Source organism: Oryx dammah, unplaced genomic scaffold (genome assembly GCF_014754425.2).
Source record: "Oryx dammah isolate SB20612 unplaced genomic scaffold, SCBI_Odam_1.1 HiC_scaffold_7, whole genome shotgun sequence".
Classification (NCBI taxonomy): domain Eukaryota; kingdom Metazoa; phylum Chordata; class Mammalia; order Artiodactyla; family Bovidae; genus Oryx; species Oryx dammah.
Genome location: NW_024070191.1, coordinates 10,272,929 through 10,345,017, shown reverse-complemented (window position 1 = coordinate 10,345,017; position 72,089 = coordinate 10,272,929).

Genomic DNA, 72,089 nt, shown 5'->3' with positions numbered 1-72,089 from the left:
CAGCACACATTCAATTTCCTCTAACATTAAGCCTGATTTTTAATACTATTAGTTTCTCAACAATTTATAGGATTTTTCAGAGTTGTTTAAAAATGTATTTTAAAACGAGCTCTATAGGAGAATCAGACTGCTTATACTTTATAGTTTCTCATTACAATGAATTAGCATGCCAAATTTTAATGTATTTGAGACAATTACTATAAGAATCAAATGCCTGGTAAACCCAAGCTATATTATTCTTCTTTATCATTCAAACAATGTAGATTCTTTAAAAATTAAAACAAATGCTCATTTTATTGGGGTTTTTAAATCAAACACCATTTAACTCACATGGTTTGATTCATGCTATATTGACAAAGCTAAGCATTTTGACTCTTTAAGGCACATCAAAAACATATCACCAAGTCATGTAATTGCCAAGAGACTTTGCTTTTCTTTAATAGCAAATATGTCACTACTCTTCTTTGAAAGTCTCTAAAGATTCAGATACAAAAATACTAAGTAGCAGAATTATAAAAATCCATATTAATTTTGATTTCATCTCACTGAAAAAAGTGAGCTCAGAAAAATGACCAGAATCCACAAAACTTGAGTTGTTTTTTACACCCAAACCTATCTGAAACACAAAATTTAGCTTGAAAACAGTAATACTCCCTAGGTGACATTATAACTCTAATACTTTGCAAAATATAAAATGAATGTGCTCAAGTATTTTTTCTCATAATAAAAGAATCTTTAAAATTTACTGAAGAGAGGGAAAGTTTCTTTATTAAGCAGACCAGAGATCAAACGTGTGATGCTCTCTACAACAGATCACTCTTTTAATATATAGAAATGCAAATTTTCTAAAAAGGAGTTAGCAATATAGAGCTGGTATGCAAATGTTATTTTTTACTTTTATAATTTAATATATACAGAAAATATATATTAGAAAAACATGGGATCTTTACCACAGTGAGCGCACACCTCACATTGCTTGTAACTGACAAGTTGTGATTCTGGATGAAATCACAAACTTACAAGAAGTTTTTTAAGCAAAACACTAAAAGATCCAAACATTTGCAGATAAGTAAACCACGCTAGTTTTATTTGTGTGAGTGCTCCAAGAGATTAGTTGCTCAAAACAGGGAACTTTTTATTGGGATTTTAATATTAACTCTCACTAATTAAGCAGACACACCAACAGGCCCTCCAGTGACACCAACTCTTCTCGCCACTCAGGGCCTCTAACTCTTTCTTTGCTGTCTTGCCAGGAAAGCTCTCTTCCCAGATCTTCAGGCTGTTTCTCAAATTCCAGTTCTTAGGAAATGTCAATTCCTTGGGGACCTTCTCTAAGCACCCATCTAAAGCCTGTTGGACTCTTCTATTTCGGGACAACCAATTAGTACTTCCACTGTGGTATTTTTTATTGACCTTGTTTATGTCCCATCTCCCTGATTAGAATATAAGCTCCATGGGGTAAACAAACACAAACCACACGCTTGTCTTGTTCACATTTGATTTCTAGAGTTGATGTTTTCTGCAAATGTTAAGGGCATGCAGGTGCCTGGTAATCAGCAGAACAGACACGCTTGTTGACCCTGGAAGTTCACTGTCTAATGAGGCTGGGTAGGGCAAGGATGGGTGATGGGGCTTCCAGGAAATACAACCTGAAAGAGGGAGGTGCTCTTTGAACACATCTTTATTAATTGGCTATGTATGCTTTTCTATTTCTATATTACTATTCAATTTAGCTATTACCAAGACATTAGTGATAAATTTTCTCTGGAAAGAAAAATGCATTTTCTTAAATAGCTCCTGATTATACATCATGCTTTATAATGCTGAGGTGAATTTATAAGCAAACAGAAGGATTTTATAAGTGGGTATATAAATCAGAGTTTTTAAAAACTTCAATGTACACAGAATTACCTGAAAGGATTCTTAAAACAGGATTCCAAGTCCTGCCCTCACAGTTTGATTCTGATCTCTCTCTCCTCTGCCTACACTCTACAGCTAAACATGAGTTATTTTTCCAGCTTACCCCAATATTTAGAGTAAGCATGTGACTGAGTTCTGTTCAAAGAGACAGGGGTTGCGTGCTGGGCACAGCTCATGGATTCTTCCTCTAGCCTGCCCGTTAGTAACTGCCCTTGCCTTCTATTCCTCTGTGCTTGTGAATGTGATAGTGATCCCTGCAGCCACACTGTGATCATAAGGCAACAAACACTGAAATGATCAGCTAGTGGTTAATGATGGCTCCTAGCAAGAGCTTCGATCCATATGATAGCCCAAGAAGCTCAGACAATGCTATTAATAGGGTTCCTACAAAATCCGGTAGAAAAATGAGGTTTCTAGTGTTTAAGACAGTTTTTCCCCCTATTACTTGCAAGTGAACACATTCCTGACTGATACAAATGTCCTATGATAGATTTGGAACCTAGCATATGAGTAGTAGATAATGTACCTGAGGACATTACGGGTATATATAAAGGCTAAGTACCAAGATGTTGACAAAGAAAACTGAACTGTCGTCTCCTTTGTGAATTGGAGAGAGAATTATTGTCCCATTTTCTAGATGGACAGAACATTGCTATGATGGAGTGTGTGCCTCCCTGATTGGAGGAGGTAAATTTAGCCTTTATGTTTTCAATCAGAGAGCAGTCAGTTTATTCTTTGACAGTTTCTTATGGGAACTTAAATTCTTAAATGCTACTGTCTTTTAGCTTCACAATGAAGGAATTTATCAGAGAATCTTAAAGTCAATATAAAAGTAATGTTCATTAACTACTCTGATTTCCTGGTTCTCCCCATCCCTACTAATACACACAACATGATGATGAAAATATGAGTTAGATTGCTGATTAAATGATCTCTCAATTTCCAATATTCAAAATTCATTTAAAAATGACTCAACAGCTAAATACACAAACGTAACTGAAGTATGTGTATTCATGCAGCATATTAAATACAATACAGTGTACTAAATACATGAAAGCAATTATCATGGAAGAATATCAGCTATGTAGTTCACCTTGTGGCCAGGATTAAAATAAAAACAAAAAAAAAATTAAAATCTAAGACAGAGACATTGAAGTAGAGACTTATTTTTTTCCATAAACACTAAGTTCTCTGGTAGACTTACTCTCCATAATGAATGATTTGAACTATTCAGGTATAAAGCAAAAAGGGGGACTGTCATGATAGCGGTCTGATGACTCAGACATCAATCTATATCCTTCAGTTCAGTTCAGTTCAGTTCAGTTCAGTCGCTCAGTCGTGTCCGACTCTTTGTGACCCCATGAATCACAGCACACTAGGTCTCCCTGTCCATCACCAACTCCCGGAGTTCACTCAGACTCACGTCCATCGAGTCAGTGATGCCATCCAGCCATCTCATCCTCAGTCGTCCTCTTCTCCTCCTGCCCCCAATCCCTCCCAGCATCAGAGTCTTTTCCAGTGAGTCAGTTCTTCGCATGAGGTGGCCAAAGTACTGGAGTTTCAGCTTTAGCATCATTCCTTCCAAAGAAATCCCAGGGTTGAGCTCCTTCAGAATGGACTGGTTGGATCTCCTTGCAGTCCAAGGGACTCTCAAGAGTCTTCTCTAACACCATAGCTCAAAAGCATCAATTCTTCGGCACTCAGCCTTCTTCACAGTCCAACTCTCACATCCATACATGACCACAGGAAAAACCATAGCCTTGATCAGACGGACCTTTGTTGGGAAAGTAATGTCTCTGCTTCTGAATATGCTATCTAGGTTGATCATAGCTTTCCTTCAAAGGAGTAAGCGTCTTTTAATTTCATGGCTGCAGTCACCATCTGCAGTGATTTTGGAGCCCCCAAAAATAAAGTCTGACACTGTTTCTACTGTTTCCCCATCTATTTCCCATGAAGTGATGGGACCAGATGCCATGATCGTCGTTTTCTGAATGTTTAGCTTTAAGCCAACTTTTTCACTCTCCTCGATGTAAAGAGACAAAAATGCTTTCTTTATATAAGATGGAAACTTTAAAATAAATGCATTGTGAAATTGCCAAAGGTAAATTTCAACACTAAATCTGAGATCAAAGTAAATAATAATCAAGTTATAACATTAATTTCCCTGTAATGCAACCATGAGGCACATTTCCTACATAACATGAAAAAAAAAATGAGTTACTTAGGATGGAGTGACTTAAAGGAAAGGAAATGGATTATGAGTCAACAGTTCATAGTAGTCAGAGAAACAAAGAGTTGGATGAAGCTGCAATATTTCAACTTGAGGAAACAATTATACTGAGGAATTGCCTCAAATTAATGTATTTTAAGTTGTTAGTATTTACTTTGGTGTCCAAGCGTTTTCTACAAAGTGACATGTTCTTTGGCAATATCAGAGTGTAGAATATGTTAATAATTTCTTCTTGAGTATCAGATAATTTTTCTATTCTACTACTGATTACTTTTTGGTCTCTCTATACTTTATTACCCATACTTATTATTGCAAAGGAAAAATTCAGAAGGCCCTTATATTACAAGAGATATGAATTCCAAAATACTATCTGAATAACCCCAACATTTATTAAAAAAAAGCACTCCTAAGCTATGTTACCTGCACACAAAAGATAGGTTGTTTCAATTTCTGGAGGTCTGTTTAAAATCTGACTTCCTGTTTCAACATGATTTGGGGAAGTTTTCCCGAGTAAGAGTTAAGATTGCCATTTGGAGGGGTTTCCTTCCAAAAGAAATCCATATGGCAACCTCTGGCCTCCAGTCACTCCGTCATAGCAGGGTCCTGAAGCCTGGATTGGGACTGTAAGAGCACCCTTACTGTTCTGAGGTCTGCCTTGCACCAAGTCTCAGTATTTTAAGAAATGGAAGCCGCAGGTGTAGAGACAAACTCACTAGGCTTTTCTTTGTGATTCTGACTTTTTAGCTCCTTTCCCTTTTCATTTATTCCCCAAATGTTAATAGATGTTATTGCAAGAAAAGGAAGCCATTAACTTCTTCCACACAATTTCTAGTCACAGTGTCCCCAAATCAGCAAGCACAAGTGCATTTGCTTATATCTATCTTTACATCTTATTCCTTTTGCCTTCATGGAAAGGGCTTTACAGTCACAGGAAAAGATCTAGAAACTGGAAAATGAAAATAAAAATAAAGCACAGGTATACAGCTGTTAGTAGAACATCAGCATTAGTTGATGCCATGAGCAATTAAGGCACGCAGTGAGATGAGAATTCAGTCTCTATTATAAAATGAGAAATTCAAATTCAGTTTTAAGTGTGAAGCTAATAATACCTCTATCTTTCTTTTTAAGAAATCCTCACTTGGGTTTAAAATGAGGTTAACCAAAAAATTCTAGATCATATGAATACTGTATTTTTTAAAGATGTGACAAAAAAAAAAGTACCTTCATCTGTGATTCATCTTCACTTTCATTTTAATCTGTGTAAGTAGTATATAGATTTTCCTAACTTGATTTCAGAGATCATTGCCTACAGCTTATGGATATATATGTCAGTGATTCTAAGGTTTGGGTTCCTTAACAATATGAGACCAGAGGTGGGGAAGAAGAAAACCATTAAGGGAAAGGGTTACGGAGGGAGGGACGAGGCGGTGGGGAGGCTAAGCCATTAACAGCACTGAGAGAGATGGTGTGACCACTCAGGTCACAGCGATGCAGCCCATACCGAAGAATCAATTTCAGATTTATTATCTTGCTGGCTTTATGCTGAATCTTTAATTAAAGTCGTAATTTCCCGAGTTTAAAGTGATGTTGTGCCAGATTTGGGTTTGCATTATGGCTCCAAGTCAAAATACTGCTTGTGTTCCTAGTAATAAATACCCTGCAATAATTCATTAAGAACAAGCCATGTGAGAGGCAGAAAGTGGTCCAAACTGGGCTGTGAAGATGGCTGACCACCTTCTCACCACCTGGGAAGACAGCTCCCAAATCTTCTCAGGCACATAATCCCTCCTTTTGCTAAATTCTACAATATCTCTTAGTACTTTCATTGCATATAGTTCTTTCTTACATTGAACCCAACATCTTAGAACTTTGCACTGATTTCCTTATAATCTCCCACCATTTCAAAACAGTATGGTATTGAGTTTTTTTTCTCTTCATGTGATTAAGAAAAGAAATGTGAAATGGGCATAGCAGATTATAAGCATTAAATACAGAAAATATACATTTAAAAAGGTTATTCACTGCTAAAATTTCTTTGAAAATATCTCATTTTACCATGCAGATCACTTAAAACATTCAAGGAAACCTTCATCCAAAGTGGCAGTGTACTAGGCAAGCCTGAAGTATCTAGAATAAGACAGCTTGGGTTTGAATCCTGCTCACCTATTTGGGATCTTGAGCAAAGCATTTAACTTTTTTCAAGTCTTCCTTTCCTCATCTGTATATTAGGGGTGTTGACATTAACTCCCTCATAAGTAGTTCACAACTATTTAAAGAACTTAGTAGTACCTGGCACATAACTGGTTAAGATTATAGTTTGTTTTAATTATTAAAAACAGAGAACAGTATATTACTCAAATATTCTTCTTGGCTTATGAATATTGATTTAGATATTCTGAACTGTATTCATTTGATTAATATAGTCATTCATACTAAAATATCAAGAATTAGGGCTCTTTTATTGAACAGCATTATGGAGAAATGTTGTAAAGTAAGACTACTTAGTTTAAATTCATCTTTGATCATTTTAGAGCGCATCTGAGCTATAAGGTTAGAACCATTATAGCAGAGGTTTACACATGAGGTCAAGCTGTGAAGGCAATTTTATCTTTACTGCTTTCTTACTTTTATCTTTCCAGATTCATCTTGCAAACCTTTTCAAGCCCTGTTACAGAGGTGCCCAAAGGACAAACAGCCACGAACTGAGAGTTTAGATCACAAACCTGGGCCATTTGTTCAACTTTTCTCAAATTCCTTGTTTGCAAAATTGAGTGCTAGGATTGGTGATGTTGAAGTTCCTTCCATATCAAATAGGTGATAATTCTATTCCATTGATAGACACCATTTTTCCAGAAGACCTTCAAATTTTATACCAAATTTCCATTTTGATTAAGGAGTGAAAATTTAACAGGTTGGGGATTCTCAATTTGGTTTTTAACATCAACTCTTAGGCAGATTCCACAACTTTTCTGTTTTTTTAATTATTAAAACCAGTCTAAAGATTCAGTCTCAGCTTCAATATAAATTCCATCTCCTCGCCTATAGTTACCAGAGCCTTGACTGGAAGTTCAAGTGACCTCAGTGGGTGTGGGGAGCTACATTAGTTTGCTCTTTGATTCCTCTGTCCACCTCTGCCCTTGGAGCAGGAGAGAAGAGGGTTTCTTTGAAGTGGGTTGCCATGCCCTCCTCCAGGGGAATCTTCCCAACCCAGGGATCAAAACTGTGTCTCTTGTATCTCCTGCCTTGGCAAGCAGATTCTTTACCACTAGCACTACCTGGGAAGCCCTAATCTTCCTGCAGGGGGAAAAAAAAAAAAAAAAAAACACCTAAAATATTTCAATAAGCCAAATCACAATGAAGAGTTAACTCATAATATCTATATAGTAAAATAACTTTAGCGAAATCCTTAAATTTTTTGTTATTCTGTAACAAGTTTACTCAGCACCAGAAAGTTTTAGCCAAATGGACAAAAAGAAACATTTCCTTTCTGATCAAGCATCTGCATGACTCTTAGCATGCAAATATCTTTGAATTTCATATTTCTCCTTTTTTGATGATTCACAATTTTTCAAAAGACACTAACCTAATCAATAGTATCAGCTGTAATGACATGTGGTTTTATAGAAGGGATTTCAATTATTTCAAAGATATGTGTTGTAAAATTAGACTATTAAAAGGTATTGTGTCTGACTTTGTTTTCCAAAAGGTGATTTTTTTCTTCTTTGAGATTCTTAAGAGTATTTTTTCAAAGTGGCTTTTCAGAAATGTTTTAGGGGTTGTGTTTTAAGTTGGCCCAGAAGAGGAAGATTTCTATACTAAACATGAGAGATTTATAGCTCATGAACAAATGACAGTATTATTCTTAGGCAGTTCTACTGTATTTTAACTTGCTTTTCTTAGTCTTAAGCAGATCCTGGTGTTTTGATTGCTGAAATGCACCATAGTCAACTTCCCCCCCGCCCCCACCCCCGCCCGAGCTTTATCTAAAAACAAATTAACAAGTGTCACCTATGGTTAGTCTCTGATCCTGTGTAGCTATGCTGTTTCATACAGTTCATTGGCAGTGAAACATCAGGCGACATTTGGTGGTTTCTGTGGCCAAGGCCATTAGTGGCCCAAGGCGGCCATGAGGTGTGAGGGATTGGGAAGGAATAATAAATAGGCTCACACAGCATCTGGTGACACTGTCCCGCTCTTATCTTCACACAAGCAGGTTGTCAGACGTCCTAGTCTATTTTCCTCCCTCAACCACATGATCTAAATTCCAAAATCTCTTTGAGTTGTACATGTAGACAAATTGTAACAAATGTATTATTAGACTCTTCCATTTGAACCTGAGATTATGAGCTTTTTTTTTTTAATTTGACTTTATTTTACTTTACAATACTGTATTGGTTGTGCCATACATCAACATGAATATCAACCAGTGTACATGTGTAAAATTCCAACCCAACTTTAATGTTCTAGTGTAATCTGCAGCATGGGCTTTATATATTTTGAGTCTACTGGGCAGGGCAGATTGTCTACAGTTGTCTATGCACACTGCCTGATATATTTCAGTCTTTAATAAACGTAGAAGGAAAAACAATGAAATGCTAAGGTAAGCCTTTCAAGATTTTTCAAAAAATCACATTTATATTATATTTGCTCTCAAATCCTTAAACAATGATCAGAGAAAGTAAGAACTGAGAAGCCTTTCTGCTGTTTTTATAAAGCCAAATTCAGAGATTTTTCTAGGAAGACGGCCCTCTGTTTACAGCTGAGTTGACAATCTTCTCTCATATATGCATTTAGTGGGCAACACAGTCTGCACCTTAACAAGTCCCTAATGCAAACATAAAGAAGAGCAATGTCTCAGCAATAACAATAGCACACCATTATGCTCTTTCTTAAAAACATTTACCGTGTATGATATTGACAGATAAGAGCTTTATGGCTTAGAGCATGCTTCTTGGGGTTCGTATTCTTCAAACTACCTGTCCCCTGGGATATCACCACTTCTAAAAGGATATTAGACATTCGGGTAATAAGGACAGACTCTTGTTTACCAGTTAGGTATCACAAACCTTTCAAAAACTGTATGCAATTTGCCTCTCAACATCATATCAGTGTACGGTGTAGAGCTCAATGTGTCTCAAGTTGAGAAGCAGTATGTCAATATGACTAAAACTGCCTAAACTGTTTCCTGTAATATCTGATATGCATAGAAGTTCCATAGGCTCGCCTGCATATGGTGAAGGCCTGTCATTCAATTTCTTCACTGGCATTTTCCCTGATTATTTGGGAGGAAAAGCTTTCCAGGTGGCACAGTAGGCGATGGAAAGAGTGCAGTCACCTCTCACATCTGCAAAGGAAATTGCTTCCCTAATGAGTCAGGCCAGAAGTGAGAGTGAATTAGATCTAACAGGCCTCTACGTGTGTAAAATCACAGACATTTCAGAACAACTGGCAACACTTCTCAAAAAACAAGTAAAACATCTAGACCAAACAAGATGATTGCACTATAGGATTTTAAAAAGGTACCTAGCACTGCCTATGAGTTACAGCAGCTACCACATGCCCTTAGGCAATACCCATGGGACGCAAAGAGTATTAGAAAGATTCTGCAAAACAAAAATACCTAACATTTGATGCAAATAATGCATAAGCACCGAACCAAGAAAACCCAACAATAATAAATCTGAAAACAAACCTGTATTCAGCCTGACTCTTCACATAGATGTATAATAGCTGACATTTCAATAGGTGAGAAGTGATTTCACATAAAAAAATTTCAAGTGTTTGCTATATACTTTATATCATAATTATTTTACATCTCATCTTGATTGCTTTCCAGATGTTTACAGTGCGAATTTATACATTTAACAGTACAGCAGTATTCATAACCATTAAAATGTTTAGTTTGAATTTATTGCTACCAAACTTTCCAAAGTGCTATGACTATAAAGGAAGAGTCTATAATTGTTATTCTATTTTGTGAGATTAAAATTTCTCACAAAGCTGTAGTAAATATACACAATGGAGTATTACTCAGCCATTAAAAAGAATACATTTGAATCAGTTCTAATGAGGTGGATGAAACTGGAGCTGATTATACAGAGTGAAGTAAGCCAGAAAGAAAAACACCAATACAGTATACTAATGCATATATATGGAATTTAGAAAAATGGTAACGATAACCCTGTATGCAAGACAGCAAAAGAGACACAGATGTATAGAACAGTCTTTCGGGCTCTGTGGGAGAGGGAGAGGGTGGGATGATTTGGGAGAATGGCATTGAAACATGTACAATATCATATAAGAAATGGATTGCCAGTCCAGGTTCGATGCAGGATACAGAATGCTTGGGGCTGGTGCACTGGGATGACCCAGATGGATGGTACGGGGAGAGAGGTGGGAGAGGGGGTTCAGGATGGGGAATATGTGTACACCTGTGGTGGATTCACATTGATGTATGGCAAAACCAATACAATATTGTAAAGTAATTAGCCTCCAATTAAAATAAATAAATTTAAATTTAAAAAAATTTCATAGTATGCAGACCATTTGAAGACATAGGTAATGATCTTCTTTAGTTTAACATGATCTCACATACCTTTAATACAGGTACTATCAGACACACCTGTAATATCTATTTTTTGGAACTTGTTCTTGTCTATATTGCTTCCTGCACAGTGATTACTATTTGCAAAGATACTGTAACAAGGAAAATAGTCCATTCAACAATCATTCATCATCTATTTCTTGAGGATGTTCTTGCTAACTAATGATTAAATCAACAGTTAATACAGAGATGAAGCCACACCAGCCTTCAAAAAGTTCACAGCTTAATGCTTAGATAAAAAGAAAATCAAGGACTGCAGTACAGTGTTAGAGACATGCTACCAGCATATGGTAGGTCTAGGTAGCTCACTCAGCTCAAAGGTTTATGATGGATTAAGGATTAGGAAGTACCTAAACTGGTTTCTGAACACCACCAAGTTGGATGGGCAAACACAGTGGGGTATTCCTTGTACAAATCATGAGACGTGCAGGCAAACAGACTCAGTGCCTGCAGGAAAGAGGTGGGGCAGGAAAGCAGGGACCAGGGATTCACTATGACTTAGAAAATACAGTAAGGAATTTAAATTCGACCCAGAAAGCAAAGGTCAATACAAAACAATGTTAAGTTGAGCAAAGACTTACTTTGTGTACAGAACTATGTATCTGACTCTAGTCAGGACGAAGGATTAGAGGTCATCACAATTAATGACTGAGGGCTTTGTTAGGAGAATGCTGTAATATAAGGAAATGCATAACCACTAAACTATAACAATAGATGTGTAGGGGGTAGAATCAATTGTCAGGACATGGTAACTGGCATTTTGTTTCTTTGCTTTACTTAATTTTATTTACTTATTTTTATTTTCAGAAGGAGAGGAAAAATGTTTAAATATAAAATCAATACATTCTTATTATAAAATAACCCAGATAACTGAATTATTAAAAAAAACATTAAAAATGACAATAATCTACTTCTCTATGTTATCATTTTTATCTGTACTTTCATACAATATTTTCTTTTTAATTAATGAAGGAATAAAAGTTAGATTATGTTTTCTATTGTATACATATTTTGTTTTCATCAATTAAAAGTACTGAACTATAAATAATTCGTGTAAGTTTGACATAGTGCCATATTATTGTTAACTCTCAGTTCAGTTCAGTCGCTCAGTCGTGTTGGACTCTTTGCGACCCCATGAATCACAGCACGCCAGGCCTCCCTGTTGATCACCAACTCCCGGAGTTCACTCAGACTCACGTCCATCCAGTCAGTGATGCCATCCAGCCATCTCATCCTTGGTCGTCCCCTTCTCCTCCTGCCCTCAATCCCTCCCAGCATCAGAGTCTTTTCCAATGAGTCAACTCTTCTCATGAGGTGGCCAAAGTACTGGAGTTTCAGCTTTAGCATCATTCCTTCCAAAGAAATCCCAGGGTTGATCTCCTTCAGAATGGACTGGGTGGATCTCCTTGCAGTCCAAGGGACTCTCAAGAGTCTTCTCCAACACCACAGTTCAAAAGCATCCATTCTTCGGTGCTCAGCCTTCTTCACAGTCCAACTCTCACATCCATACATGACCACAGAAAAAACCATAGCCTTGACTAGACAGACCTTAGTCAGCAAAGTAATGTCTCTGCTTTTGAATATGCTATCTAGGTTGGTCATAACTTTCCTTCCAAGGAGTAAGTGTCTTTTAATTTCATGGCTGCAGTCACCATCTGCAGTGATTTTGGAGCCCCCAAAAATAAAGTCTGACACTGTTTCTACTGTTTCCCCATCTATTTCCCATGAAGTGATGGGACTAGATGCCATGATCTTCGTTTTCCGAATGTTGAGCTTTAAGCCAACTTTTTTGCTCTCCTCTTTCACTTTCATCAAGAGCCTTTTTAGTTCTTCTTCACTTTCTGCAATAAGGGTGGTGTCATCTGCATATCTGAGGTTATTGATATTTCTCCCAGCAATCTTGATTCCAGCTTGTGTTTCTTCCAGTCCAGCGTTTCTCATGATGTACTCTGCATATAAGTTAAATAAACAGGGTGACAATATACAAACTTGACGTACTCCTTTTCCTATTTGGAACCAGTCTGTTGTTCCACATCCAGTTCTAACTGTTGCTTCCTGACCTGCATTTAGGTTTCTCAAGAGGTAGGTTAGGTGGTCTGGTATTCCCATCTCTTTCAGAATTTTCCACAGTTTATTGTGATCCACACAGTCAAAGGCTTTGGCATAGTCAATAAATAGAAATAGATGTTTTTCTGGAACTCTCTTGCTTTTTCCACGATCCGGTGGATGTTGGCAATTTGATCTCTGGTTCCTCTGCCTTTTCTAAAACCAGCTTGAACATCAGGGAGTTCATGGTTCACGTATTGCTGAAGCCTGGCTTGGAGAATTTTGAGCATTACTTTACTAGCGTGTGAGATGAGTGCAATTGTGCGGTAGTTTGAGCATTCTTTGGCATTGCCTTTCTTTGGAATTGGAATGAAAACTGAACTTTTCCAGTCCTGTGGCCACTGCTGAGTTTTCCAAATTTGCTGGCATACTGAGTGTAGCACTTTCACAGCATCATCTTTCAGGATTTGTTAACTCTAGTTTTCAGTTGTTTTTTTTTTTTTTTCCCCAAATAAAATAACTCTATTTGCTTGCTGTTAAAAGTTTTTTTCAGGTATGGTCACTTTGCTTTAAGAAAGGCCATGAATGAAAACTTGAATTCCAAAGTTACCGTTAACTAGTTTTGAACCTAGAAATTCTTGCCAAATTTTTTAATCTGCTTGGTTTAACTTAATATATTACTTAGGATACTATACTGACTCACTAGAAAAGAGCCGGATTCTGGGAACAATAGAAGGCAGGAAAAGACGGGGACTACAGAGCATGAGATGATTGGATGCCATCGCTGACTAGATGGACATGAGTTTGAGCAAGCTCTTGGAGTTGGTGATGGACAGGGAAGCCTGGCATGCTGCAGTCCATGGGGTTGCAAAGAGTCGGACATGACTGAGTGACTGAACTGAACTGATACTATACTGCAGTTTATCATACCTGTCAAACTATTTCTATTTGATATTAATGTTAAATCTATCACCAATTCAATTGCTTATGGGGATGAAATAGCTTTTGTTACTAGATAAAGTTGAGTCAACTGAAAGGTCAAGTATTTTAAAAATTTATTCCAATGTTACAAACCTGAAGTTTCATAATTGTCTAATAATCTACTTATGTTACTGAAGTAGGGGATTAAGAAATATATTCATGAAGAATATGCTTTCGATAATGTGAAATATTAATGGGTTTATAGAAATGAACTGATTTGTAAAGAGCTAATCCAGTTCAGTTCAGTTGCTCAGTTGTGTCCGACTCTTTGCAACTCCATGAACTGCAGCACGCCAGGCCTCCCGGTCTATCACCAACTCCCAGAGTTTACTCAAACTCATGTCCATCGAGTCAGTGATGCCTTCCAGCCATCTCATCTTCTGTCGTCCCCTTCTCCTCCTGCCCCCAATCCCTCTTAGCATCAGAGTCTTTTCCAACTAGTCAACTCTTCGCATGAGGTGGCCAAAGTACTGGAGTTTCAGCCTTAGCATTGTTCCTTCCAAAGAACAACCAGGACCGATCTCCTTTAGAATGGACTGGGTGGATCTCCTTGAAGTCCAAAGGACTCTCAAGAGTCTTCTCCAACACCACAGTTCAAAAGCATCAATTCTTCAGTGCTCAGCTTTCTTCACAGTCCAACTCTCACATCCATACCTGACCACTGGAAAAACCATAGCCTTGACTAGACGGACCTTAGTCGGCCAAGTAATGTCTCTGCTTGTGAATATGCTATCTAGGTTGGTCAAAACTTTCCTTCCAAGGAGTAAGCGTCTTTTAATTTCATGGCTGCAATCACCATCTGCAGTGATTTTGGAGCCCAAAAAAATAAAGTCTGACACTGTTTCCCCATCTATTTCCCATGAAGTGATGGGACCAGATGCCATGATCTTTGTTTTCTGACTGTTGAGCTTTAAGCCAACTTTTTCACTCTCCACTTTCACTTTCATCAAGAGGCTCTTTAGTTCCTCTTCACCTTCTGCCATAAGGGTGGTGTCATCTGCATATCTGAGGTTATTGATATTTCTCCCGGAAAACTTGATTCCAGCTTGTGCTTTCTCCAGCCCAGCATTTCTCATGATGTACTCTGCATAGAAGTTAAATAAGCAGGGTGACCGTATACAGCCTTGACAGACTCTTTTCCTATATGGAACCAGTCTGTTTTTCCACGTCCAGTTCTAACTGTTGCTTCCTGACCTGCATTTAGGTTTCTCAAGAGGTAGGTCAGGTGGTCTGATATTCCCATCTCTTTCAGATTTTTCCACAGTTTATTGTTAATTGGACAAAACTGGACAATGTCATAAATGGAAAATCAATCATGTAAGTAAGGCAGAAGAGGAAACCAATAAAATACTTTAGAAAGATGAAGTTTAAATTAATATGTAGCCATATGATGAAAAAATAGAAACCACAAACAATTTCTTGATTTTACTCAAGATAAAGTATCTTCCAGAATATATGATGATGAAAATAGGTTTCCTTAATGGGCTGGCATAAATAGTGTTTTGAGGCCATGAGTAGAGAAATGAAGTTAAAAAGGTTCTATATAAGTTTGAAATTAGACCTTTTGTTTCCTTCAATCAATAGAGACTTCTATTTTCTTACTCTAATTAATATTCTCAAAATAATCTTTCTGAACTAAAACCAATCTTAACTGGGATGTGAATGTGTAGTATGTGTTTGTTCTATCAATTAATCAATGAGTATATTTGGATCTAGAATAACTTGACATCTCAGAGCAACAGACAGCATGCTAGTTTGGTGTTTTGCAAAGTGTGCAATATAATTATAAATGTAAAATACAAACTTAATACTTTGAAAATTACTAATATAATATAAAGAACATATTTAAAGAATAAGTGTGCATATCTGTATATACACATTAAGATAACTATAGATACACACATAAGACTTGTGTACAGATGCATATCAGTCAAAAAAGGGAACAAGAAAATCTTCTACATCATAAAATTGTATTGGCTTTCTGTGCATGAAAGAATTATGTGGATTAGTGCATATAAGTTGACTTTTTAGTGTCTAATCAATGCCAGACTAGCTAGGAGGTCAGAAACAATTTAGTGTAAACCAAATATTTGTATTCATTAATTAATCAATTTTAATTGAGAAACTTCTTTGTTTCAGAACATATTCTACTATCACTACTGGGAGAGCAGAAAAAGCTTCTGTACTTTCCTATCTTGTATCCTAGTGGACAAGGAAGGCAATAGTGAACATATCCACTGAAGGTATTAGATGCTGATAAACTGTATGGGGAAAAACATGAAGGATGATAGAAGAACAGCAACATAGCAGGTTTGAGATAAAGGTGCTCTTTGCTGAAATCTCCACGAAGGCCTCTCTGGTCAGGCGACACTTGAGCAGAAACAAAGGAAAAGTATGGAGTGATTTCTGAGGATAGGAGAAGGAAGGGTAGGTATTACAAGCAAAAACATCTGCAAGGGCAAAGAACCTTGATGCAGGAGAAAATTTGACAACTTATAGGATGTGCAAGAAAAGAAGTATGTAGTGAGAGATATTGCAAGGGAGGGGGCAGGTGATGAAGTCAAGTCCATTGCAGGGGGCAGGGGTAGATTGTGGAGGGAGGGTAGGAGGAGAACACTTCTGCTTTGTCTGGGATCGTGCCTGTTTACGCATGTTGTCTGGGGTTGATTGTTCAAAGTGCTCCCTTTCAGTATGAAGAAGGTCTTCATTTGGGGATGATAAATTAGAGGAGCACCATAATAGCTGCTCATTCTAATAATTTTAATTTTTGTTGTTAGTGAAATAGGAAGCCATTCAAGGCCTTTTTTTTTTTTTTTTAACTAGATGTGTATCAATTCCTAACTCAAATGTTATCAGAATCACTGATTGGTGAGCTAAACACACACCCTATGGTAGCATAGTGGAAGCAGATGAGTTCAAGGAAAACACTGAAATAGCCCAGGTACAATTTGAGTGGTGGGTTGACCACAGGATTTTTTTGTTGGATGTGGAAATGTGATGGGATTCTGAATACGGTTTGAATTCAAAGTGAACAGGACATGTGGGTGGATTAGATATGGGATAGAGCTTCCTGGATAGTTCAGTTGGTAAAGAATCTGCCTGCAATGAAGGAGACCTTGGTTCAATTCCTGGGTCTGGAAGTTCCCCTGGAGAAGGGACAGGCTACCCACTCCAGTATTCTTGGGCTTCCCTGGTGGTTCAGTGCAGGGGTTAACAATCAGCCCCCTGCTGCTCTGGGTAAGCTATGAGTAAAACACCGTGGGGAAAGAATAAAGCAAAATACAGCAATGCAGCCTAATCTAAACAATAGCACATTGGGTTGATTAGTTGTGGTCATCATGCCCTGCTGAGCTAAGGAAAAACATAGTGTGGACCATGGAACACAAGGTCGGCACAAGTTCAGAACGGCTGCTTGTGCACATACCAGATATTTTCCCAAAGTGTATGTGAGCTTACGGCTTCAACTGGGTGGCACCCTTTGTACAAGAAAGTAACGCAGATAGTTCAAAGTAATCAATAAAATGGGAGACGTGACCGGGGACACAGGAGGCTGATTTTATCACAGCACAACAGATCCTTTCTGCATGCCAAGACCTTAAATAAAAGTGATGCGGCTCCAAGGAACAGGACTCTTGATCCTAGAGGTCTTAAGTCCCCTAGTCCCATCTTTAAAACTTTAATTCTGTCTCTAGTTTCATTTTTCCAAACTATGTGTCAACCACTTTTGATCCCTACCTGCTGTGCTGGCCCCAGCAGCTCACCTGGTGGTGAATCCAGAAGGTACACCTGCCATGCGGGAAACCTGGGTTCAGTCCCTGGGTTGGGAAGATCTCCTGGAGAAGGCAAAGGCTACCCACTCCAGTATTCTGGCCCAGAGAATTCCATAGACTGTAAAGTCCAGGGGGTCGCAAAGAGTTGGACACGACTGAGCAACTTTCACTTCACTAGATATGGGATACTAGAGAAAGATGAGCCAAGACTGACTTCAAGAATTTTCGCCCAACTATAAAGTTGCCATTTATGAAGATGGAGGAAGATTGGTGTGGATCAGGTGAAGACAGGAGTTTGGTTTATATACGTTACCTTCTAGTTGTCTACTAAAAATCCAAGTACAACTGGATAAATTAGGGTTCAGGGGACAGAGCAATTTGGAGATAGAAGTTTGGAAGGTAGTATTCAAAGGCAAAAAGTTGAATGAGCTCACACAGGAGTTCCTTAGGTGGCAATGAACAAGAGTTACAAGGAAAATACTCCATGTTCAGAAGGTAGGAAGATAAGAAGAGACTAGCAAAGAAAAATGAAAACAGCCTGTGAGGGAAGAGAAGAAAAGAGGGCAATGGAATATCAGAAGCCAAAAGAGAAAAAACCTGCTTCAAAGGGGGAAGGGAAGTGAGCAAAATGGCTTATGAGATAAGGGGAGAAAATCATCCATGCAATTAAAGAAAGCTGAAGTCATTAGTGACCTCACATAACACTAGCAAATTTGATGGAGTGATTGTAAGAACTGCTTTAAAGGAGTGACACAGAGTATAGACAACATTTAAAACCAGTTCCCATGTCATCTGGCAGCAAAGAAATGAAGCAATATTCAGAAAGGGACATGGGACCAATGAAAAGTTTATTTAAAATAGGAGATTTCATTAGTTTTCCAAGTTGGTGGGAATCAATCAGTGGAATGAAGAACTGAAATAACGCTATACAAGGGAGGTACCTAGATAGAAGAATCTGTGGATCAAAGTAGAACTGAGATCTAATGGATAAAGGAAGGTGGGGCTCATCTGTGGAACTAGAGGCGGGAAGAAAATGAAGTAGATAGGTATGTGCTGATGGAAAGATGGGAAAGTTCTTCTCTGACACAAACCAACGTCAGTGGATGTGTAGATGGGGAAGGGCATGTCAGAGATGGATGTAGAAAGAAGAAGGTATAGAATATTCAGAAGAATGAGAGTGACAAACACAAGGAAAATAAAGAAGGTCTGGCAAACAGATTCAGAGTCATTTGAGCCAAGATGCCACAATCTTAAAGAAAAGAGAGATTCCTGTTTTGTTGCATGGGACTTGTCAAAATGTATAACTGTAGGTTTAGAATTTTATATGACTATTCAAAGAAGAGAGAGATGGGCAAGTAACCTGGAGAAGAACTCCAGAGGGCACAGTGGAAAGGTGATGAGACTTGGGTGGGTGTAGGGCATTTTCGTGACTGATTTTGACAGTGCCGAGCACTTGATGGCATCTTTTGTGGGATAATAAAAGCTCCTGGTGGTGACGAGACTGAGGGCTTAGGAGGAGGTAGGAGTGGGGACGATGCAAAGCAGGAATAGCTCTGAGCCTCTGTCATCACCACTCTATTTCAGAGAGGAAGCAGGGAGAGGTCTGAAGTCACATGACGGATCTTGGTCTTAAGGAGGGAAGCACATGGGAAGCACAGTGACAAAGCACACACAGGGACATGATGTGCTGGGTTTAAAGATTCATACAATGGGGCAGTATCTAGTCCAGAGGCTTTGCAACTGCTCTACAGAAGCTTGGAAAAGTGGAAAAGTTTCTCAGAGCAATCTTGTGGGAGGACTTGAAGGAACACCATTCAGAACTCTGTGTCCCCCACCTTCACCCGAACCAGAGTAGCTCTGACTATTCTTATTGTAAGACAAAGACATGAAGATTATTTTTTCAAAATTCTGCTATTAAAACAAAAACCTTTTTAAAATCATTGATGTGCTTCAAACCACAATTATTACAAATTTAATTGAGATTATATAGCTAAGACATGTCTGATACATTGCTTTTAAAAAAAATTTATGTGGGATAAAAGTGTTATTTGTGTTTCTTGCAAGGATTTTTTAAGGATGATTTGAGGAAGTATTGGAGAAGAAAATGGCAACATGCTCCAGGATTCTTGCCTGAAAATTTTCATGGACAGGAGAGCCTGGTAGGTCCATGGGGTTCCAAAGAGTCAGACATGAATAAGCACACAAACCACCAAACACAAAAACACCTACTTCTAAAACTCATGTTATTTCTATTATACTTGGATTCTTCACAGCTTCAACTAGTACACTTACATTCCCTTGTTTCACACTGGCTATGCCTAACACAAATTATTAAAACATCAGTACATTTGGGGCCATAAGTTAGACAGTACAAGTATATTAATCAAGTTTAAGGTAGACTACTTATGTTTTTTTTTGAAGAAATTATTGTCTACGAGACAGAAAAGTTTCTTTCCCTTAGGAAGATTTCAGACTTTGTAAGTTTCACAGAAGTACCAGGAAATCACATTAAGAGTTAATATGAAATTTAATATTGACAGCTAAGAAGTTCGAGTGCTGGAGGTTCAGTTCAGTTCAGTCGCTCAGTCATGTCCGACTCTTTGCGACTCCATGGACTGTAGCACGCCAGGCCTCCCTGTCCATCAGGGAGCTTACTTAAACTCCTGTCCATTGAATTCGTGATGCCATCCAACCATCTCATCCCCTGTTGCCCCCTTCTCCTCCTGCCTTCAATCTTTCCCAGTATCAGAGGCTTTTCCAGTGAGTCAGTTCTTTACATCAGGTGGCCAAAGTATTGGCATTTCAGCTTCAACATCATTCCTTACAATCAATATTCAGGACTGAATTCCTTTAGGATGGACTGGTTGGATCTCCTTGCTGCCCAAGGGACTCTCAAGAGTCTTCTCCAACACCACAGTTAAAAGCATCAATTCCCTGGCACTCAGTTTTCTTTATAGTCCAGCTGTCACATCCATACATGACCACTAAAAACCATAGCCTTGACTAGATGGACCTTTGTTGGCAAAGGAATGTCTCTGCTTAACATGCTGTCTAGGTTGGTCATAACTTTCCTTACAAGGAGTATGCGTCTTTTAATTTCATGGCTGCAATCACCATCTGCAGTGATTTTGGAGCCCCCCAAAATAAAGTCGGACACTGTTTCCCCATCTATTTGCCATGAAGTGATGGGACTGGATGCCATGATCTTAGTTTTCTGTATGTTCAGCTTTAAGCCAACTTTTTCACTCTCCTCTTTCACTTTCATCAAGTTGCTCTTTAGTTCTTCACTTTCTGTCCTAAGAGTGGTGTCATCTGCATATCTGAGGTTATTGATATTTCTCCCGGCAACCTTGATTCCAGCTTATGCTTCCTCCAGCCCAGCATTTCTCATGATGTACTCTGCATATAAGTTAAATAAGCAGGGTGACAATATATAGCTTCTGCGTACTCCTTTCCCAATTTGGAACCAGTCTGTTGTTCCATGTCCAGTTCTAACTGTTGCTTCCTGACCTGCACACAGATTTCTCAGGAGGCAGGTTAGGTGGTCTGGTATTCCCATCTCTTTCAGAATTTTCCACAGTTTATTGTGATCCACACAATCAAAGGTTTGGCACAGTCAATAAAGCAGAAATAGATGTTTTTCTGGAACTCTCTTGCTTTTTTGATGATCCAGCAGATGTTGGCAATTTGATCTCTGGTTCCTCTGCCTTTTCTAAAACCAGCTTGAACATCTGGAAGTTCACGGTTCATGTATTGCTGAAGCCTGGCTTGGAGAATTTTGAGCATTACTTTACTAGAGTGTGAGATGAGTGCAATTGTGCGGTAGTTTGAGCGTTCTTTGGCATTGCCTTTCTTTGGGATTGGAATTAAAATTAACCTTTTCCAGTCCTGTGGCCCCTGCTGCATTTTCCAAATTTGCGGGCATATTGAGTGCAGCACTTTCACAGCATCATCTTTTAGGATTTGAAATAGCTCAACTGGAATTCCATCACCTCCACTAGCTTTGTTTGTAGTGATGCTTCCTAAGGCCCACTTGACTTCACATTCCAGGATGTCTTGCTCTAGATGAGTGATTATACCATCATGATTATCTGGGTTGTGAAGATCTTTTTTGTACAGTTCTGTGTATTCTTGCCACCTCTTCTTAATATCTTCTGCTTCTGTATGGTCCATACCATTTCTGTCCTTTATTGAGCCCATCTTTGCATGAATCCCTCCCAATTCTTAGGTGACAATCAGATGGAAAAAATCAGTACAAAAAATTTACCTTAGATCTAGAAAGTGGACACTACTCTTTAGAATAGAGCCTTATAGTACTCAAATCATAATGACAGAGAAAATTACTAGATCAGATAAGGAAACACCAGGACAGTTATTTTGAAAATGTACTTGGTGAGTAATACCAATTCTCTTTAAGGTAACTACCATCAGGTTATCAAAAGTAAAGTCTGTGAAAAGAGACAGTTACTTAACTAGTCACTAGGGGAAACTGTTGGATTGAAACACTAACATTGCAGCAACAAGGTATAGTATATATTTATATAAACATCTTGTCAGATATTTTTTCCTAGTAGACTTCACTCTTGGTCAATTCTAAAAAAAGATAGTCATTGAACAGATTCTAGATTAAGTATTTTGGGGAAACCGGCTCTCTTAGTAATGGGTCTTAGAAAATAATGCTAGAATCCTGAAGACAGAGCTCCATAGAAAATGAGATAAAAGTGTAACAAAAGATCAGTAGGGAATTAGTGCCAAAACTGGCAGGAAATCCACAGCACTCCAGACAACAGCTCAGCCAGCTGACTCCTGATAAACAGGGGCTGGGGGAAGGGAGCCAAGCCCAGCGACTCAGAGCAGCAGCAACAGGGGGAGCACCAGCAGGAAACAATGGAGGCTGCCCAGGGTTTCATTGAAAAGTAAATTGAAGCAAGAAGCTGAGAACCCTGGAAGTCAGAGAGCACGCTCGGAGGCAGATGGAGCAGGACAACAAGAAGAAACTGAAATAACAAGAATGAAAAGAAGCAGCCAGTGCTACAGATGCAGAAATCTCAGTCCTAGCAGTCTTGAATAATCCTTGGCCATCCAGGGGGGCTACAGATATAACTGTGGTGGTTGGTGGTTTAGTTGCTAAGTCATGTCCGACTCTTGTGACCCCATGGACTATAGCCTTCCAGGCACCTCTGTCCATGGGATTCTCCAGGCAAGAATAACTGGAGGCAGTGGCCATTTGTTTCTCTAGGGGATCTTCCCAACCCAGGAGTCGAACCTGGGTCTCCTGCATTGCAGGTAGAGTCTTTACCAACCGAGCTACAATCAGTAAAAAAAGACCCCATGTTAAATGCAGTGGGAAACGTGCATTTAAATTATAAGGGAATGCATGGGTCTCCTCCATTATACGTTTATTTTAAAGGAATTATGAGGTATTTATGAAATGGTGAAAAATGTAATGGAATTAATGAGAAAAAAATTTCTCATTTTAAAAGACACAAAAATCAAAAAGATTAATTTGAGCTACTATGATTTAGAAAAAGAATAAGTAATAACATAGCAGCCCATATGGTTAATAAATTATGAACAAGGATGTTCTGGAGATTCTGGTTAAAAGATAGGACTGTGCTATATAAAGAGAAATATGACATAGGGAACTATATTCAATATCTGTAATAAACCATAATGGAAAATAATATGCGAAAGACTATATATGTATATGTATTACTGAATCACTTTGCTGTAAAAAAAATTGCCACCTACATTCATCAATAGGTTTAAATCACCTATGCTTCATTAAGAAAATACGAGCTTTCCTTCTCTCAGGTTCTTAGAGGCAGTCCAATGGATGTACAAGTTGCTTTTGCTCTATAACCTCTCTATTAAATATACAAATCAGTTCATAGAAGAGTTCGATCTTAGGTGTTGAGACATAGGTAACATTAAGAAGTTAAGAAGTTATGCTAGATCAGACTCTAGGGAAAAGAAATCCTCTAAGAACCAACAAATTATAGGGGATTTCTACTACAGACATCTTGAACATTAGAGAGAGGTGGGCAGAAAGATGTATCTGAGCAAGTTCAGCTCAGAAGATACATCATTCATAAATTCAGGTTATTTGAAAGAGAAGAAATTATCAAAAACATTAAAAGAAAAAGGACCACATTTTCCTCTCCAAGTTGGATTTGTAGAGTAATCTTTTTAGTGGTTTTAAGTATTATCTTCTGACTAGTAAACAGGAAAAATGCTAGCACAGCTACAAAAAACGTAATTAGAAAGGTATACATAATTTCACTTTCTTGATAGACAAGAAATGAGTATACAGAAAGATCCTGATCCTTCATTAAAACTCACCTTTGCTTTTTAACTTATTGAGCAAAAATGTAACAAGTTATCTCAAGTTGCAGTGTCTATACTCAGTGATCAAAGAATTAAGGAAGATCACAGTTAATTAGCCAAAGGTAATTAGACAAGAATGAACAGCATTTTGAGCTAGAAAATTAAAAATTTTCAAGAATGTTGTAGAATATGCAATTAGATATAGAAATTTATTTTTAAAAGAATATTCATTTTATTAATATGAATTATTTAGTGTGGGTAAAATATTAAGAAAGTACAAAGAAATTAAATGTCAGTTTACCAGAAGATTCTAAAACTTACAGAATTCTTGATGTTACTGATTTTCAAGTGCCATTACGCTCATGTGTATCATTTTAAGACATAATACACATAAAAATAACTTGACAATAGATTAACAGTGTATGAAAGAACGTCCTTTTCATATATAATATATTGATACTAATTCCCATAATATAAGCTTTTTGGTGAAAGTGAAGTAGCTCAGCCGTGTCTGACTCTTTGCAACCCTGTGGACTGTAGCCCACCAGGCTCCTCGCTCCATGGGATTCTCCAGGCAAGAATACTGGAGTAAGTTGCCGCTTCCTTCTCCAGGGGATCTTCCTGACCCAGGGATCGAACCATGGTCTCCCGCACTGCAGGCAGACGCTTTAACCTCTGAGCCAGTTTGGTTCATATAGCAAAAAATTGTCTGCAATTCACATAGAGTTTGACTTTCAATTTACATTTGGTAAGTTGATTTGAATAGAGGTTTTAAAAAGAAATGGGAAGTCAGATACAAAACAGTGTGCACTGAAGATTAAATAAAGCATCTATTTGAATCATCCAATAAAGGCTTCCCCGATGGCTGATGAGAAGAGGGAGGAGACGCAGCTTTGATCCCTGGAAGACCCCTCTGAGGAGGAAATGGCAACCCATTCCAATGTTCTTGCCTGGGAAATCCCACGGACATAGCAGCCTGGTGGACTACAATCCAAAGGGTTGAGAAGAGTTGGGCGCAACTGAGCATGAGTGCAAAATGGTGTTTATTAGATCTTGACTCTTGTGTTAGCTGGCATCATTTCCTGCTGTGGTCAGTAGGCTTTTAAAAGTATGACTTACTCAGCATTTCTTATTTATTTATTTTTTTCAAAACTTCCATAAGCTTCTTTTTTTTTTTTTTTAAGTTTACTTTACAATTCTGTATTGGTTTTGCCATACATTGACATGAATCCACCACGGGTGTACATGCGTTCCCAAACATGAACCCCCCTCCTACCTGCCTCCCCACAACATCTCTCTGGGTCATCCCCGTGTACCAGCCCGCCAAAGAACTAAATAGACATTTCTCCAAAGAAGACATATGGATGGCTAACAAACACATGAAAAGATGCTCAACATCACTCATTATTAGAGAAATGCAAATCAAAACCACAATGAGGTACCACTTCACACCAGTCAGAATGTCTGCGATCCAAAAATCTGCAAGCAATAAATGCTGGAGAGGGTGTGGAGAGAAGGGAACCCTCCTACACTGTTGGTGGGAATGCAAACTAGTACAGCCACTACGGAGAACAGTGTGGAGATTCCTTAAAAAATTGCAAATAGAACTGCCTTATGACCTAGCAATCCCACTGCTGGACATACACACTGAGGAAACCAGAATTGAAAGAGACACATGTACCCCAATGTTCATCGCAGCACTGTTTATAATAGCCAGGACATGGAAACCACCTAGATGTCCATCAGCAGATGAATGGATAAGAAAGCCGTGGTACATATACACAATGGAGTATTACTCAGAATTTCTTATTTGTCAAGAATTGTGTTATATGTGTATGTATTATTGCATTTATTCCTTATTGCAGTTATTACAATCTCCTGTTTATAAATGAAGAAGAATTGAGGGTTAGAGACTAGATACAGTGAATGCACCAGATATTCATGTTGTCAAGATTTAAAAATACGATATTTATCAATGTACATGCCAGAACTATAACTCTTATAATGTGATATAAGAAATTATTTTCAGACTGAATTAAAACTATTATCAGAAAGCATCTTTTCAATACACTTTTGGAAAAATCCTGAGGAAATCTGCATTTATTATGTGCAAAGGATATGGTACTTGTGGAAAGCTTAAGTATATGTTAAACTTCCAGATTTTATTCTCATCATATTTTAATCAATTCTTGAAGCACTGCTAAATTAGCCAGTTAAGTAAGAAAACAAGAAGAAGGGAAGAAAACATCGCTAGTAACTGTTAGCCCTGAGGAACAATGGCAGAGACAGAGCTGGACCCTGTGTCAGAAGACCTGGATTGGAATTCCAGCCTGTCCACTTTAAGTCTGAGCAAGCTCTACAAGCTTCTTGAACCCTCCCTGAAAAATAAGGGTAACACCACTAAATTATCCACTTGACACAATTTCAAGAGTTTCAAACAACATTCTCCTTTCTAAAGTGATCTTCAAACCAGCAAGTTGCTTTCTTCACACACCTTAAAATTTAATTATTATCAACGCCCCAATTATCCTATAAACTCACTTGTAAATCCAACCTGTTTTTTTAGTTTTCATCTGAAATACTGGCACTATATTATAAAACGTTCTACTCTATTCCAGGAACACTGGAAGGAAAATATTGTGTGGTGAATGGAAATAACTTTATTTTGAATTCTAACTTTTAAGGAATTGAGTAGCAAACAACATTTTAGAAAACACAAAAGCTTTTAAGCCTCCTGTGGTCTAAATGGTGTCTGAAGGGAGGGATTCTTGAATGTGTACAAAGGGAGAAAACACAGTTCCCGTGCACTCTGCTTGCCTTCCAGAGCCTAATGGCCACACACATTAAAGCAACAAGAAAATCGAGCTTGCATATTTCAAATCTTTATGCCATAAACGAGAATTTAAAAATGGAGACTTCAAGTGATTAAACAGACATTTTTACCAGGACTTGGTGAAAATATATATTAATACAAGCACTTTTAAAACTCAAGTATATTATATCATGTTTCTTAGGAAATGTTATAGGCACCTATGTATCGAGGCTATTTTCTAACTGTAAAATAGCTGTAATAGCAATGAATCTTTGCAAATATATCTCTTGTACCAAAATAATTATTCTGCATCTAGTTATTCAGGGAAATCTTATCAAAAATAATTATCTTTTAAATACAAAAAATAATGTACAATATAAAAATTAAAATATTTATAAGTGTATAGATAATACATTAAAACCAACTCTTTCACAAAGGTATGTTGGAATTTTTACACAGAAATATATAACTTGGGTCACTCAAGTCTTCAGCTGTGTCATTTTGAAAACAAGTATGTATTTAAAAGGGGTAATCAGATTATCATTAGATGAAATGTAATAATCAACATAGCCATTTGATGGCAACAAATGAAAGTAGGATTTACAGTAAAAAATCAATCTATTTCTGTCTTTTCAGTATTTTAACATTGGTATGTATTTTTTGAGCCAAATAAAAGAGTTGGGCTTCCTTTGTTCAACAATGAAACATCATTAATTATTAATGAAGAAGTAGAGTCCAAGCAGCTACACTTAACTCCAATGTACTTTAAAGCATTTTTCTAGAACTGGACATGTAATTATCATGTACGGATTCTGCATTTGAGGACTAAGGCATATATACACAAGGGAGGCAGGTCATTAAATAAGCACCACAGAGGGAAGGCATATAAGGAAAGCAAGAAAAATGCAAGAGGCACTGGATATACTAGTGGGAAAGCAGGATTTTAGCAAGGAGCTCCAGGTTAAAGAGGATTTTTTTTAAATAGGTAGAAAGAGGTGGCTTCAGGGAAAGGGATAGAAATCTAGTCATAAAAGTAAATGAGCAAGGGCATGGTGAGAGAAACCGAGGAAGGAGACAGATGAAGGCTGAAAAGCTAGAGTTTGTGCTTGTGGAAGGTTAGTCCAAGATGAAAACAACAGCAGAAAGGAGCTAAGCCCTGCCCAGATAAAAGACTGCATATTTCTCATTCTCGAGGTCAAGGAGACCTTCCCAACCATACATGTGGAGAAGTTTCTCGGAGGTCAAAAGGGAAGGGGCACCACCCCATAGTAGGTGATGTCAACTTACCCACAGGCCTCTTGGCTAGAATCCATCTTTGGCTAAGAGCTGAACACACATGGGGGAGGACCCTGAGATAAGCCAAATACAGACTCAGAACCAGGCAAATAAGATGACTGGCCAAAAGGAAACCTGGAAGAAATGCTCCATATAAGTGATTCAAACAACCGCAAGGGAGCAAATTTTTTCTGAGCCTGCCCCATCTGTCTACCCACACATACTTTTTTTTCCTCCTAATAAATACTTTATTTGTTTGACTACTTTCTGTCTCTTTGTGGGAATTCATTTCTATGAAGCTAACGGACCACGGTCTCATCACTGGCCATTGTCCCTACTGGCCTGGCGGCTAGGATTTGGAGCTCAACTGCAGGAGCCCGACTTCAATCTCTGGCTAGGGAACCGAAATCGTGCTTCAAGCCACTGCAGGCCGAGGCTACCAGAGATCAAACTACAGACGGCCCGAGAAAAAAGGGATTGCCTGCTGTAAGCAGAAGAGTGATGTCTAAGTGTTGAGCAGGTGGGCAGAGGCTGGCGTGCACAGTTCATGAGGCTGCTGCCATTGATGTGAGAGTGAACATACGCATGGACCAAGGAACTGGGAGGCCAGAATGGAGACAAGGAGTGACAAGCTTACCCGAGTCAGGGCGAACTACACCAAGAGCTCAGTACAAGCTCAGAAGGCAGGGGTCTTGCTCAAAAAGCAGGATAAAAGTGCCTTGAAATGCACTAAAGTGTAGCTTTTTCCTTCAGTTTTCCTTTTGATAAGTTATAATTTTTTTTTAATTACCTTGCCTGCGCTCCATTATCTCTTTGGACTTCACCATGAAACACAAACTCAAGATGAAATAAAGAATTTTAAGACAGGATCTCAGCATTAAACCCAAATGCAGGGCTTTCTGGGCACGAGGTCCTATGCAGATGCACCAGCTGCTCATTCAGGACGCTGGTGTCCTCAGCAGTCCTCACAGTAGATGCTAAAAGCCTAGGGTCAGGCACCATTAGTGGGGATGGAAAGGTATAGAAAGGAAAAAGAGTAAAAAAAAAAAAAAACAAAAAAAAAAACGTATAAGGTACATACAGATTCATTTACCCATTTGATAGGCACTATGAAGGCCATTTGATTAACAATTCGATGGTAGACAGAAAACTAAGGTTCTAGTTTGGTTTACCTGGTTAATAATGATCTTATTGGACAAGAAAGAAGCCCAGAGGGAAAATGTGACATTTGCGAAAGGAGAAGATACTAGATTTAAGCCATGTTTAACATGGCTACTATATATTTTTGACTAGCAATAGCAAGAAAGTTTGTAGAACTATGCTCTGGATCCTAGTTAGAAGAGAATAGGTTTGAAGATTATTCATGTAATCATAACAGTGGAAACAGAAATGAGTGGAAGTGGAGAATCATAATATTATCTTAAAGAAATTTATGCCAGCTGAGGATAGGTCAAGCACAAGTGTCAATTTTAAAGAAAAAAAAAAAAAAAACTGTTACTCCATAAAACTTCAGAGCTGCTGCAATGTCATTCAGCTGAGTTTTAAACTCAAACTCTCAAACTTTAATTTTGCTTAATATATTAATGAATGAATAAAGATATATCAGGCAAAGAACTAATATAGGGCTCTTCAAATAGTGGGGAAAGACCCAGGAAAGGAGATTCCATAAGTGCAAGAGGGTGCCTAAAGAAACAAGGAAGAATTCACAGACAAAGGGACCAAGAGATAAAGGAAGGCAAACAAAATGCTATATATCAACCCAATTCAGCAATCAGTTAACCAACAGATTCATTTAGAAATATAATTTTCATAGGCTTTATTTCACTACTCTTGAGAATCTAAAGTAAAATGTAGTAATAACTCAGGTCATCATTTACTCCATGCTCTTGAATATCTAAAGTCAGGTTTTCTTACCTTTCTATGTAAAATATTATTAACTTGGGAAAGTTATTTTTAGGCTACTGTAATGGCCATAGCAATTTTTCAACAACTTAACATTTTAAAACACCTATCTACCCACCCACTCCCTACATTTTTTAATCTTTTAATATATGAATAAACTACCTAAAAATTACAAATATATTTAATAAGTGTTGGCTATGCCAAAATCACTGCAGATGGTGATTGCAGCCATGAAATTAAAAGATGCTTACTCCTTGGAAGAAAAGTTATGACCAACCTAGATAGTATATTCAAAAGCAGAGACGTTTCTTTGCCGACAAGGTCTGTCTAGTCAAGGCTATGGTTTTTCCAGTAGTCATGTATGGATGTGAGAGTTGGACTGTGAAGAAGGCTGAGCACCGAAGAATTGATGCTTTTGGACTGTGGTGTTGGAGAAGATTCTTGAGAGTCCCTTGGACTGCAAGGAGATCCAACCAGTCCGTTCTGAAGGAGGTCAACCCTGGGATTTCTTTGGAAGAAATGATGCTAAAGCTGAAACTCCAGTACCTTGGCCACCTCTTGCGAAGAGTTGACTCATTGGAAAAGACTTTGATGCTGGGAGGGATTGGGGACACCAGAGGGTGAGATGGCTGAATGGCATCACGGACTCGATGGATGTGAGTCTGAGTGAACTCCGGGAGTTGGTGATGGACAGGGAGGCCTGGCGTGCTGCGATTCATGGGGTCACAAAGAGTCAGACACGACTGAGCAACTGAACTGAACTGCACTGAACTGATGCAGAGAACATGTCTCAAACATTTTATAATAGGTATGTGTATGTTCTAACATTAATTGCTTGAGTATAATTATTAATAGATATATGTTTCAGTTTTATATATAGTAGTTTGTGCATATATGTAACTATACCTATATATGTATATATAGATATTTATATATATAAATTCTATATAGGTTTATACATGTAAGATGCTATGTATTTTAAAAACCAGAGCATGAAGCAAGGTTCATCTGTCTGCTATATCATTATAGTGAAGTCAGAGGTTAATTATTTAGAAAGGTGCTCTTTAATAATATCATGGCTGGTCTATTGTGAATTTTCTCCCTTTTAAACAGCAGGATTTCTTCCATACTGTATGTGCCATGTAATTACTTCACTTGAATGCAATACTTTAATGAAGACCATTTTAATTAAATTAAATTTCTCCCTTGTGGTAACTCAATCAAAATGCATCACACCCTCATTATAATGTAATCTGTAGGAGTCCAACATTATAAGTGCTATAAGGAGGGTTTATTTTAATAACAGCAGCAATAATAAACTATCAAGTTATATAATATCATAAGTGAAAATTTCATGTTAAGTTCACAGCCTATGCATTTTAGTTCCTAATTAGTTTAGTCTGTTTATGTTGCTTTATTAGAGGCAATGCCATTCAAAGAACTATCTTCTGTTTGACTAATATTTATGACAAGCCTCTACTTCAACTGGCATAATTAAATTTACATAAATAATTAAACAATTTCTTTCCAATTCAGTAGTTATCATCATAGGCCTGGTTTAAACACAGTTCACTTTTATTTCATAGAGTCCTGATCAAACTGGATATATTTCAACTTGAAAGAATGTCATCTACGTTTTAAGAGGTCAAGATGGGTTCAGGAAAATATTCACACAGTGAACTAAATGAAAACTAAATAAAAGGAATTTAGCCTTGTTATTTTAAAGTAATAGTATTTTGAATAAGTGTAACTGCTTACGTTTTTATGGGATTCAAAAATATCCAAACCATAGTAAATTATACAATTGTTTCTTTTAGATTTATATATATATACACAAAACATGTGTTTCAAAGAATATATTCCTTAGGCAAATTATGAAAAACAATGGTAATCAGTTCTCATTATATTCAACAAAAAGCAAGTTATGAAATTATAATCATACTCCAGATTTTCATTTTGGACTTCTTTAATGTCTGAGACAGCATAGTATATCAGTGAGATTTCTAAATTAACACAATGTTTCCATTTACTGGCCTTACTACATAGAGAGCTCAGATTCATCCTGGTTTCCAACTTCTCCCTCCTACTATGGGATTTAGTTGGTCACTGAGTTCAACAGCTCACACACCACCCCTAAGTATCTCTTGTGTCCATCCACTCCTTCCTATCTTTATTGCCATTCCCTAAATGAGGTCCGTTAGACTACTACAGTAGCTCCTTGGTCTTTATGCCTGCCGACTCAGCCCCTTCCACAGTGACCTACATATTGCTTCCAGAATAACCTCAAGATGTCAGGGACGCCACACAGTTTCATTCCAACCACAGACCACATGAGAGACACCCCTACCTTGGGCTCTGCCCTTTAGAGGGCCTGTTCTTTCCTTTCTTCATCCACACCCCTTCCAAAGTGCAAGGGATATACGGGGCAAGTGGGATATGACTGTCCAGAGCTTACTATGTCTATGCTCCCTAATCCCTTAAGACCATTGTGGCAGCTTCTAGGACCTGCTCGAACCCCTTCCTCGGGTACTTCCTCTGACCTGAGAAGGGGCCAAGAGGCATCTGCTTGGGGAGCAGGGGGGTAGAACTTGGCCACGTAGGCTGGGCTGAAGTTGCTGGGACTGGTGTAGGAAGGGGATCAACTGAGTTCTGCAATATCCCTGTACTGCCATGTGATAAAGTGGGACTCTGAATAACAAAGATCAAAGAGACCCACAGATATCATTTTACTCGCTTTGTGTGACAGTTCTTAAGCCTGGAAAGGCAAAAACACTTGTGTGCTTTTCACCCATTTCTTACAACCTTCCAGGTTTGCCTGAATTGGGGTGCCACCCAATTCTACCAAAGATCAGCTTATCACGTGCCCCTCAGACAAGCTCTTCCACTGTTTGCACCATGTCCACAGGACCTGTTCGCGGTATCTCTCTGTAGACTGCTCATCAGGTATCTATCCTGCACGTGGGAGAGTTGGTTGTTTCCCTACAACCCAATTGTGGTGTCCTAGGCCCCTCCACTAGACTCACTTTGAAGCTATACTCAGCACATATCTTCCCTCCACGAACATTAAACTAGATACAGATTTTTTAATCACACGTTCCATGGGTGTCAGGGAAGAGAACTCCCTGCACACAGCAGAAACACCATCAGATTCCCCACAAGGCATCTTTATACTCCGCATAGCTCCTTTCCCTGGCTTGTTGCATTAATATTCTGTCCTCTCTTCCTTTATACAGACTCTAAAAATCATTTCTATTATCTTGGACTGTTCAGCATCTGCCTCTATTTAGTACACACCACTCAGCAAAAATAAAGTGGTTAAGTAAACACTGTCCCAGACCAGCTGCTATTCTTCAAGCATTGCCTTGAGTGATTGCCTCCGTGCAACAGGTCCCTGGGGAGGTGAGGAACGTCCTGCTTCTAAGAAAGTAAGAATCTCTCCATATTGTAATAGGCACAGAGTCTGTTTCTCCCTCAAATTATCAAACAACTTAGTGTTTGCCAAACTGACATTGTACCTGATGGAAATGCTTTCCCCAAGAAACATTCCTGTTATGGATAACCAAACTTAAATCCTGGTTTGGATGGGAATATGTTACTTCCTCAATAAGGATATGGATCCAGAGATATTTAATTAGAGTCAGCAGGTGATGGAGATGTGTTTATTACTGTCCCTGTGATTTCAATTACACAACCTAAGTCAAACCTCTCTCTGGGGGTTGCAGGGAAGTTAACTGGCACTGTTTTTAACCTTCATCTTTATTTTTCATCCTTTTTCACCCTTAACGTAATTCACTTCACTCAGGTTAGAGTATTTTTCAGACTATCCTAACTGTTTCCTCATGCACAGAGAAGGGGGTCTCTGCCTCTAATTTTAAACCTGATTTTAGTTGGTTTCAAACTCTAATGTCTGAATGTTTTCCTTAGTAGCTCACTTAATTTTTCGATTATTTTACTGTTTATCTTTACACTTATTCTCATTATTTTTGAATATATTTTTATTTTTCATCTACCTAGATAATTTTGGGGCTTCCCTGGTGGCTCAGGTTAAAGCGTCTGATTTTGAATTTCCAAAATAAATTCTGAAAACAAAATAAAATGTAACAACAATAGGGTGCCATTGCCTTCTCCCGTAACAACAATACCAACACTAATAATGATATGCAGCTGCAAACTTCAGCACTTGGATGTCTTTCAAAGTCCCTGAAATCCATTTTAGGCTTTGCTAGTGAACAGAAGTGTCTACTTCAAATAACATCACAATGGAAACTTTTTCAACTGGGAATTTGACTGTGTTTTTCAATGCATGTTTAAAGAAAAGTGCTTATTTTAAACTTTATATATTCAAGCATGCATGTAATAAAAAGATATCAATGATGCAAGACACTTCAACTTTACAGAAGTACACAAAATTGATTAAAATGTGGTCTTAGCTCCCAAGGGGCTCCCATGTTAGAAGAAAGCCACACAAATTTGTAGTCATCAACAGCTAACCTGGGACGCTGAAAAGAAGGGGAGGAGAGCAGAGGTAACCAGAATTAAAGCCTAAAGCAAGTCCTAGGTAAGCTCCAGTTTCTATGTGGATTCAGGTTTTGACATCTTAGAGCAAGTGTGTATTAAATAGAATCCCAGGTCTTTGCTCTGGCCTTAACACTTTATCATTTCCAACAAGAGCCACCTGATTCTAGGGAAGTCCATTGCTCGTCTCTGGAATCAGCATATTAGAGTTGCCTAATTTCCATCTAACTAAAACCACAGCCAGCATCAGAACCAGACGTGATTAATCACACAGGGAATCAATACTATAGAATTGCCTACTTTGCATATATTAAAGATGCACAACTATCTACATATTTATGGTAACAGAAAGCACGTGGTCATCATAAATTAAGGTTCGGTCAGCTTCCATAATACAGTGGTCCTTGCTCTGCTGTGAAAGTGAAAGTGAAGTCGCTCCGTCATGTCCGACTCTTTGTGACCCAATGGACCGTAGCCCACGAGGCTCCTCCATCCATGGAATTTTCCAGGCAAGAATACTGGAGTGGGTTGCCATTTCCTTCTCCAGGGGATCTTCCCCACCCAGGGATCGAACCTGGGTCTCCCGCATTGCAAGCAGATACTTTTACCATCGGAGTCATGAAGGAAGCTCGTGCCATAAGGGTGTATATATCCCTTTCTTCTCTGGACATTTTCAGGTTCAACACTGAAGCTCTGCATCTTAATTTGAGGAGAGCTCTCACAGATGGCCCAACCTAGTGATGAGCCCGGAAGCTCTCGAGGGGATGTGGGTGAGAAGGGAAAGGGAGGAGAAAGGGAGGGTCCATCCCTACAAGGCAAGTAATGTGTCACCACTGGGACCCCTAGTGGTTAAGAACTGTGGCCTTCCACTCTTACCCCCAAGAAATGCATGCATATCTGTTAGGTATTACTAGGAAGGATGGCTTTAGGTAAGGTGGATAATTATCTTGGATTCTCCTTGTTTTGTAATTTTATTAGATAACTTTTCCTGGATGAATAATTCTACAATAAATATATCTAATTGGACAAGTTTGCCTCTGTCTCATACTCTTCTCAAAGTCAGTGATGGTGTCAAATCTTACTGACTTCCCCAGAGAAGGGCCACTAACAAAGCAACTGATGACTACTTTTGCTTGGCATTTCCTTGTCAACTTAAAAAAAAAAAAGCACAACATGAGAACTGCAAGTTAAGTTTTATCAGGGGCAAAATGAATACTGCAGTCTGGGAGATAGCACTTCAGAGAGCTGAGAAACTGTTCCAAACAGCCGGTAGCGGGGGAAGGTCAATATACACGTGATTTTAGTGAAGAGGGATTGCATGCAATCAAGCAAATACTTTTCCAGAAGGTTTCTACTAGTCTCGTGAAGTTTTGCTAGTCACAAGGAACAGTTGGTTACCATGAAGGCTTTTAGTGGTTTTCTAAATAAAAGGAGAACTGGGCTTTTAAAATCAGCTCCACAATGAGGTACCACTTCACACCAGTCAGAATGGCTGCGATCTAAAAGTCTGCAAGCAATAAATGCTGGAGAGGGTGTGGAGAAAAAGGAACCCTCCTACACTGTTGGTGAGAATGCAAACTAGTACAACCACTAGGGAGAACAGTGTGGAGATTCCTTAAAAAATTGCAAATAGAACTGCCTTATGACCCAGCAATCCCACTGCTGGGCATACACACTGAGGAAACCAGAATTGAAAGAGACACGTGTACCCCAATGTTCATTGCAGCACTGTTTCTAATAGCCAGGACATGGAAACAACCTAGATGTCCATCAGCAGATGAATGGATAAGAAAGCTGTGGTACATATACACAATGGAGTGTTACTCAGCCATTAAAAAGAATACATTTGAATCAGTTCTAATGAGATGGATGAAACTGGAGCCAATTATACAGAGTGAAGTAAGCCAGAAGAAAAAACACCAATACAGTATACTAACACATATATATGGAATTTAGAAAGATGGCAATGATGACCCTGTATGTGAGACAGCAAAAGAGACACAGATGTGTAGAGTGGAATTTTGGACTCTGAGGGAGAGGGAGAGGGTGGGATGATTTGTGAGAATGGCATTGAAACATGTATACTATCATGTAAGAAACGAATCGCCAGTCTATGTCCAATGCAGGGTACAGGATGCTTGGGGCTGGTGCACAGGGAGGACCCAGAGAGATGTTATGGGGAGGGAGGTGGGAGGGGGACTCATGTTTGGGAACACATGTACACCTGTGGTGGATTCATGTCAATGTATGGCAAAACGAATACAGTATTGTAAAGTAAAATAAAGCAAAAATAAAAATAAAATAAAATAAAAAATAAAAATAAAATCAGCTCCTAAAAATATCCAACTATCTGAAGACCTTTCCTGCCAGTTTTTCTAGAGCACAGAATGCCTCATTTCTGCCCTCTACCCTGAACTTCTTTCAGGAGGTGTTGAAAATTAGCAGCTGCCGCAGCACATGATCTAATCCTTGTAGATATAGATGGCAAGTGCAAATAGCAAGGGCCAATTTGTAGCCGACAGCTTCTAACTCCAGTAGGAGAAGAAGAGAGGCCTAACGTCAGGCTGTGGAGAGGAAAACACACGAGGCTTCTGGACATTTACCTGGGCTCCAACCAGAGCGCTTCTTCACCAGCCTTTGTTTTCTCCACCTTGTTTCCAGCCTCAGGAGATCTTGATTACGGTGTTCATCCATCACTGCCAAATGGTCCAACTCCAAGGGAGACGGGCCAGACCCAACTCCCTGTTGTGCTTTCATCACTATTAATATGCAAACCTAATTTATCCTGGGTATCTACTGTCTATAAATCTTTGGCAATACATCAGTAAACAACAGGACAGGACCAGGCCAAACACTGCAAGCTCTTAGAAAAAGAACTTATTGAGGCAGCTAAGGATTCCTTAGCCCGATGTTGCACTCCACAGAGGGACCGTTGGGTAGGTCACAGGATGCTCTGCGGTTTCCTAGTTAGGGCTTACCAGTCCCTCCTCTGTGGCGACCAGGGACTCAGCTCCTGCAGCAGGATTCTAGGACAGGGTCTTGGCCTCCTCCCAGCTGAGATGCCAGCCTAGGGACTAGTCTTATTCTTGGAGAGAAATAGAATATGAACACGTGACAGTCATTAGGGAAGGGAATCTTGTCAAAGATGCTCTCTAACCTAGACCTCCATTAATGCACAGGATTTCAAAGGTCAGATAGGAAGGAAGGAGACTCTGGAGGAAGGCTGCTGAAGGAGGTGTAATGTAACAGGGAAATCGGTGTAAGTACTGGACATTTTTGAAAGCCAGGCAAAGGTTTCCTCCTTCATTTATGTCATTCTGTAAGAATGACTGGCAGGTGGGATTAAGGAGTTCAAGAAGTTAAGAGAAAATAGGAGACAACGATCATGAAATAAAGATCTGAAAGTGAAAAGTGGTGTTGGGAATGGTGAGTAAGTGACTTTTGACTTATTTGACTGAAGTGTTAAATAATCAACAGATGTAGCACACGTTAACATATGTAAGTTAAATATGGCTATTTTTCAACTAATCTCTAAAAATGAAATCTCTACAGATACAGTATTATTAGAAGTAAGCCAACTACTAAAGCAAATAAATTTGCTGACAAGAGAATTAACAGTGATTTGACTGTATTCTAAAGCTGAGATAAACAGATATGGCTTATCTACAAGGTGACTATTATTATTTTATAGCTTTTTTCTTGGAATACTTCATTTGAAATTATCAAAGTCACTAAATCCTCTCCTAGAGGGAAAATCCTTGCAATATAAGTATTAAATTTTTATTGAATAATTAAGACCATATGGTAATTGCACTATTCATTATTAAAAACACAAAGTCAAGAGTGGTTGTTCTTTTCTGAATGAAACAGAAAAGACTGCATAAATAAATGTGCAAAAATGGTTTATAGACATATTAACAAGACAGAAACAAAACATACCTCTAAAGGAATGTTAAAACAGCCTGCTGTATTATTTATTCTAATTTCAACTTTTTATGCCCTTCGTCTGGGAAACTGCTAAATTTCTCTACTGTTTGCTTATATCAATGATGTGAACTATAAAACTGCTAAGCCAACATCCTCAAATAATTTTCCCATCATTTACATTATCTAAAATGCTAACATCTACCTATTAGAGGGGTCAGCAAACCCTAGCCCATGAAGCCAAACACAGCAAATTGCAGTGCTGGTAGTGAAGTTTCTCTGTAACTCAGACATCCCTATTTGTTCACACCTCATTTATGACGGCTCTCACATAGAGATGGCAGAGTTAAGTACTTGCAACAGAGATCATACCCCCCAAAGCCTAATATTACTACCGGACCCTTTAGAGAAATGGTTTGTGGACTATTGACAGAGGATTATTTTATTTTTGTCTTCTTTATTTATATTTTTGTGATCCTCTCTTAAGGAAGCCACACTTGGCAGGGATTCCCACTTTTTCTCTCATTTTGCAAATGTGTTGTGTTAGTATCATTAAACAATCATTATCATGTTCATTTTTCAATACTGCACCTTCATTAAAAAAAAAAAAAGCTTTCTGATAAACCCACCAGGGTTCCCTTAAAGGTCAGAGCATACTACTTTCTGGTAGAAAGAGGTTAGTCTTTTTACAAATCATTTTGTTTAAAACTTTTTCAGACCTCAGTTAGTTTGTTCTAATTTTTAAGAAAAAGTTATGTTCATTTTCTTTAATAAAGTTCACAAATAGAATGGAGAAGCACAATGTCATAATAAACATTTTGGAGAATCTTTTTTTTGTCCTTAGGTTTCTTATGAAATTTCTTTTGTGCTGAAACCTCTTATCAAGAGCCTCACAGACTGCTAAACATGAAATTCTGTAGAGAATCTATGCCTGCTTATTTCACGATAAATCCCACTCCACCATCTCAAAGATCTAGAATAAGGTACATAAATACTGCTCACACCTGGAAGAGTAGCCAACCTTAAAGATCAACAGCATTCAGACTTTAAAAAAGCATTCTTGCTATCCCTACTGGAGACAGTGATGAACAAAAATTATTGCCATAGCCAGAGTTCCTAATCGAAATGTGATAAATTCAGGATATTCTGAGGAAATACATATTTTATTTTCTGGTTAAAAGAGAATATCAATTATGAAGAATTTAATAAAATGTTAGAGATATATTATCCCTTCTACATGGATAAAGAACTTCTCTCTGTAGAGTTTATTATAATTCAAAGTTCACTAAGGGCAGACTGTAGGGAGCCAGCGTGAGGAATCCCACCCGTGACAAGGTCATGTGGAAGGAAGCCTGACAAAACGCAAGGACGTGTTTGGCTTCAGGGATTCCCCCTGGAAATTCCTGAGCATCCACCCACCAAGACTAGAATCTGCCTGCTTTACTATGTTATACTTTCCACCTACTCTTCTGTCATTAACAGGGGACTGTCCCCCCACCACCTTTTTCTGGAAAAAATTAGAGCTTTTAGATAATTAATCTCCTGGGCATAATATGAGTGTTTCAATCCAAAAACCCCTCTGATGGCTTTCTAGCCTGCCTGCAGGACTCGTACAGCTGCACATATGATTGTTTGAGGCCTCCCGACTGTGGGGGGCACAGGAAGCATAAAACATCCTAGGAATGTCGAGGCTTCTGAGGAATCAAAATCATTAGAATAGGACTGATTAAAGGTTTCATTTGTTGAGCCAATACTTGCTGTCAAATTCTCATATCTTTTATTTTTAGGTATAGTTGGTATATAGAAAAACAGGTAGTAGACCTGGTATTAGCAACACTAGATCTTTGAGTTAAGTACCTTCTTTGTTATAACCCACTACACCTTTGTTCTATAGGAATGTAACTTTTTTGTACTTTGAGGGTGATGCAGAGTAAAGAGGAAACACTTCTAGGGAAAAGGAGTTTTCTGGACAATTATCCAGGAAGAAAGCCATAAACATGTTAACAAGCCTCTTGGCCAGAAGATAATGTAGACCACCTGGGATCTTTTGTTTATGGGAGGGTATGCAAAAAGAAAGTTTTGTTTGTCTCAATGAGGGTCAGGACTCTGCCCCTGCATAACTCTATTTCTTTATGTACAACTTGGGGTATATAAGCTGATTTTGAAAAATAAAGTTTTTGGAGTCTTGCACCGATGCTGGGCTTCCCCATGTCATTCTTTTTCCGGCTGAATTCCCACCTGGAGCAGGGAGGCTCATCATGTCTACTTTTTTGTCCAGGCTTCTAAGATCTGTAAGAGAGACAGCCCAAGGCGGGGCACTCTCCGATATTCAAACAGATGCTGGTGGCCCTACGTAGATGGTGCAAACCTCTTGTCTCCAGGTTTTCTTCCTAATCTATTTTTTCCTAATCTATTTTCTTCCTAATCTAATCTTATATCTCTAAACAAGTAAGTTTTCCTCGCCGACGCCGTCCACCCTTCGAATTCTCTGGATCCACCGGGGCTGGACTCCGGCAGGCAGACAGTGAAATTAGGTTCATTGTTATATTGTCACTGAGTAACAACAGGAAGATGAATGGATGTTTGGATGAAACAAGTTTCTTGTTCTTTTTTTTTCTCCCCCACATATTTGAAATGTTTTCTCGTGAGATACAAAGTACTACTGGTAATCACAGCATAGTTTTCATTGACTAGATGACTAGATTTTCCCTTATTCAAATGTTAGGAGGAGGAAAAATTTAAAGTTGAACCACCCATGGTGGATTCATGTCAATGTATGCCAAAACCAATACAGAATTGTAAAGTAAAAAAAAATAAATTATTAAAAAATAAATAAATAAATAAAGTTGAACCAGTGTCTCGGTTTTACAGTATTTTATTATGAAGTAAGATTTTCTATATTCCTAAATAGTTTATTTTGTATAGTGTCAACATTTTTAACTACAATGTCTAACCTGTAGGAAAGCTTTGACAATTAGATTCACTAATCTGTGAAGAAGCAGTATTATTACCCAGGACAGCTTTTATTCCATTTAAAAACCATTACATATGTTAGCTTCAGCTTGCAGATGATACATCATGGTGATTAAGACCCTTGCATCAGGAATCAGAACTGGGTTTAATTTTCTGTTTTCTTAATTATTCAGAGCGTAGCTTCAGCAACACACTTATGTCTCAATTTTCACATTACTTAAAAAGTAGAGCATGTCCTTATAAGGCTTAAATGAGGTGGAGAGAAAAGGTACCAAGGGAAAATGTAAAGAAGTGTAGGAGAGGGAGAGAGAAAAACCCAGGAACAAGAGGACAGTAGGAGCTAAAGCAGAGGAAGAAGGTCATTAAAGTGAGCAAAGCAAAAGCCACGTTGACACTTCCCCACATCACTAAAGAAGTGCAGTCAATGGTCTCAGATGCCTAGTGTTTGCTGTAGTCAACACTGAAAATTAAATGAAATATTGAGATTTTACGAATGTAATACCTAGGACTAGTAGACAGTACTCACTTTCAGGATCAAAGGGAAAGATGTGTATTGTATATCCAAAAGCAAAAAAGATATGCTTGCTGAAATTATAATTCTAAGTAAATCAGTAGTGGTAATTTTAAAATGAAAAATAAAATATTAATTATCTTAAGTAAAATAGATTTGAAGTCTATAAAAACTGGTTCTTAGCCAGATGCCTCTGAATGTGAGGAAGGGCAGAAAGAAAATACTTGAGCTAATTAGAAAGATGCTCAATCAGAAGATGTACTTTTGAAATATAAATATCCTAGAGGTGAAAGTGATCGATACTAATTGTAAGGGAACAATGGAGAAAAAGCACGCACACACACACACAAAAACAGGAAATGAAAATTCAGAGGAATGTCATAACCTAACAGGAGTTCCCTAAAACGGAAACAAACTCAACAGTCAAGAAAAAAGATGAAAGGTAAATTGCTTAGAATATGAAGACAAATAATTTTGTCCTGACAGAGATACTGCTTCTTTAAGGTGCCCTTTGGAAAATTTAAAGCTAACAGTGAAAGCAGATGCAGACATTCCGTTAAATGAATTACTATTTCATGTTAACTTTGACTGCAGTGCGAAAAGTGGCTCCCACATAAGTTGTATGATGGAAATACAAATACTTAAACATGAATGTTTACATTGCCTTAGCATTCAGGAGGGATGATTAATCCATTTGCAAAGAATAAAAGGTATTAAACAAGGTAGCTTTCTTTTCATGCATAGAAAAATTAAAGAAGAGAATAGTATTTCTTATTTTTTACCCTTTGAGTGTGATAAAGTAAAAACACTTAGATATGAATTTAAGATGCAGCTTTGTCCTCCTTGCTATCATTTATGATCAGGCACAGGACAAGCACTCCTACCGAAACCAGCTCTAAAACTGGATGTGCTATATGAAACCAAGGAGTACAAATTCTGGCAAACAGCACAGGACTTCCACAGGGAGAGAAACCACAGCGTAAGCCTTACCATTGCTCAGCCTGTCTGCCCACAGGCACTTTAAAGTTTCCATTGCAAACAAGTGACTCCAAAAAGAACACAGTTCTCACTGAGCAGAGGATGAAGAGATCAGAACTGGGGGTAGCCAAGGCTGATGGAAACTATGAGGCTGAGCACTCCAGGGAAGTGAGCTATGCCATGAAGGACTTCCAGAACCCTGCATAGGGTCCCCCTCGGGACAGTCTCCAAACAAATGCTAAGCTGCATATATGCTAGAAGTTTCGTCAACCCACACCCTCCCACCAAAACAAAACAAAACAAAACAAACAAACAAAAAAAACATCTAACTGGGAAGCTGTGTGCTGAATTAAAGTTTTTTAAAAAAGAATCTTGGATAGATAGATCACTGAACATTTCATACCTTGCAAGAGGCAGAGAAGAAAGTTAAGACTTAAGGTCCCTAAATCTTTCCAGTTTTCTCGGTCATCTAGATTAGGGAGAAATATAGAATTTGACTTTTGGTAAAAACCATGTATACACAACTGCCACTATTTTCTTTCCTAGCTTGAGACAGAACTGGCATAGAACACTGTTTAACTCTAAAGTGCACAATGCGATGACTGTCCACATGTGTACACTGCAAACCACCACATTAAGGTTAGCCAACGCATCACCTCACATACTTGTCATCCTGTGTATGTGGCAAGAACTGTGTTCTCTCAGCAGCTTTCAAATATACAACACACAGTATTAACTGAGGTCACCATGCTGAGAATTATGTCCATGGAAGTTTGTACCCTTTGACTTTCACCCATTTCTAGTCACCACTGTTTTTCTTTCATTGTCTCTTCATTCCCTCTTCAAATCTACAATTCTACAGACAGACTGTCACTCTGACTTTTTCCTTCTCCTTGTTGGTCCAGAAGTGAGACCAGTCAATAGGAGATGAATAGGGCTGAACACACAGGTGATGCCAGCTTTCTTGGTTCCATGGCAGCTGGTTCTGAAAAGATTCAGGCAGAACTATTCCAATATTGAATAGAACTATAGACAATCATAGCCTGTTAACCTGCAACAACTTCAGAGAGCATGTATCTTAATTCCTTTCTTTAAAGAATGAGTTATCCTGTAAAATTTCAGGCTGAACAAAGTTTATGTATGTGGCTCCATTTTATAAATTCATAGTATCTACATTTTTTACTTGATATCTTTTTCAAAAGTCACTTCCTCATGTCTTTATGTACCAGGAATTTTATAATTTTCTGTTGTTAAATTTTCTGCTTTTATCTCTAATTTCTTCACTCTCTCCTCCTCTTCTTGTAAATCTTAAATTCATTATAACTAGCAATTACATATTTTAACCAATCCTGCTGCTGCTGCTAAGTCACTTCAGTCGTGTCCAACTCTGTGCAACCCCATAGACGGCAGCCCACCAGGCTCCCCTGTCCCTAGGATTCTCCAGGCAAGAACACTGCGGTGGGTTGCCATTTCCTTCTCCAATGAATGAAAGTGAAAAGTGAAAGTGAAGTCACTCAGTCATATTCGACTCTTAGCAACCCCATGGACTGCAGCCCACCAGACTCCTCCGTCCATGGGACTCTCCAGGCAAGAGTAATGGAGTGGGGTGCCATTGCCTTCTCCTTAATATACTTAATTATAGTCAGCCAATGCCGAGTGACAATGAAGTACAAAACATTAAACCCGATACTGCTTAAAAGTTATAAATATTAACTAATGTGATAAGTAACTAACCAAACATTAAACACTATGTATTCTGATGCAATACAATTAATTTATATTTAAGAAAATATACATTCTCTTTAAAAATTATATTGTAAGCTAATATCTAATCATTGTAATTAATCTCTTTCTATGGAATTCCCTATGGGGAAAAGCCCTCAGAATTTCTACTTTCTTTATATTTAACAGTAAATACAGGGTGTTTTTGTTGATTCCCTTGTTACATTTTTAAGCTGGCATTCTTTAACTTCTGTGAGACACCATTTGAACATATTTTGTTGTTTCCTGTCTTACGCAAAATATTGAGGACTACACTGCAAAACTGACTTGAGACCAGGTCATCCAGTTGGACCTTCCAGCATATTCCCATTATTCCACAGTTTGGAAGCTAAAGGGCAGATTAAAATGGCCATGTTATTTTTCTTGAGTTTTTAATCTTGTATTGAGGACGTGATTTAGTTTCAAGAATAATCTAATTCTCAGTGGCACAAAAGAAAATGCTGTGAAATTAAATGAAATAACAATGGGGCAACTGTATAGAATTATATAAATTGATTCACACATTATAAAATAATACCATTTCAACAGACTGGTTCCAAATAGGAAAAGGAGTACGTCAAGGCTGTATATTGTCACCCTGCTTATTTAACTTCTATGCAGAGTACATCATGAGAAACGCTGGACTGGAAGAAACACAAACTGGAATCAAGATTGCCGGGAGAAATATCAATAACCTCAGATATGCAGATGACACCACCCTTATGGCAGAAAGTGAAGCGGAACTCAAAAGCCTCTTGATGAAAGTAAAAGAGGACAGTGAAAAAGTTGGCTTAAAGAAACATTCAGAAAATGAAGATCATGGCATCCAGTCCCATCACTCCATGGGAAATAGATGGTGAAACAGTGGTAACAGTGTCACACTTTATTTTTGGGGAGCTCCAAAATCACTGCAGATGGTGATTGCAGCCATGAAGTTAAAAGATGCTTACTCCTTGGAAGAAAAGTTGTGACCAACCTAGATAGCATATTCAAAAGCAGAGACATTACTTTGTTGACTAAGGTCTGTCTACTCAAGGCTATGGTTTTTCCTGTGGTCATGTATGGATGTGAGAGTTGGACTGTGAAGAAGGCTGAGCGCTGAAGAATTGATGCTTTTGAACTGTGGTGTTGGAGAAGACTCTTGAGAGTCCCTTGGACTGCAAGGAGATCCAACCAGTCCATTCTGAAGGAGATCAGTCCTGGGTGTTCTTTGGAAGGAACAATGCTAAAGCTGAAACTCCAGTACTTTGGCCACCTCATGTGAAGAGTTGACTCATTGGAAAAGACTCTGATGCTGGGAGGGATTGGGGGCAGAAGGAGAAGGGGACGATAGAGGATGAGATGGCTGGATGGCATCACTGACTCGATAGACCCGAGTCTGAACTCCAGGAGTTGGTGATGGACAGGGAGGCCTGGAGTGCTGTGATTCATGGGTCGCAAAGAGTCGGACATGACTGAGCTGAACTGAACTGAACTGAAAGGCGATTTAAAAAAAATTCTGAGTATACTTTTAAAAACCTATAAATAATTTAGCCCTTGTAAGCTGCAGACAGTGGCAAGTTTGCATAGAGCTAAATTCCTGTCTTCAGATGGTCTCCCTCCTGCAGGTCCTGTGACAAGAGCCACACCTTGCTTTCTTCTACTTCTCAATGCTCCCTTTACTAGTACAATTTTGTAGATTAACTCTATTAATGGTCTCAATTTTTCATGCCTCCCTGTATCCATACCTTTAGGCTATATACTCTCACAATGAGGTGTAGGCAGGCCAGCAATATTTGGAATTGTTTAAAAAAAAGAGTAATAATAATTATTGTAAGCCTTGAAGTGATAGCTACTTAAAGCAATAGCCCTTGTCAGATCTCACTTTATAGCTTTAGAGGGAGATAGAGCTAAAAAAATCTCCAATATAAGTCAACTCATTTTTTTTTTAAATTTTGTCCCTATTCCCTAAATTTTTCTTCATTACCAGTGTGAACTGCATATATGAGGATGCTAATCTTCTAATAATGATCCAAAATTCCTTATTACTATAAGAGTTCAACTGTGTTAACTTATATTAAAAAGCAGAGACATTACTTTGCCAACAAAAGTCCATATGGTCAAAGCTATGGTTTTTCCAGTCGTCATGTAAGGATTTGAGTCTTGGACCATAAAGAAAGTTGAGTGCTGAAGAACTGATGCTTTTGAACTGTGGTGTTGGAGAAGACTCTTGAGAGTCCCTTGCACTGCAAGGAGATCAAGCCAGTCAATCCTACAGAAAATCAGTCCTGAATATTCATTGGAAGGACTGATGCTGAAGCTGAAACTCCAATGCATTGGCCACCTGATGCAAAGAACTAACTCACTGGAAAAGTCCCTGATGCTGGGAAAGATTGAAGGTAGGAGGAGAAGGGGATAACAGAGGATGAGATGGTTGGATGCCATCACTGACTCGATGGACAGGAATTTGAGCAAGCTCTGGGATTTGGTGATGGACAGGGAAGCCTGGCATGCTGAAGTCTATGGGGTCGCAAAGAGTTGGACATGACTGAGCCACTGAACTGAATAGCCATTGTTTAGTAAAATGAACAACTCCTTGTAGTGGTGGGAAAAGTACAACATGAAAGGCCCTCTGTTTCTTCAAGGAAACCCATGTGATCTCTGAAATCAGTGATTTCACCAGATTTGTGACAGAGAATGCTGCCTACCAGGCTTTAAACCTTAGGAAGACACAGAATGTGCAGGAAAAAGTAAGAAATTTTATCTTTTCAATTTCTGGAAGCAATGACTATGGGATTCACAGTCATGCTATGGAGGAAAACAGGCACTGTATTTTGAAAGACCACAACTCACTGAAAGTGATTGAAAAAGGCAACACATAAATGAAAAGCACACCGAGACACAAGAAAATGCTTCTAAGCAAACAGAGGAGTGTATGTCAGACAGTAACAGCAGTCGTCGGGAGCCTTGTGACAAGATCCCAGCTCCTCCTGTAACTCATTCTAAGAGCTCTGGAATGATATTCATGATGGACTTAAGACACTGTAAAAGCATTAGTTGATCAGCCATGTCAGAGTCTTTGCAACTGATGGACTGTAGCCCACCAGGCTCCTCCATCCATGGGATTTCCCAGGCAAGAATACTGGAGTGGGTTGCCATTTCCTTCTCCAAGGGATCCTCTCAATCCAGGGATCAAACCCACGTCTCCTGCATTGGCAGGCAGATTCTTTACCACTGAGCCACCAGGGAAGCACCAAAGCTATGTCCAAATCATGAGCTTTATGTTCATTTAGATCAGCGAGTCTAAGCAGCTTATTGATAACAATTGCAATGTATATGCCCAGAAGAAACTTTAGGAAAGGGAATCAAAACCTAAGAACTTTCTACTAAAGAAAGCACTTACTAAGCTGGATAGACCCATGAAGAGATATTTAAAGAGCAAATACACACATACAGTGTGGGTTCAATATTTATTTATGCCTCACAATAGTTGATTTCATGGCAGATTAAACCATAGAGTTTATCTGCATTTAAGGCAAGATTTTTCACACAAACCCAAGTGAGCTGTTAAAACTGAGCAGTGGTTTCACTGGTCTAAATATTGTTCTAACAAATACAACAAAACAGAAACAAACACACAGAGAGAGCTAATGATTTCCAGAAGGAAGGGAGGTGGGGAGGAGGATATCAACATAGATGAAGGAGAGGAGGTAGACACTACCAGTTATAAAATAAGGAAGTCCCAGGGATGTGATGAACAGCACAAGAACTATAGTCAACAATCCTATAGTAGCTTTGAATGGTGTGTAATTTAAAAAATCCAATCACTATGCTGTACACCTGAAACTAACATTCTAAGTTAACTATACTGCAATATAAGTTAATACAAAACTAAATATTGTTCTCTCAAATAACCTACATACTGCTACAACTCTTATACTTAAGAAACACAAAGTGTCATGGATAACCATAATTAAGACCTTAAGAAAAATTTTCAGATAAAAACGTGTGTGTAAAATACTTTAAGAAGCATAATGGCTAGGACTAACATATCTATCTTGTTAAACCATAAAAGATGTTTTTTGGAAGACATAAATGAATGATACTTCATTATAAAGATGTAAAACTCAAAATTCCAACAGGATAGAATGCAATTTCATTAATAATGTGGGCCTCTTTAAGTTTTTTGTTTAATCACTTAGTACTGCAAGTAAGCAAAATTAACATTTTTTGCAAGTAACTTATTTTTCCCATATCATGCATGCATTGTTTAAAATATTCAATATCTTAGATCCAAGAGTTGCTAATAAACAATTATTTCTCAATTTAAAGAGTAAGTCAATTACACTATTATATAATCTCACATAATTTTGAAACAAAATTGCCCATTTAATTGATAATCATTTTTATTAACTCACTTTTACATAAGACTGTATTCTGCAAAAATCTACAATTGTACTTTTATTGCGTTTGCACAATAGAGTTCTTATATTCTACTAATATTAAGTCATAAAACATCACACAGGAAAAAACTCACATTTCACCATGATATTCGATGTGGTACACATTCTTTCCTGTTATGCAGTTCAGACAGAATAATTACAACTGCCAATAGGCCACTTGCTTTGTAGGGAAAATTACCAAACCAAGCGTGCACTTTAGTTGTCCATGATTCCGCACTAGTCATATTCCTTGGAAGAGTAACAGTGTAGATTCTACTAACAGCAAGTGCCTTTCTGAGATGGTTTCCATGGCTAACCTTATTAAAAGGGCTATTAGCTAACTGAAAGTATTTCAGAAGAAACAATAAGTAACATATAAGCATGAAACAACAATCATTCCTGCACAGTTGTGTCTGACTCTTTGTGACCCCATAACTGTAGCCCACCAGGCACCCCTGTCCATGGATTCTCCAGGCAAGAGTACTGGAGTGGGTTGACACTTTCTCCTCCAAGAGATCTTCCTGACCCCTGACCCAGGGATTGAACTTATGTCACTTGCATTTCCTGCACTGGCAGGCGGGTTCTTACCACTGAGCCACCTGAGAAGCTCTCATACATTCATACAGGGACAGGTATCAATTTATCAAGTGATTGTAATTTATAATATTAGTCAACATTAAATGTTTATTGTTAAGTGATTTGTATGGATTAATTTGACTCTTACGAAATCATCCTATGTAGAAGGTATCAAATTATTCCCATTTTATAGGTGAGAAAACCAAGATACAGAAATTTTAATTTTCTTCAAGTTAAAAATAGAGAAGTTAAGACTTGAGTTCAGGCAATCAGGATCCATTCATTGATGCAACATAATGGAACATTTACTGAACCTATAATTCCTTAGTGTTTAAATCAGGCAAATGGCAATAAACACAGTGGTTCTTTGGGAATGACACTTAGCACTGATGTATCTTTTTCCTCAGATACAAAATGAGGAAAATGGGCTGCATAAGTGTCTTTGTGAGAACTAGAATTCCCTTATTTGCTCTCTGCAAATTTGTGATGAGATCATTCGCACAATTTTGAAAAAATGCCTGCTTGAATTTTATTTTCTTTTGCTTCAGGGTAATGTCTAATACTTGACACAAACCCAAAATGTAACCAAAGCCCATTTAAAAAATTCCCACTTTCAGGAAATGTAGTTGACATGTTCAATCTGTTAATTTCAATTGCTTTACCTTCAATTATGTAAAGACATAAACACTGCCTGTATCCTGCCCACGCGATTATGCTCCACAGCTCAAGCTACTTCTTAATGCTGCTCCAGATACGTTAACCCAGTACTGACGGAGACAGGGACCAAAGTTATGCTCAGTCAACACTGATCAGTAATTCCTGCCCATCTTCCAATCATTAGGACTGAAACAGATGGGCAGAAAGGTAAAGGACAAGCTTTTCACTTCTGCCACTGTCTCTTAGAATATGTCCAAGGTTGAAATAAGCTTTCATCATTCATACAGGAGCCTGCTCAACTTAATGGAGAGAAAAACTCAATCATTTGGAAATATAAGATTTCTTAACATCAGGGAGGTGAAATGGATATTGGGCTGGAGACCTGAGTGTAAGAAACAAAACCAAATTCATCACGTGGTCAGTGAAAGAGCTAAAAGCTGAACCGAAGAATTGGGCTCCAGACACGAGCACTGACCACTTGGTTGTGTTCATGTGAGCGGCCCTATCATTAAGCCTTATCTTCACAACAAAATTGATGAGGCCTTTGCTTGGCTGTGCAACATCACTGAATCAGTGTATACCTGTTTTGAAAAAATGAGTAAAGACTTCCTCAGTTAACTCAGTACATTGTCAATTATATCAATGTCTCTAGTTCTTCACCTTAGAGACTGTTTTGCTCAGTTTTCTTTGCTTGACTGGACCTCTGAGCACTGGGCCCAGACTGGTTCAAGCTGCATTTATGTGACGTTTCTGTTATGTTATGTCAAGCGCAGCAGCCTAGCTCTCCATCTTCAGTGGGGTCACTATCAACTGTCATTATCTGCCAACAGATATGAAATAGTCCCACGTAGGGCTCAGGTTTGATCATTTTAATTCTTGATTAATATTCAGCTTTAGGGAAATTAGAGCTTATAATTATCTTCAGAAAATTATCAAATAAAATCTCTACTTATTCAACCTGACAACCTCCTCTGAGAAGTTTTGGAAATGAGACTTCATTATTTTTAGTTGTGTTCAGCTAATAGAGTCTTAAAAAGCTGCATTTGAATATGGATTCTCTTTCCACCAAATGTTATTAAGATTTTATTCAACAGTTGAGTGGCAATGTTACAGAGGTGAAATAAAGGTTGCAATCAATTAAACTGAATTATAAACATTACCAAATGAAATACTACTTTATAAATTTGAAAAACAGCAAAAAATAAATAAATAAATAAAAGTCTCTACTGAATAAATTAGCTCCTGACATCTTGTAGAGAAAATAAATATAGAATCATCTACTGATGTGTGGTTAGGTTCATAATTGTCATTTGAAGTATTTTTAAGATAAAGCATTATATTTCATTGCTCTAATTTGGACTGAAAACCTTTGTTTTTCCTTATGAAAATTGCTAAGTGTTCATTAGAACAAGTCTTTTTACTTCCAAATTATAGCACCAACATTTATGAAATTCCAAGATCTCTAACTGAATGCTACAAACATTACATAAAATACATTAGCCATATAATATTTTGAAAATATTAAAAATTTAAGATGTCTAATATTAGGAGAACTCCGGAAGACAGAAATCATTGCCAAAATTCTATTTCCACATTAACAGAGATAACCTATGACTTAGCATAACCAAGTTCATATGCTGCAAATTTAAGATGTACTGAATAATGAGGAAAACTGAAATTTGTAAGTAAAATAAGAATTTACTATTTATCTAAAAATTTCACTAGCAAACTCTGTCCTATGTCAGAGAGGATAGATAAAGTAAAACTGATCAGTTTATTTATATTCCAATACCCATATCATTTTGCAAAGAGTCAGACACAATTGAGCGACTAAACTATCCTATCCTATCACTTCTGTAGAATGTAAGAATTAAAATGCTTGGATGAGCAGCTGCAGAACTCTTCTTGCTAATGCTATTGAGCAATTGTTTCCTTGAAGTTATTAGTACAATTTGATTTTGCATTATACCTGGTTTTCCTGAGTCTGATTTAACAATCCTAGTCTAATCCTGTGTGTGAGCTCACACAGGTAACCAATGATGTCTCTAGACTATGGTTTATGTGGGAAAGCCTCCTACTCTTAGTAGCACTTCTCAGGACAGGAAGTGAGGGAAAGGATTAGTAAAATTTTAAGAAATATGACTTGGCATTAATGCCAGCTGACTAGAGGTGTTTATAAAGAATATGCTTTTTTTAAAACGATGCTTTCAAAGACTAAATCTAGTTGATCTCTGGATTATTCTTTTTTTTTTTTTAATTAAAAACATGAACGGAGTATGAACAGAAGTTGAGTTGGATCTTTTTCTCCTTTATGGTGGGAAGAATAAGAATATCCTAAGTGCCAGTCAAAATCAGAGTCACCTTATCATGCAGTAAATTTAGAGTCCTCCCATGGACAGAGGAGCCTGGCATGCTAGGGTCCATAGAGTCGCATAGAGCTAGACACAACTGAAGCAGCTGAGCATGCACACATACGCAATCATCTTTCATGCCCATAGTAATGTTCCTTTTAATCAAAGACTTGTATGCTTTCAAGTCAGTTCTAAAGAGAGCACATGCATTTAAATTGTCATTGTACATAACATTTGGATTTCAGTTATAAAAGCCTCTCATTGTGAATCTTCAGAGACTTGATGTATAACACATTAGGATAACAATTCAGTCAGCTGCAATACTGTTTATAATTTTAAAGCCTTTTAGGCTGCAATGAAAGGGCAATAATTTTGTTTCCTTTAAAAGAGAATAGTTCTGAAGTAACTGAAGGATATTCAAGAAAGACAGTTCTATTTCTCTTTCATGTGTATTTTATTACCCAAATTAGGTTTTATTAGTCTATTTTACCAAATGATTTTCTTAAAACAACTTACATTCATGTAAAAGATACCCATGCCTCCTGTTCTGACTTAAATACATATGCACTTATTGTGCTACTAAACGCCATGAGCTAAAGCAGACACAATGATCCTTTACGTTATGGCCATGACCCAAAAGCCTTAGAAGGCTCTCCTTAACACCATGAGCTTTCCAGCTGCACAGTATCTTGAACACTTATGAACTGGAGAATTTCCTAATCTTCTAAGATGGTAAATGCTAGAAGACAGTCCACCTTTAGTAAATTTGGTTTAGCTTAAAACTACTGATCCACTTAAGCATGCTCCGCAGCAGTAGACATGTAAAAGTTAACCCAATTTTCCGTGCATATCACTCACTCAATTTCACAGTTAACATGAGAAAAAATTTGTGTTATAATATGAAAATTTTTAAGCCAGACTTACCTTCTGGCATAGACGTAAGAGGCAGAAGTACCAGGAGAAAAAGCTCATACTTATCAAATATCAACATTGAACCTGGTAAACATTTACCACAGTACTCTATTTAAACATGGCAATATTGTACTTCTAAGTCAGAAGTAACCAACACCTGAGTAAGTGTAAGGAATTAAGGATCATGCAATAATTACCCAAAGTGATTTATGTAATTAAGAGGTTTTTGAAAAATAAAATAGGCCTAAAATTTTGCTAAATGGTCAGACAATAAACGGTATCGAAAAGTTTCAAGATGCCTTCATTCTTTACTCAAACTGTAAAAAGACTGAGTAAGTGATAGTTGCTCGGTGATGCCTGACTCTTTGCAACCCCATGGACTATAGCCTGCCAGGCTCCTCTGTCCATGGGATTCTCCAGGCAAAATTACTGGAATGGGTGGCCATTTTCTTCTTAAAAGCAACATGAGAATTACTCACATCTCTCTTGAAGTCTTGCTGATCGTAGGACCACCAAGAAAACCAAACTGAACCAAACTGACTCAGTTCCACGATGGAAAGACTTATACCCCCAGCTGCTGGTTTGGCTGCCCTGGGCCTATCCGCTTTCTCCTGCAATTGCCTTCAGCTGAAGAGCTGTCATACCCAAAGTCACGCCCCCTTTCCAAAAACAACCTGCATCCTATGATTGGTCAGTGAGGAAGGATAAAGGCGTGGTTGACTCACCCCCAACTTAAAACAATTTAGAAAAGAAGCATCAAAATGCCTATGAAATCAGGTGAGACCTATTGACTTCATCAAAGCTGGAAACCTCCCCTGCTCAATCTCGCTGTCTTGCCATCCACAGGTGCTGGCGATTGACTGGACTTTGTCCACACTAATTTTAGTGTCTGCTCTCCATGGAATTTTACCAGCAACACCTGCCCCATTCACCCAAAACTACAGATCTTTAAAATCTGGATAGTTTGCATTCTCCTTCACAGATATCCAAATAACTGAAGCTTGATGAAAAGCGTGATGAATAATTGAGAGGCAGAGTTTACAACATTTTCCAAGGCAACTTTCTAAAGACACTCGAAATCATAGTCATGAAGGGGTAAAAATCTGAATTATTTCCAGATGCATGCAATTAATAATAGTGTAATTACTGTCTTGGTACAAAGCCAAATTTCATTAATTTTAGGAGGTAAAGGAAAGCTTCATGGAGATGTGGAGATAAGTTGAGAAATGTAATTATTTTTGATAGTGCAGCAACTGAAGTGAAAGCAATCATTTCTCAATGTCCTGATTAAACTATTCTGCAGAACCATAATGAATATACTGCTTGCATTATCTTGGTACATAAAAATATTAAGTACAATAAGAAGTGTTACATAATCAAGACTGGATACAGAAGAACATACATGATTGATGATTTCTTTAAAAATTCTGGCAAATCAAACTTCCCGAAGAGATATCACAGCACCGTAAAACAAAAGACTCTTGATAAAGCTCTGTTAGCTTCAGGGTCATGGTCAATAGCTAGTGGCCTCAGGGGACCTGATCCTAATGATGAGTGGTATTGAAAAACCACTTACAATAAAATGAGATATTCACCTTGCCTTTACTCACTTGCTAAACGAGATTTATGAAGAGTTTCTGAAAATACCTTATTCATGTATTCATTTATTCTTTACTGTGTGGCTAGTAGTATTATGGTGTTGTAGAGGACATAAACCAAATATAAGACAGACTTAGTCTTTAAAGAGCACTTATTTCCATAATGAGAAATACGGAAATTATAATAACCTCAATAACTAGAGCCACCATTTACTAAATGCTGCCATTTGCTAGGTAGTAGGCTTTGTGATTTATGTACATTACATTTAATCCACATCAGCCTTAAGAAGTAGATGCTATTTTCCCTGCTTAATAAATGATGAACTACTGGAATGAAAGGAGATACATCTATTGCTTACTGCATCCCAGATAATCTCCAGCAGCTTTAGGGTTTGAAATTAAGTACATGCAACCCCAAATTCTTCTTTGCTACCATTCCAAACTAGCTCATGAAATTTTAAACAGTAATATAAGGAAATTAACAATTAGATTTCACAATGATGAATAAAAATAATAAGCACCCAAGGAGTTAAGAGGAAAATAAGAGAGATATTGAGAAAACTTTCAATATTTTTCCCTTTATCTTAGGGAAGTCTCATATTAATCTTTAAGAGAATTGTTAAAAAATATAATTAGGCCCTTAGGCTATGGAAAGGAAAATCAAAGATAAAGTTCTTGTTCTAAGACATTAAGAAATTAAATTTTTCTTAAATACACGGTAAAAATATAACTGCATTAGTTCTAAAAAATTAAGTGTTCTCAGGAAATACATGTATATAATTCTATATGCTGTTTCTGAAAGGTTTGCCCAGAGATCAGGATTACGAATTGGATATTAACTGAAAGACAGCTAGGGGGCGTGTACCTTTATGTTATGGTGTGGCAGAAGTTTAAAGGCCAAATCAAGAAAAGTGAATTCCCAGACATACTGTGCTGTGTCTTCAAAATAGTGCTATTTAATATCAACTAATTCATACTCTAGGAAATGTACTATTGTTGAATTGTTGGGTTCTGATAGGTTATCCACTGGGAGAAAGGGAAATAATTCAAAGCAAAAGCCTGTAGGTAGAGGGAGATGTGAAGACAGAAATTAGATCTACAGGCAAAGGGGAATTGAACTGTGGGTGGTGGAGGAAGGCTAAGAGATTGTCCTCTGCAACTAGGAGTCGCCAGAATTCAGAAAATAGAGGCACCCTATGAACAGAGGCACCCTGGTGCAGTCTTGTTTTTATATAAGCTTTAAACTCTTCAGTAATTATTTAGTTATTAGCATGTGAAGAGCAATGTCCTCAATATAATGACATCAATCAAAATTAAAAAAAAAAAGTTAAGCAGTGCTTCATATAGAGGCCCTTATATACTCTTACTTATTTAAGTGAGAGTTCTCCAGTGACTTCCAAGAGGTAACCATCTCAGATTCTGCCAAACTGGGAAATAACAAGGACTGATGAGATAATATAAACTTTAATGTTTTTCAACAATATGCAAATCAGCTAAAGCCTATAACTGGGTTAAATATTCAACATAACCATAGATGCCAAGCCCCTGTTCAGCAAGTCCTCTAATACTCAAATCGATTAAAAACCAACTTGCAAAGATCTTGGTATTCACAGGGCTTCACACAGGGAAACCGCAAGCCACTGGGGAGAAGACATAGACTCAGAGAGGAGCCTCAGCCCCTTCCTTCCTCTGCCCTGAAGTAGCACTGCCTGGTGTGGGGTGATGCCAGGCAAGGCTTTTTTGGCTAAATCGGAAAAGGGTACGTGAGATGCTTCTTTTATAGAGCTTGGGAGAACCAGTGTTCTCAGCTACATTACTGTTCAAAAAAAAAGCAACCGTGTGAAAGATTATATATAGGTGAGACTGGATATAATCATATTTAATTAATGCAATTCTAATTATATAACTGAGGAAAAGATAATTTGGGTAACTGGGACATACTTCCAAACTATGAAATCAGCATTGTATTTTCTCCTTTGTTAATAACTAATACAGTTGAATATATTAGCAACTCTTTAGTTAAATTATATTATACAAGCCTTCCTATTTTTATTTACATCCAAATATAATATTGCAACCCATAAAGCATAGCTAGAAGCAATTTTGCTTACTTTGCTATAAATAATAATAAACCATAAATGTTTTCTTGAAAAATTCCATAAATGCTGATATTGTTAATCATAGAAAATGTTATTCATTTTAAATTTTCTCTAAGAAGCCCTAAGATAAGGCAATAACTTTAGACTTGATGCTAATTTCTGACATTCATATTTCTGAAATAATGACACTAAAGTGTTCATTAGAAATAATACCAATTTTTAAAATAGGCAGGCTGGTTAAAATGCACAGAGAGCAGATATCTAGAGCATGATTTTTTTGAAAATGGTCTCACTTGCTAGCCAGTCATTCAACTGAGAAAAAAAAGTAAAGGCCACATTTTGTGAGATTCTTTTTATGCTATTCACTATATGTCTCCATTCCCCTCAAAAGTCAATGGATAATTCAGTATTAGATACTCCTAGTAATAAGTAATTTTCTTTAACAATGGCCTTTACGACTCCATGGCCAAGTCAGTTAAACTTCAAATGCAACAGATAAAAAAGAAAAGCCATCTTCTCTCCTAATCGTGTTTTTCGTTTGTTGTCATTTTCCATTAATTTTCCAAAATTAGATCTTAAGGGGCTTCCCTAGTAGCTCAGCTGGTAAAGAATCTGCCTGCAATGCAGGAGACCCTGGTTCAATTCCTGGGTCAGGAAGATCCCCTAGAGAAGGGATAGGCTACCCACTCCAGTATTTTTGGGCTTCCCTGGTGGCTTAGCTGGTAAAGAATGTGCCTTTTATGCAGGAGACCTGGGTTCAATTCCTGAGTTGGGAAGTTCCCCTAGAAAAGGGAAAGGCCACTCACTTCAGTATTGTGGCCTACAAAGAGTAGGCCATGACTGAGTGACTTTCATTTTATTTATTTATTTTTAAAAAAATTTATTTATTTTTTATTTTACTTTACAATTCTGTATTGGTTTTGCCATACATTGACATGAATCCACCATGGGTGTACATGCATTTCCAAACCTGAACCCCCCTCCTACCCCCCCTCCCCACAACATCTCTCTGGGTCATCCCCGCGTACCAGCCACAAGCGTGCCATATCCTGCATCGGACATAGACTGGCAATTCGATTCTTACATGATATTATACATGTTTCAATACCATTCTCCCAAGTCATCTCACCCTCTCCCTCTCCCACTGAGTCCAAAAGTCTGTTATACACATCTGTGTCTTTTTTGCTGTCCTGCATACAGGGTCATCATTGCCATCTTTCTAAATTCCATATATATGTGTTAGTATACTGTATTGGTGTTTTTCTTTCTGGCTTACTTCACTCTGTATAATCAGCTCCAGTTTCATCCATCTCATTAGAACTGATTCAAATGTGTTCTTTTTAATGGCTGAGTAATACTCCATTGTGTATATGTACCACAGCTTTCTTATCCATTCATCTGCTGATGGACATCTAGGTTGTTTTCATGTCCTGGCTATTATAAACAGTGCTGCGATGAACATTGGGGTACATGTGTCTCTTTCAATTCTGGTTTCCTCAGTGTGTATGCCCAGTAGTGGGATTGCTGGGTCATAAGGTAGTTCTATTTGCAATTTTTTAAGGAATCTCCACACTGTTCTCCATAGTGGCTGTACTAGTTTGCATTCCCACCAACAGTGTAGGAGGGTTCCCTTCTCTCCACACCCTCTCCAGCATTTATTGCTTGTGGATTTTTGGATCGCAGACATTCTGACTGGTGTGAAGTGGTACCTCATCGTGGTTTTGATTTGCATTTCTCTAATAATGAGTGATGTTGAGCATCTTTTCATGTGTTTGTTAGCCATCCGTATGTCTTCTTTGGGGAAATGTCTATTTAGTTCTTTGGCCCATTAGATCTTTAGAATCACAATTATATCTTCCCTTTCTCTGTTCTATGCATCCTTCCATTCCTGTTTAAACCATTAAAATCACCTGTTCTCCTCTTGCTTTCCAATTTTCCAAACAACTTAGCCTATGTTCAAATCTCTGTGTACCACTCTATTTCTCTCATGCATTCAATAAACTTACTGAACATCTATAACTACATACATTAGAGGAACTGGAGTCAGATAAATCAAAGGTTCATTCCTGATCCCACCATTAAGCAACAGTGTGAACTTCAAAAAATGATAGTGTCTCTTAGGTATAATCTCCTCCTCTGTAAAATAGACACTGTAATAATACTAATCTTCCAGTGTTGGGACAGTTAAATAAGGGAATGCATGGAAAGCAGATCAGACGATGCCTGCCACATGCTGAGCCCTAACGAATCCTCTCCTTCCTCTTCCACATCACCTTCATGTTTTTGAACTTATACCTTCTGCCTTACATTGAGTTATTTGTGGTCATGTCTCAGTATGCCTGCAGGATTTTCAGATGTGGACAATGTTCATCTCTATATTCTCACCATCTAGCATAGTGTCTTGCACAGATAGGACTTCAAACCATGTTTCTCAAATACTGTTCTTGTTCAGTTGCTCAGTCATGTCCAACTTTGTGACCCCGTGGACGGCAGCATGCCAGGCTTCCCTGTCCTTCACTATCTCCTGGAATTTGCTCATACTCACGTCCATTGAGTCGATGATGCCATCCAACTATCTCAACCTCTGCCGCCCCTTTCTCTACCTGCCCTCAAATGCCAATATGCTTTCCTGGCAATTTACTCTTGGCAAGTTCATCTCTAGGTAGCAAAAGTTCTATGCTCCTTTCATGTTAATTTTTGCTCACTGAGGATCTTATAAAGAAAAAAGTGTGTAGAATTTTTAATGATCCAGTTAATTGATAATTCGGTTTTTTAAATTATTTATTAAGTCTACTGTGTGCTGTGTGTCTTAGGATCAGTAATTACATAATTTTCTATCCTCTGATCTATAATCATACATTTTTACAGGTAGTAACCAGGAAATTGTCAGTGTTTGATTCTGTACCCAATAAAAGAAGATCAATTATTATTGCCCTCAGTTGAATTTTACCTATTGTGGATATGAAATAGGATGAAAAACTAGAGTACCAAGGATGCTTATACAAGTAAACAGATGAGTAACAAACAACTGGGGTAAATGATTTTTCTTTTCCCTGTGTTTCTCTCCAGATCACCCTGCTCTTTTCCCTTTTGTACTATTTTATTTCAAAGCTGTCCATTCTTTGACAAATGTTTGAGCAAGAATTGCAAAATATATTGTTTGACAAATTAGATACTACAGCCTTGTGAAAGAGAGACAGTCTTTTATCAAACTGAAATATGGCAACCTGTACCCAGGAGGGAAAGGGGATAGAGTCCACTTAATTTCCTTTATAGTTAAAGAGAAATCAAAACAAACAAACAAAACATAAGATCAAGAAACCAAATTCTTGTGGGTTTTTTATTGACTGTGACAGAAGCCCCTTTAGAAATCCTCTGTACTGTTGGGTCCCTGCTGCAGCTAACACAGTCCAAAACTATCCCCACAAGAGACACTGCTACAAAGACAACACAGATAGTTATCAGCCTCCTTGCCCCAAACTATGCATGCTGTCTCTCAGCTTTTTCACTTTCTTTAGGAATACAGATGATGTTGATTTCTTCCTTCCTTTCCTCCCTCCCTCCCTCTCTCTCTTCCTTCCTTACAATGAAAATTACAGTTAAAAAATACGGCTATGTATTTTTTTGTGTGAGGAAGTGTTTGGGATCAGATGCAAAAATTAAAAAAAAAAAAAAACAGAAAAGCTTTTTGGCTTTCACACACACACACATACACAATACATAGATGCAGTTAACTTTAATTTTAAATTTAACTGTTTAAGATTTCCCTGTCCTAGTGGTTAAGACTCTGCACTTCCACTGCAGAAACATGGGTTCAAACCCTGGTTGGGGAACTAAGGTCCTGAATGCTCTGTGGTGCAGCCAATAAATAAAAAAAAACTATTTACATGCATGAAAAATGCTTGTTATCTCGCTACACAATTGTAGTAGTACTCATCATGTGTGTGTGCTTATGTGCAACACAGTTGCTAAGTTGAATCTAATTCTTTGCCACTGTAACCCACCAGACTCCTTTTACTTATACTATTTGGTAATTGCTGGCATCTCTTAATAATATATAAGTTAGAGAAAGACAAATACCAAATGATTTCACTTATATGTGAAACCAAAAAAGATAAGTGAACAAACGTAAAGCAGAAGCAGAGTCATAGATACAGAAAACAGGTGGTTGCCAGAGACAAGAGCAGTGAGGAGATGAGAGAAGCAGGTGAGGGGCATTCAGAGGGACAAGTGCCCAGTGACAAATGAATCCTGGGTATGAAATGTACAGTGGGGGGAAGAGTCAGTAATGCAGTATATTTGTATGGTGACAGATGGTTACCAGACTTGTAGTGGTGATCATTTTGAAACGTGTAGAAATATGTATATCAAATCACTATGCTGCACACCAGGAATTCCCATAGTGTTGTAGGTCAGCTACAGTTCAAAACAAACAAACGGACTAATCTTCAAAGGAAAAGAGATCAGGTCTGTGGTTATCAGAGGCAGGGGGTGGAGGAGGAGGAATTAGATGAAGGTGATCGAAAGCTACAATCATTCAGTTATAAGATAAATATTAATATGTACTAGGGGTGTAACATGCAACATGATAACAATCGTTAACACTGCTGTCTGTTATACCTGAAAGCTGTTAAGAAAGCAAAGCTGAAGAGTTCTTGTTATGAGGAAAATATTTTCTTTCCTTTTCCTTTTATTTTGCATCCATATTAGATGACGGATGTTCACTAAACTTATGGTGGTCATCATTTCATAATGTATGTAAGTCAAATCATCATGCTACACACCTTAAACACACAAGCAAAGTGTTGTTTGTCAATTATATCTCACTAAAATTTGAAGGGAAAACAGATTTAAATATATATTAAAAATGCTTAACATCTCAAAATACATAATTGTGATGGGACATCACACTATTTGGTAATGCATATTGAAAAGCAGAGACATTACTTTGCTGACTAAGGTCCTTCTAGTCAAGGCTATGGTTTTTCCAGTTGTCAAGTATGGATATGAGAGTTGGACTGTGAAGAACGCAGAGTGCCGAAGAATTGATGCTTTTGAACTGTGGTGTTGGAGAAGACTCTTGAGAGTCCTTTGGACTGGAAGGAGATCCAACCAGTCCATTCTGAAGCAGATCAGCCCTGGGATTTCTTTGGAAGGAATGATGCTGAAGCTGAATCTCCAGTACTGTGGCCACCTCATGTGAAGAGTTGACTCATTGGGAAAGACCCTGATGCTGGGAGGGATTGGGGGCAGGAGGAGAAGGGGATGACAGAGGATGAGATGGCTGGATGGCATCACGGACTCAATGGACGCGAGTCTGAGTGAACTCCGGGAGTTGGTGATGGACAGGGAGGCCTGGCGTGCTTCGATTCATGGGGTCGCAAAGAGTCGGACACGACTGAGCGACTGAACTGAACTGAACTGGACTGGTGTCTTGTAATATCATATAATCTCCATAAGGCAGTTGGCCTCTCTCCCTCCCAGTTGCTTTCTCAATACCTAATCCATCGCTCACTAATTATTTGAAGAAATAAAACAATTGTATATCTCTGTATTTTAATTAAACTTTCGCCTAAATAATTTTCTCTAAAATAGCAGTTAAAGTAACACAAATATAATTTAAATACTCTCACTGATTTCTTCTTTCAGAAAAGTGCATATAATCAGGTATTTACTTATAAATATTATGACTCAATAAATGTTGCCAGGATGAATTACGTCTAAAACAACCAAAGAAGCCTAATTAGAGCAAATCCATTTTGTATGTTATATTTGTAATTATTAATCATACAGCTAACCTCTTGAAATTGATTCATAAAAATTCATATAAATGACACATTTTAAAGATGTATCACCCACCTCCCAGAATACTGGAAATAAAAGCAAAAATAAACAAATGGGACCTAATTAAATTTAAAAGCTTCTGCACAACAAAGGAAACTATAAGCAAGGTGAAAAGACAGCCTTCAGAATGGGAGAAAATAATAGCAAATGAAGCAACTGACAAACAACTAATCTCAAAAATATACAAGCAACTCCTCCATCTCAATTCCAGAAAAATAAATGACACAATCAAAAAATGGGCCAAAGAACTAAATAGACATTTCTCCAAAGAAGACATACAGATGGCTAACAAACACATGAAAAGATGCTCAACATCACTCATTATCAGAGAAAGCAAATCAAAACCACAATGAGGTACCATTTCACACCAGTCAGAATGGCTGCGATCCAAAAGTCTACAAGCAATAAATGCTGAAGAGGGTGTGGAGAAAAAGGGAACCCTCTTACACTGTTGGTGGGAATGCAAACTACTACAGCCACTATGGAGAACAGTGTGGAGATTCCTTAAAAAACTGGAAATAGAACTGCCTTATGACCCAACAATCCCACTACTAGGCATACACACCGAGGAAACCAGAATTGAAAGAGACACGTGTACCCCAATGTTCATCACAGCACTGTTTATAATAGCCAGGACATGGAAGCAACCTAGATGTCCATCAGCAGACGAATGGATAAGAGAGCTGTGGTACATATACACAATGGAGTGTTACTCAGCCATTAAAAAGAATACATTTGAATCAGGTCTAATGAGGTGGATGAAACTGGAGCCTATTTTACAGAGTGAAGTAAACTAGAAAGAAAAACACCAATACAGTATACTAACGCATATATATGGAATTTAGAAGATGGTAACGATAACCCTGTATGCGAGACAGCAAAAGAAGCACAGATGTATAGAACAGTCTTTTGGACTCTGTGGGAGAGGGAAAGGGTGGGATGATTTGGGAGAATGGCATTGAAACATGTATAACATCATATATGAAACGAATCACCAGTCCAAGTTCGATGCACGATACTGGATGCTTGAGGCTGGTGCACTGGGACGACCCAGAGGGATGGTACGGGGAGGGAAGAGGGAGGGGGGTTCAGGATGGGGAACATGTGTATACCTGTGGCGGATACATGTTGACATATGGCAAAACCAATACAATATTGTAAAGTAATTAACCTGCAATGAAAATAAATAAATTTATATTAAAAAAGAATTCTGACATATCTTGTTAGCCTTTTACTATTTCCTGTGGGAATTTATTCCTACAATATTAATTTGAGTCTCATCTGCATACTCACAATTATACAATCATATTAATAAAATGGAAGTTCTCAAGGATAATATTTAATGTTACATGAATTGAAATCAGAAGTCCTCCACGGAACCTCTCCCTCTAAATATTGTGGTGTTCCATTTGATCCAGTAGGGTCACATAGTCTACTGGTTCACTAGCCATCAGCTTACTTCTCACCCCAATTATCCTTTATAAAACTGTTTCCCAATGTCTGTTTTGTGATGATTTTCAACAAAATAATACATCAGCCTAACGAAAAGTCTAAATTTAAGATAAAATTTCTACCTAGACTGATTTAACAGTTTTTCTGTATTTTATTAATCATAAAATCTTTTTACTTTTTAAAATAAATGAGGACTGCTTTTACATGGAACACATTTTATAAAGGAAAACTATTCTAGAATCATGCTTTCTGTGCATCTCTACCTGATTTTTGGGGAACTACATTTAATGTGAATCTCTACTATAAGATGACAGGTTTTTTTCCTTTAAAACTTTGATCAGAATAATAACAGTCTTTATTCACTGAAGCTGCATGCTCAAACTCCATCTATGATTAACCTCAATTACAATATTTTGATATAAAAAATAGAAACTCCAGTCTTAAGATAAATCTATGGCAGTTACATTTGTGATTTTACCATTTCCTCCTTATGATCTCCTGTTGTAATTAGAATTACAGGTTGTACATCACTCTGAGAGCCCCTTGATGGCTGATAGAGAAACACTAATTCCTTATCTCTCTCTCAGCTTTCTTTTGCAGCTTTTCATACCCAACAACCTCTATTTTTAAACTTTGCTTCTCTAACGTTTATTAAACAATTAGTTTTCAAATTCCCTCTTTCTTTTATTTTTAAGCTCTTTCCCAGAGCTCTCTTCTAGATATTATTCTCTAACTTTGAATATCGTTATATGTTCGGTTCCACCTCCCCTGCATTCAATGTCTAGCTGTTCACTCATTCACTTGCCCATTCGTTCTAGTTTTGTTGTTTACTTTCACTTTCTAGCACCAAGGACAGCGACCACAAGACTATATTTCCTAAATCGCACAAAGACACAGCACCTCTCCTGGTGAAAGGTATAAATTCTCAAGTCAGCCAGATCTGACTTCACCTTACTTCCCCAGGCTCAGTTAAGTATGAAATAACAACATCAGAGAGTTTTTGTGAAAATTAAATGAGACAAAGAATATGATCAGAAACTTCAATGAGAAGTCTCAGATGTCTAAGACAGTGTACACTCAATATTTACTGAATTTAATATTAACTCTAAACTGCACATGTTCAACTAGGCTGTTCCCCACTTTATATGTTTTGGGATATGAGCACTATTATTTTTAAAGTGTAAACACATATTATCACATCTAAAAGTATGTTATAAATATTTTATGAACCGATATTTTGTATTCCAAACATTTGGAGCATAGTAGCCTATGTAAATTGTTAACATCATCTGAGCTGAAAAAATGTAAACATGATTGATGAAAATGATTAAAAATATTACCATCTTTCTCCTAAATCTTTAACTACCATAAATTGTTGCTTTATTTAACACTATTTATAAAATCTTAGGTATATGAGTTTAGTTTTAGTTTATCTTAATGGTTTATACTTTGTTTTTTATGAAACTTCCTCAAGTAATGTGTAACTGTTTTTGTTTGCTTGTTTCTAAAACTTAACCTTGGCTAACATAAAAAGAAATTGTTTTACTCATTTCTTTAAAAACACTAAATATTTTACTGAAATAACTAAGAGCAGGAATAGTTTTTGTTTTCCTTGTTTTAACTTGAGGAAGAAACTGCAGAAAGGAAAAAAAAAAGCAGCACTGCTTCTTTTGCCTTATCCTACATTTTATTGTCTTCATTCCTACAGAGCACTTAATTAAGCTCAGTTTAAAACATCCATTCAAACTGATATTGGATTGTCATGGCATATAGCTAGGGACCAGGTTTTAAAAAAAAAAAAAAACAACCAAACACAGATCACTGTAAGCATATTTTCACAAATGAGAAGAAAAGTGCTCATTTCTGTTACTGAAACATTCTAACCTTTTTCACCTCTTTCAGGTAAATGCTGAAGCTGATTTTAATGTGCTATCTATCTTAAAGCTGACTTGTTAAAATAACCATCATATATAACTTGCAAATTTAGAAAGAATCCCTGCTCTCTAAAAATACGTCCAAACAAATTACAAGATACAAAGAACATAATTTTTTTTAAATGATGAAAAAGAACTTAAAGGCTTTAAACTGTGATTTAAAGTCAGCCGGCCACTCATTCACATCTCAGTATTTTTTAAGTATCTCCCACTTGTCAGGCGGTATGTTACAAGTTTGAGAATAATAAGACAAATTGGAGACCATTCTTTCCTAGAAAGCCACAATGTAGCAGGAGAGAGAAAACAGTATGACAGATTGGCAGATGAGCCACTGGAACATAATTATGGACTGAATGTATGTCTAAAAAGACATGTACAAAGTGTTATGGGGCAGCACAGAAAGTATCTCACAGGCACACACACACACACAGATGTTTAAAAAGGCAAGGACATGAGATCTCTGATGGAAATTATCCTTTATCTGATATTTAAAGACAAGTTGGGAACATAATTTACTCCTAGATTAGAGGGTGAGGACATAGAAGCAAAGAGAGTAACAACTTCAATGAAAAGGGCCCGTGAAAGGTCATGGGGTGGTCAAGAAAGAGGAAAATGCATTACTTGTATATGACTTCAGTGAACTACGTAAGGAGGGGTAAATGTTACCCACAGTTTTAAGCCATCTGTTCACTCTTCCATGGCAAGACTGAGGAAACGTAGATATTCCTTCAATGACCATTTTATTTAGTATCTGACAAACAAGAGGAGATTTTATTCTTGCATGAAAATGTCATTTGAAGACTTCTGGGAGAATAGATGTTGCTCCTAGAATCTTAAAAGAACCTTGAATGAACTTTCAAGGTCTGAATCTATGGAAAGAAATTTTATCATCATATCTAAGGTGAAACAAAACTGAGATTTCTTTTTTTTTTTATTCTTTTAAATATGAGATTGTTAGAATGGGAAAGTTTTGAGGAAAATGAAATGGGGTGATGTTATTGCAAGGGATTTAAATCTGAATGACTATGTTGGAGAACTATCTCAATTAGAGAATCATAATTTAAACAGGGCTTGGGGAGAGATGAACCCCTTAATTAAGTCATGTAAAAATAGAACTACACATTTTTTTAGGAAGTCCCTATTTTTCTGGCCCTCTATACTACTTTTCAGAGCCCTGGCACCCACTCAAAAATAGACCAACTCAATGGTAATATTGATTTTGTATTACTTTTCTTTCAGAAGTAGAAGCCACAGATACATGTTAGACTGAATAGAATATGTTGCTCAGGTTTCCCTGGTGGTTCAGTGGTAAAGAATCTGCCTGCCAATGCAGGACACGCATGTTTGATCCCAGGGTTAGGAAGATCCCCTAGGGAAGGAAATGGCAAGCCACTGCACTATTCTTGCCTGGGAAATCCCCTGGACAGAGGGGCCTGGTGGGCTACAGTCCATGGGGTCACAAAACAGTTGGACACAACTTAGTGACCAAACAGCAGCAATATATTGCCAGAATATGATTATATTGTAAAGGCAAATAGTCATGTTAACAATAAATTTTAAGCTAGATATTATCGAGATAGACAACTCAGCAACCATCTCTTTTTATATCTCATCCAGTCCAGTGTGGTGTAGTGGATAAAACAAACGAATAAAAATAAGATAAAGAGGAGGACTTGAGTCCTTGTCCATTGTGGGCTGAAACCTAGCCCTTTCTCTCTCTTAATGGAGATGACAATATGACAATACTCAATTCAAAGGTGTCAGGGAAATATACAACTGGTGCACATATGGAGATATGACAGCAGAAATCCTGAAAGAGTAAGCTAAGGACAAAATGTGAAGAACATTCAAAATGTTCTTTTCTTTATATTAAAAATCCTGAGCTCATTAGGATCCAAAGAGTGAGAGAGAGAAAATCCATACTTAATTTTGAATGAATCACATTTTAAGGCAATGTAAATATAAAAGGCATAAAAATAGAATTACTATGGGTTTCTTTTACCTTAAGAGATAAAATAATGCTTTATTTTAGTATATTCCATAAAATATTTGTTTTAATTGGTATTTCACATACACATATATGATTGAATGAATTGTGGTTCAAAAAATCACACTCTGCCATGTACCATCACATTTCAAAGGTGAGCATCTAATAAAGCATAAGTCAATGTAAGAAATTTATTTGGGCTTCTTAGATCCAAGGTACACAAAAAAAGTACTTTAAATCAAGCATCAAATTCATTTTATATTTCTCCAAAGTCACAAAAATGGGGAAATATCAGAAACTGAATATAATTCATTAAAACTCTCAGTTATATTAATTATCCATGTTAACTAAAAACTGTAAATTTTTAAAGTTCATTTTAAATATTTTTAGATTAGGCAAAGAACATACATCTTCTCCAGTTCCATTTTGTTACTGTTTTGTGAAAATATACAGATATGTCAGTATCGTTCAGCTATGTTCTATTAATATTTGAGACACTTCCAATGACAGCATTATCATAAATACCCTCTCTACTAAATATATTCACATTATTGATGTGCTTAGAATTGTTCCTGTTTCGTTCATCATAACTTAGGTCAACATTTAGGTACAGTCCAAAATAAAAAGCTTAGTTTATTTGATTTAGTAAAGAAAGAGACTGTTTTTCTGGTACACCTACTTGAAATAATAAAATCTTTTTAAGAATCCTAATTCAAAATAATTAAATTTAACAATTAATAATTTTAGCACTTAATTCATAATTACCTATATTCAAACTCATACTCATATTCACTAAATCTTTTAAGTATTTATCAATGTTCTCTTTTATTTAGTGCACATGATGATTATAAAGTTTCCTTTAGGGTGAAGTCATAAATATTGACTGAATCAGATCATGTGAATATAGATAGTTATCTAGATATGAGAAATGCTTTGTTTTTAGCTCCAAAGAGATGAGGGTCAGAAATTCAGTTTAGGACTGGATATTTTTATCATGCTACTGTGCTATTATTGTGTAACTATAGTTCTAAAATAAAGTATTAAAGCACACTGTATGGTTTTAGTAGATTAAACTAGGCTTTTGGAAGATGGTTCAATCTCTTTCAATGGGATATAGGTTTTATGTAAAACATAAATCTCAAATAACTATCTTTCACTCATAATTTTGTCTGTCATTGCTGTTTTATGTTCTGACAATGAAAAAAAATTGAACTGGCATTGTTCTGTTGAAAGGAATAATTATGTGTTTTTGGAAACCACTGTAGTATTTTATACTAATTTTATGATGACCAAAGAAAAGTGTAACATATTTAAGGTTCATCAGAGTTCCTGACCATGAAGTGTTTTAATAAATGAGCATCTCCTTGAAGCTGCCCACTCGGTACAGAATTTTCAACCACTGCAATAAATGTCATCCTAAAACACTTGTGGATGCAGTATCTTACTCCTCACAAAAGACAACTGTCTCCTGTGATACCATCAAGCTCCAATATTCTCACTGTAAAACTGCTAAATTCCATATTCAAGATCAACAACCCTTGAGAATATCAGGAGAGAGCAGGAAAAATTTACAGAAGAAATTGCTTCTCAGATGTAAGCGCCTAGTCCAGAGAACACAGACTTGCTCCTTCCTCTGAGTCATTCTATTCACTTTGATGAGACGGTCATTCTACCCATTTATTCAGTTCAGTTCAGTTCAGTCGCTCAGTCGTGTCCTAGTCTTTGCAATCTCATGGACTGCAGCATGCAGGGCTTCCCCGTCCATCAGCAACTCCCAGAGCCTACTCAAATTCATGTCCATTGAATCAGTGATGCCATCCAACTATCTCATTCTCTGTTATCCACTTCTCCTCCTGCTTTCAATCTTCCCAGAATCAGGAACTTTTCAAATGAGTCAGTTCTTCACACCAGGTGGCCAAAGTATTGGAGCTTCAGCTTCAGCATCAGTCTTTCCAATGAATATTCAGGATTGATTTCCTTTAGGATGGACTGATTGGATCTCCTTCTCCAACACCACAGTTCAAAAGAATCCATTCTACAGTGCTCAGCTTTCTTTATAGTCCAACACTCATATCCATACATGACCACTGGAAAAACCATAGCTTTGACTAGACAGATCTTTGCTGGCAAAGTAATGTCTCTGCTTTTTAATATGCTGTCTGCTGCTGCTGCTAAGTTGCTTCTGTGTGACCCCATGGATGGCAGCCCACCAGGCTCCCCTGTCCCTGGGATTCTCCAGGCAAGAACACTGGAGTGGGTTGCCATTTCCTTCTCCAATGCATAAAAATGAAAAGTGAAAGTGAAGTCACTCAGTCGTGTCCGACTAGTAGTGACCCCATGGACTGCAGCCCACCAGGCTCCTCTGTCCATAGGATTTTCCAGGCAAGAGTACTGGAGTGGGGTGTCATTGCCTTCTCCGAATATGTTGTCTAGGTTGGTCATAATTTTTCTTTAAAGGAGCAAGTATCTTTTCATTTCATGGGTGCAGTCACCACCTGCAGTTATTTTGGAGCCCCCCCAAATAGAGTCTGGCACTGTTTCCACTGTTTCCCCATCTATTTGCCATGAAGTGATGGGACAGGATGCCATGATCCGGTTTTCTGAATGTTGAGCTTTAAGCCAACTTTTTCACTCTCCTCTTTCACTTTCATCAAGAGGCTCATTAGTTCTCCTTCACTTTGCCATAAGTGTGGTGTCATCTGCATATCTGAGGTTATTGATATTTCTCCTGGCAATCTTGATTCAGCTTGTGCTTCACCCAGTCCAGCATTTCTCCTGATGTACTCTGTACAGAAGTTAAATAAGTAGGGTGACAATATACAGCCTTGACGTACTCCTTTTCCTATTTGGAACCAGTCTGTTGTTCCATGTCCTGTTCTAACTGTTGTTTCTTGACCTGCATACAGATTTCTCAGGAGGAAGGTCTGGTGGTCTGGTCTTCCTATCGCTTGAAAAATTTTCCACAGTTTATTGTGATCCACACAGTCAAAGGCTTTGGCATAGTCAATGAAACAGAAACAGGCGTTTTTCTGCAAACTCTTCCTTTTTCAATGATCCAAAGGATGTTGACAGTTTGATCTCTCATTCCTCTGCCTTTTCTAAATCCAGCTTGAACATCTGGAATTTCAGGATTCATGTACTGCTGAAGCCTGGCTTGGAGAATTTTGAGCATTACTTTGCTAGCATGTGAGATGAGTGCAATTGTGCGGTAGTTTGAGCATTCTTTGGCATTGCCTTTCTTCGGGATTGGAATGAAAACTGACCTTTTCCAGTCCTGTGGCCACTGCTGAGTTTTGCAAATTTGCTGGCATATTGAATGCAGCACTTTCACACCATAATCATTTAGGATTTGAAATAGCTCAACTGGAATTCCATCACCTCCACTAGCTTTGTTCATAGTGATGCTTCCTAAGGCCCACTTGACTTCACATTCCAGGATGTCTGGCTGTAGGTGAGTGATCATCCCATTGATTATCTGGGTCATGAAAATCTTTTTTGTATAGTTCTGCTGTGTATTCTTGCCACCTCTTCTTAATATCTTCTGCTTCTGTTGGTCCATACCTCTTCTGTTCTTTATTGTGCCCATCTTTGCATTGAACCCAGGTCTCCTGCATTGCAGGAGGCTTCTTTACCAGCTGAGCCACAAGGGAAGCCCATCCATTTACTAGGTTTTACAAAAGTAACTGTCATTTTTGCACTGTTGAAATTTTCCATTTGATATTGGATTAC